The sequence below is a fragment of the Polypterus senegalus genome, chromosome 1 (genome assembly GCF_016835505.1).
Source record: "Polypterus senegalus isolate Bchr_013 chromosome 1, ASM1683550v1, whole genome shotgun sequence".
Lineage (NCBI taxonomy): Eukaryota > Metazoa > Chordata > Cladistia > Polypteriformes > Polypteridae > Polypterus > Polypterus senegalus.
In genome coordinates this window covers 253,198,276-253,270,364 of record NC_053154.1, presented here as the reverse complement: position 1 = coordinate 253,270,364, position 72,089 = coordinate 253,198,276, and the positions used below count along the sequence as shown (strand labels likewise).

General features: G+C 39.0%; 1 protein-coding gene and 1 long non-coding RNA gene across 2 annotated transcripts; one reads left to right on the top strand and one right to left on the bottom strand.

Moving 5' to 3' along the window:
• Positions 1-32,344: 32,344 nt before the first annotated feature.
• On the bottom strand, positions 32,345-46,158 carry LOC120540861. The gene is made up of 3 exons (XR_005635889.1): positions 46,078-46,158; positions 36,516-36,616; positions 32,345-32,481 (listed from the first exon to the last, which is right to left on the bottom strand). It is a non-coding gene; the product is annotated as an uncharacterized LOC120540861 (long non-coding RNA).
• A 64-nt stretch (positions 46,159-46,222) lies between these two features.
• Positions 46,223-49,754, top strand: ppp1r3cb (protein phosphatase 1, regulatory subunit 3Cb). Its single transcript, XM_039771971.1, has 2 exons — positions 46,223-46,381; positions 47,471-49,754. The coding sequence occupies exons 1-2, from the start codon at positions 46,368-46,370 to the stop codon at positions 48,417-48,419; spliced, it is 963 nt and encodes a 320-aa protein (XP_039627905.1). The 5' UTR covers positions 46,223-46,367; the 3' UTR covers positions 48,420-49,754.
• The last annotated feature ends 22,335 nt before the right edge of the window (positions 49,755-72,089 follow it).

Sequence of the window (72,089 nt, the reverse complement as noted above, 5' to 3'; positions counted from 1 at the left end):
ATATCCTGCCCATTTAATTATTTAGGAATGGATAGATAAATTAAGATTTTGTACAAATAATGTTGTTAATTTTTCTTCCTCGATGGATTCTGGCACCCCCAGCAACAGCTGCTCGCACCCCAAAGTATATATATATTGTCAGGGATGCCAGGTGCAACGACCCGGCCGGGACGCCGTGAGGGACCGGATGTGGGTCTGCGCCCACCCTGGATCACGTAGGGGCCGCTGCCCTGGTTGCTTTGGGGGCCACGGGTTGAGGGCATGGAAGCCCCACACTGCAGGAGCCTGTGGTCACCGCCAGGAGGCGTCCTAATGCCTTGGGGACCTGTTACCTCAGCACTTCCACCACACCCAGAAGTGCTGGGGGGAAGATTGAAGAGGACACTGGGTGAGCTGCCGGGAGAACAGCCGGCACTTCCGCCACGCTGGGGTGTGGCCAACGGGGGAGTGTCGGAAACACCTGGAGCTCATCCGGGACATGTATAAAAGGGGCCGTCTCCCTTCATTCAGGGCTGGAGTCGGGTGGAAGAAGGATGAGGCAGAAGAGAGAGTGGAGGCGGCCCGAAGAGAGGCATTTTGTGGCCAGGACTGTGTATTGGGGTTTGTGCACTAATTAGACTGAGTCTGAGTGACTTGATAATTGTAAATATTTGTACATAATAAACGTGTGGTGGTGAGTAACAACATGTCCGCCTATCTGTGTCCGGGTCAGCTCCACAATATATATAACCCGCTGAATCCGAATACAGGGTCACGGGGGTCTGCCGGAGCCAATCCCAGCCAACACAGGGCACAAGGCAGGAACCAATCCTGGGCAGGGTGCCAACCCACCGCAGGACACACACAAACACCAAGCACACACTAGGGCCAATCTAGAATCACCAATCCACCTAACCTGCATGTCTTTGGATTGTGGGAGGAAACCGAGCCCGGAGGAAACCCACGCAGACACGGGAGAACATGCAGACTCCACGCAGGGAGGACCCGGAAGCGAACCCGGTCTCCTAACTCTAGGCAGCAGCGCTACCACTGCGCCACCGTCACCATATATATATATATATATATATATATATATATAGATATGTAGATATAGATATAGATATACATATATAGATAGACAGATATAGATATATAGATATAGATAGATATATAGATATATATATATATATATACAGATATATAGATATATATAGATAAATAGATAGAGATATAGATATATATACAGTATGTGTATGTATATGTGTGTGTGTATATATGTAGACATGTATGTATATATATATATATATATATATATAGATATATATATATATATATATATAGTCACGCACGCTCGAATAGGAGACCGCGGACGGAGCTTAAACCGCTTCGAAAGACGTTCGCCGGCAGGGAGTGGTGGGGTACTAACCTTTCTCCTTTAATGTCTTCCAGGAAAAGAGACGCTCCGCCATCATAAGCCTTCCCGCAGTACGTCTACTTCCGCCCTTCCTCCGCCATCTTTCCTGACGCCAGCAGTCCCATCCTCCCTCACGGTTCCTTCCCAGCATTCCTCCACTTCCGGCTCCTCCCCTATAAAATGGCCGCTGACACCTCAGAATGGCGTCGCACATATGAACCTGTTTTTGTGTTCGTATTTTGACCAGAGTTTTTTGTTGTGGAGCAGTTACAATATACGGGGCCGGAAAACACCAAACCTTTATGCTGTTTGCTATTGCATCTTTTACAATATATATATATGCCAGCAACACTCATGACAATGACAAAACAATTACATTGTTAATCATGTTACGTTATTATTAAAATGTTACCTTTTTACTATTTTGGAGAAGTTTGGGTTTGGCCCGAACATTTGTGCATGGATTAAATTACTGTATACTAACCCAGAAGCTTCAGTTTGCATCAATAACATTTGCTCAGACTACTTTAAACTAGAACGTGGCACAAGACAAGGATGCCCTTTGTCACCACTGTTGTTTGCAATTGCCATTGAACCACTGGCAATACATTGTCGAAATACCGATCAGATAAAGGGGATTAGCAGAGAAGGACTGGAACAGAAAATCTCATTATATGCAGATGACATGGTACTGTATATATCGGACCTAGAAAATTCTGTGCCTGCAGTCTTAGCAGCACTCACAGAATTTCAAAAGCTCTCTGGTCTCAGAATTAATCTGAATAAAAGTGTACTCTTTCCGGTGAATTCGCAAGCATATAATATTAGATTAGACACCCTTCCTTTTATCATTGCAGAACAGTTTAAATACCTCGGGGTAAACATCACAAGTAAACATAAAGCTCTTTATCAACAAAATTTCGCCGGCTGCATGGAAAAAATTAAACAAGACTTGCATAGATGGTCAACCCTTCATCTCACACTAGCTGGAAGAATTAACACTGTTAAGATGAATATTCTTCCTAAGCTCCTTTTTTTATTTCAAAACATACCAATATACATTAATAAATCGTTCTTTAAGCAATTAGATTCAACAATAACCTCATTTATTTGGAATTCTAAACATCCACGCATCAAAAGAGCGACCCTACAAAGACAAAAGGCAGAAGGTGGCATGGCTCTACCTAACTTCCAGTTTTATTACTGGGCAAATATACAGTCGATAAGAACCTGGACACAAATAGAAGAACATACACAGGCATGGACCGCAATAGAAGTAAAATCCTGCAGTACTTCTTTGTATTCCTTGCTTTGTGCTCCAATAAACACACGTTATCGGCAATACACTAATAACCCAATTGTGCTCCACTCACTTAGAATCTGGAACCAATGTAGAAAGCATTTTAAGACGGAGAAGCTTCTTTCTGTGGCACCCCTGCAAAAGAACCACCTCTTTCAACCTTCACAAACATGTGCAGTTTTTAATATCTGGAAAAAATTTGGAATTAACTTGCTTAGAGATCTTTATATAGACAACGTCTTTGCATCCTATGAACAATTACATTCCAAATTTAACATTCCAGCTACAAATTTCTTTCACTATCTTCAAATCAGGAACTTTGTTAAACAGAACCTTCCAGATTTTCCTCATCTTGCACCCTCATCCACGCTGGAAAAATTATTGCTCAATTTCAAGGAGTTAGACTCCATCTCTACAATATATAAAATCCTTTTACAATCCCTTCCTTTCAAAGATCCAAGAGGACACTGGGAAAATGATCTCTCAATTAATATATCAGAAAAGGAGTGGAAAGTAGCAATGCAGAGAATTCACTCAAGCTCCATATGTGCAAAGCATACAATTATACAACTCAAAATTATATATCGAGCACATCTGTCTCGACTAAAACTCTCCAAAATGTTTCCAGTGCATGATCCAACCTGTGAACGTTGCAACCAAGCCCCAGCCTCACTGGGTCACATGTTCTGGGCCTGCACCAAATTAACATCATTCTGGACAGAAATTTTTAATTACCTTTCCGACAGCCTTGGACTCACAATCCCTCCTAACCCATTAACAGCTGTGTTTGGGGTTCTTCCAGAGGGGTTTAAAGTGGAGAAAGACAAACAAATTGTGATTGCATTCACTACACTGTTGGCACGCAGACTTATTCTGATAAACTGTAAGAACCCAAACTCTCCTCTTTTAAGTCAGTGGGAAACCGATGTGTTATACTATTTGAAATTGGAAAAAATCAAATACTCAGTTAGAGGATCTGTGCAGACTTTTTTCAAAACATGGCAGGATCTAATCAGTAATATTTTGAAATGATTTTATAAAGCACAGAGAATTTATTAATTTAGGTATTTTTACAAGCCTTAAATTTTACACCGCTTGGCTTGCTCTCTCTCTCAAGGGTGGGGATCGATCTGTTATTAACATAATTCTTTTTTTTTTTTGTAAAAACGTGATTGCTATGTATTGATTGTAATAAAATTAATAAATATAAAAAAAAATGTTTCCTTTTCTTTTTCATTACTTCTTTAACACACTACTTCTCCGCTGTGAAGCGCGGGTATTTTGCTAGTAAACAATATACGCTTAATTTCAGTGTATTTATAAAGCCGCATCAGGGATGTGGATCTAAAAAAGAAAAGTAAACCACACAGGAACAGTAGCACTGCTTTGACGCTGGGTACCGCCAGTTTGCAAAATCAAGCAAAGAACTTGTGTACGCCAGGGTTTGAGCTACCGTGAAAATGTGCGTAGTTTACGCCAAGTTCAGGTTTTATACATCGCGATTTAAGCATGGAAACGGGAGTACGCAACATTTTTGTGCGCACGTACCGTTTATACATGAGGCCCCAGGTGACCAGGTCGGGGCTGTCCTGCATGGCTCTCCACTCTTAATCCAGCCACCTATAGCCTTTAGTTTGGTTGCAAAACTTAAACATGTAGTGTTCCAGCAACAATTCAGAGTCATTACTTTAGCTGCTACATCTCCTGTTTTTTTATCTTAATCACACTGTGAATAATTTAATCTGATTGCAGATCAAGCCCAGGAGAAAAAGAATACTCCATAAAAAGTCATTAATAAATGTGCCAGCAGGCCTGAACTAAAAAAAAACAGGTATCTCAAGAGACATGTTTCATATTTTTGATGGGAACTCCTTAGCATTCACAAAATGGATGACTCTTTTATAGTTTTTGAATCCCTTATGCATTACATTAGTATTTTTTAGTAGCAGGCTGCCTATTTATCCAAAAAACGGGTGGTTTTTGTATAATTAAGTGGTGGTATCTTATCATTTCCTAATAATTTTGCCCTGGTAATCCTTCTGTTTGCTGAACATTGCATGCTTTGGCACTCATCCATTTATCTGTAACAGAAAAAAGAATGAAAATATCAGAGTTTACTCAGTTACTTAATCTGGATCAAATCTATTAGTTTTTAGCAGCACACAATTCTACATAGCTGCATAACACACATTCATTTTCTAAACAAAACTGTTCTTAAGCATTCAATCATTCATGAATAATCTTGTTTGTTGTACCTGGTTGGAAATTAATGCCAAAATGACCTAAAAAAAGTAGAATTTTTGTAGTTTGCAAAAATATCTTCACTCAATCAACTATCTTCTGAATCTGCTTTGTCTGTTATTGGCAAAAACTTTAAACACAGTGAACAGTGGCCTCTACAAAGTTATTCTGCACTTTAAAAGTGAATTAAATTTCAAGTCTTTTTTCAATTCCCAATTCCATTTTTCTTTAAACCAGTGTTTTAATAGGTCACTGAGGTAAAACTATCCCAGTTATCACATCTCAAATATTCATATAAACCTTGAAAAGCAGAGAGAGAAGTCTGCATAATTTAATAGATGAGTAGACATTTCATTTTTGAAAACAAGATTAATTCAATAAGTGATTCCTATTGCTTTAATTTATCAGCTCAGGGAAAATCAAATAATGTTTCTGTTTATATTTTGCAGGAGTCAATCATTTGCGATTCAATTGCCTGAAACTGCTGGGAAATGGAAGCATTAGCTGAAAAAGCACTATTAACGAGAGGGGTAGTTTGATATTGGATAAATGAGGATGAAAGCATTTATTGACTTAGTGGTCAAGGGAATTTTAATCAGTCTGCAACTTGTTAAAATACAATTTAAAGAGACACTGAAAAATACCAAAGATTAACATATCACAGAGGTCAAATTGGTAATAGTGTAACTGCGTGAGTTACCAAGAAACATAACATTTCTTTGAAGCATCACACATATTTTATTTAATTTTTAAGTGGTTGATTCCAAAGTACATAATATAGTTTTGGGATACTTGGATAGCATGATCTGCTAATTATATGGAGAAGTGTCACATTAACCAGTGCAGCTATATCCTAACTACACGGTCATGGGGGTCTGCTGGAGCCAATCCAAACCAACACAGGGCAGGAAACAAACTCTGGGCAGGGTGCCAGCCCACAGCAGGGCACACACACCAAGCACACATTAGGGATAATTTAGGATCACCAATGCACCTAACCTGCATGTCTTTGGACTGTGGGAGGAAACCAGAGTACTCGGAGGAAACCCATGCAGACATGGGGAGAACATGCAAACTCCACGCAGGGAGAACCTGGGAAGCGAACCCGGGTCTCCAAACTGTGAGGCAGCAGCGCTACCCACTGCGCCACCCAGATGTGAAACAGTTTTGTTAAATTACAGCTACTGTTAAAACATTGTCCATATTTTCATAACTTTTATATGCTGTTCTGATTTCATTGATGTATCCAACAAACAAGTCCCTGACTCTTTCATCTGATCGACCTAATGACTGCATAGTTGATGTAGTAGCCAGTGTGGAGGCTGGCCCGGACACAGACAGGCAGACAGGTTCATTTTACCCACCACACGTTTATTTACAATTATTTACAATTATTTACAAGTCTTAAGTGCACCACAAATCCCACTAGTCCTCAAAGTACTGGCCACATAATGCCTTTCTTCAGACCGCCTCCTTCTCTCCTCTCCAGCTCAGTCCACTCCGCTCTCAACTCTCGCCATTGTCTGAAGGGAGACGGCCCCTTTTATAGCACCCTGATATGCTCCAGGTGGGTTCCAGCAATCTTCCATGGACACGCCGCCGTGTGGCAGAAGTGCCAGCTGCATCCCCGGAAGCACTTTGGGTTTCCCCTCTCTTCTTCCCCCCAGCACTTCCGGGTGTGGCGGAAGTGCTGAGGTCCAGAGCTCCAAAGGCATGGGGGCGGCCCCTGGCGGTGACCATGGGCCCCTACAGGGTGGAGCTTCAAAGCTCTGTACCCATGGCCCCCAAAGGAACCAGGGCGGTCGCCCCTACATGGTCTGGGGAAGGCGTAAGCCCTCCTACGGTCTTCCTAGGCGTCCCGGCCAGGTCACCACCCCAGCCATCTCTGACACCAGGTATACGGAACTTATTCAAGAGTAAACCATATGGGGCCTCATGTACTTGTATAAATGGTGCACACACACACAAAAATGTTGCATACGCCCATTTCTGTGCCCACTTTGAGAAACATTTAAACTAAACTTGGCATAAAGCTATGCAAATTTCTGCTTGGTTTTATGAACAGACTGCACACAGCATCAAACAAGTGCTACGGTTTCTGTCCGATATCCGTTTCTATTTGATATTTGCAACCATTACGCAGTCTGTAACAAATACATCAAAATTAATTGCATATCATTTACAAATTTAAGGCACTTGATCGTAATCAATCTGTATCAATATAATGGTGCATGGATTGGCCAAACTACCACTGCTGCTTTAACATTGTTAGAAGACATCGGAAATTGGAGAATTAAGAAAGCGTGCATTTAGAGATCATACCGATTCCTTGTCCCATGATGATGACTGGCTTCTAAGTCGATTTAGAGTTAGAAGAGCCATCCTCTTAGAGTTGTGTGCTGTTAGCATACTAGGATGTATACTTGGTGTTTGTATGTTTTCCTGGTGGGTTTCATCTGCATGCTTCGGTTTCCTTCCAAAGGCATGCAGGTTAGGGGATCTGGCAATGCTAAATGGACACTACTAGTGTATGCGTTTGCTCACATTCACCCCGTGATGAGCAGGTGACCCATCCTGGGGTTGTTCCTGTCTCGCACTTGATGCTTGCTGGGACTAGCACAAGCCTGGAAGGATGGATGGATGGAATGGAATAATTAAACATGTGTAATGAAGATTTTTTCAATGTTCCTTAAACGTTTTGAAGAATCAGCGTTCTAAGCTGGTTATACATTTATTACAGAGACTTATTCCGTGGTGATTGATTACATCGAGAAAGAAAACGGAAAGACAGGAATTGGGTGTTGGAAGTTTGACACAGTCAGTACTGCTGCAATAAAGAAACCTCATCCAGGAGAACATCCATTAAATTCCCAGGACACCTTGCCACAATATCTCTAAAAAGTGATTTCTAAAGAACCTATACATTCAATGCAGAGAACAATTATTGCAATTGTGTTAAGGCACCTTGAGACCAAATGTATGAATGAGTGTCCCACTGATTTAATTGACTTAATGTGTAAATGTTGGGTTTGTGAGCTGGTGGTTGGAGACACAGGAAGAGCATTCAAAGGACGTTCTTCTGAGCGGGCTTTCTTTATTGCATCCGTGCCATCTTTATCAAATGTACCAAACCACAGTTCCTATCCTTACGTTTTCTTTCCCCACATAAATTTCAATGTGTGTGTGTGTGTGTGTGTGTGTGTGTTTACAGACTTGGTTTGCCTGCCTAAGGTAAAGTCATCCCTTATTGTAGGATCTCAGGAATCATGGGAAAGTTGGGTCCTTTCATTGGATTGGCAGGCCCAGCACTGTTTCAGCCGTGGAATGGCCAAATGGGGGAGGCAGCTTGATGGCTGAGGTCTCCAAGACTCTAAACAAATCCAAACCATATTATGTGATATCATCTACTGTTAAATTCTGCTCCGTACTTCTAAAATTTTTATTTGTATACTGTATTGAGGATTTGTTCTGTGTATTGTATTGTATTGACCCCCTTCTTTTGACACCCACTGCACACCCAACCTACCTGGAAAGGGGTCTCTCTTTGAATTGCCTTTCCCAATGTTTCTTCCATTTTTTCCCTAATGGGGTTTTTTTGGGAGTTTTTCCTTGTCGTCTTAGAGAGTCAAGGCTGGGGGGCTGTCAAGAGGCAGGGCCTGTTAAAGCCCATTGTGGCACTCCTTGTGTGATTTTGGGCTATGCAAAAAATAAACTGCATTGTATTGTATTATAAAGTTAAAGGGTAAGCTCAGCTATGGGATGCACTCTGGACCCCAATAGAGGTAGTAGCAAAGGAGGTAATTAAAACAAAACTGAGTGCCATTATGAACAATGCTGCCTATCCTCTCTCTGACACACTAACAGTGTAGACTTTCAGCCAACAAATCATTCAGCAGAAGTGTGTCAAGAAACTTTACGGGTGCTCATTTATACCAACAGAAATATGTTTGTATAACGCCTCACTGGGACTGTGACAGCCAAGTCAAAAGTTTTCTTTTTCTTTTCATTTTCTTTGGTTTCTAGTCATATATGCAGGTATTTATTTATTTATTTATTTAAATAGCTTCTGTAAAAAGCCAAATTACTCCCTGGGGACAAATAAAATTATATCTATCTATATTGCAAATATCTACGTTCAAAGAGAAAAAAATGTAAAGACAATTGAGTTCAAATTTTTTTTTAACAAAATCAAATCTGAAGGATTCTACTCTTCATACACCTCACATTAATATATGGCTATACTACCTATAATGCTACATGAGTAAATATCTTCTTTTTGAAACTATTTTTGGAGACGAAAATCAATGGCCGCACATGTTTCAAATAAGAGCAAACCTGAATTTGTAGCCCTAGTCCTGTTAAGCGGATCTGCAGTCTTTTGTTCCCTTGCCAGTGTTGAGGGAGGGCATTCTGGTTATTTTAGCTTAATTGTTTTTAAAGCCAGAGTTTTTTCCTGTAAGTGATCTAAGCAGTGCTATGCTGTGCCTTTTATTACAGTGCCATTGTGTTCAAAGAATGACTAAATAATTCACCAGAAAAGAGCTCTTGATAAAGAAATTGTCAGTTTACCAAATGGCCATCTTACCGTTTGTGAGACTGATTATTTAAACACGTTTTTCCATTGCAGTGATGCTGCACAATGCATCATACTTAAACATGTACTGTGTTTTTTTTTTGCCTTATTATGCTTTTCCCTCAAGAATATGGATTTTTAAAAGTGTACAGTAATAAAAACTAACAGATGACAAGCATGTGTTCCCAGTATTTACAAAATACTCTAGGAATAAAGCAAAACAGTTTCTCAGCCCTGAATTTTCATGCAAAGTCCAGGATATTAAAAAATAGGCTGCCATCTGCTTTGGGGCAGTTGTTTCTGAATTTAAAGTATTTTACAAAGGGATGCCTGATGCTAAGCTCTGCACTGATCAGAATCTGACAATCACTAATATATCACTAGCAATACATCTCTAGGTTTCCAAAATGCCTTTCCTGCTCCTTTGAGCCAAAACTCCACTGCAGAAGATGTGGTAGTGAAATCCAACACTGCCTTTCATGTTCCGAACAAATTCATGTACGTGCAATATTCACATCTCCAGTCACGTGAGTTTAGACTTGCTGGCAGGAGCAAATGCCACTTTCTGACATGTAATCTAATTCCTGCCCTTTGTGTATTTTTAAAACCTCAAAATAGAAACGGTATGTAGTAAATGGTGTTTTATTTACACATAACAAAATGAAACAGTTTATTGTAACATAGTCTTCATAAGCACATTTACCTTACATACACGTCAAGAAAATAAAAATTGTATATAGCATTGGAAAAGCTTGTTGCTAAGTGGGAGGCGATGTGCTAGTGAATTGGTACAGCAGTGAGATGCCCCTCGTGTTTGACCTACACTCATGAAGTTAGCCCCTTTAGCAGTTACGGGACCCTACCTCAAGAGGGTCTTGGTCAATTCTCACCTATCACTGCAGTCCTATATTGGAATAAGCAGGTTTGGAACATAACCAGATGAATTAATTATTCTAAACCATAATCTTCAAATATAGATAATATTCATAAAGAGAAAATAAATTAACACTTTATACTTCATTGGAATGAACAGCTGAAACTCTACATCAGGTACTTCAAAAAGATCTATAAATAATTATTTCAAGATTTGTAGAGAGGCATCTTATAATGTCTGTTAATGCCTTATAAAACAGTATTACCAATGAATTAATTAATAGCATGTATAACTACAGCATTGGCTAGTAATCTGTTAAGCACTATGTAATATGTTACCATTATTCTTTTTCCAGTGCTTACCATGGTGCATTGCATTATGGATAACACATAGGTGGTAAATACCGACTGTGAACGTGAACATGGAAGAGACCTGCAGATTGTCGCAAGGAATGAACCATCCTGAGAAGCCGGCCATAAAAGCAGTCATGCAGAAGCTGTGTTTGTTGAAACAACAACAGGGAGAGAAAGCAAACAAAGGTGAGATACGATCAAGCGCCTAAAGAGCCAAATTTACAACTCTTACGAGATCCACACCTCTGTTTTTAAAGGGAGTGCAGATGGTGTTGACCCCAAGTGACTGGTGTGAGCCGGAGTCGACTGCATAAATGATTAAGGAATTGAACAAGGTAAAGAAAAGATCTTCAGAGCATTGTGAAAGGAGCTGTGGAAGACAGGAGTGCACTGGGGGACGGCTGACCAAAGAAGATGGCTTCCAGTAAACATTGTGTGAGGGAGCAAAAAAAGACATTGCATTTCACAGTGTATTCGGCTGCCAGCATCATTGATGACACAATGTCAAATAATGCCTTAAAAAAAATCAATAAAAAATATCAAATATTATTTTGTCATGAAATACAATCACTGAAGAACAGTATCAAAATACATTCCAACATACATTAAGTACTCAACCATAAATTTAGAAAAGCAAATAAATGTTCATTCAGTAAATGGTGCACTGTATGGCTAATAGAGTGCCCATATTCAGAATTTCAATTCAAGACCATGAAATATCTTTATAGGTTTAAGGTGATGGATCCAAATCTGGGAACAGAATTGCTCTGTCACATCCAGTTTTTGAAAGAGAACGGTTTAAAATTAAAAAAAATATATATTTTTGAGAAAAAATGTAATATATATTGTGGACGCTGGCCCGGACACAGACAGACAGACATCTTATGTTCACCCAACACACGTTTATTTATAATATTTACCAGTTTTTGTGCACTCACACACCCCAGTGCCTCCAGCACCGATTCCCCCAAAGTCCAGGCCACACAGTCTCTGTGCATCTCTCCCCTGGCCGCCTCTAGTCCTCCCTCCAGCTCCGTCCTCTTCCACCCGACTTCTGCCGATGACTGGAGGGAGGCGGCCCCTTAAATAGGAACCCGGATGGGCTCCAGCTGCTTCCCGGCATTCCCCTGTAGCCACGCCCCTGTGTGGTGGAAGTGCCGGCTGCGCACCCGGAAGCCGTCCGGGTGTCCCCTGTCGTCTTCCCCCCAGCACTTCCTGGTGTGGCGGAAGTGCTGGGCTTCCGGGATATTCAGGCACTGGGGAGCCGCCTGGCGGTGGCCACGGGTCCTTACAGGGCTGGGCTTCCAAGCCCTTTACCTGAGGCCCCCAACATAACCAGGACGGACGCCCCCTTGCGGTCTGGAGGAGGCTCCAGCCCCGGCCGGGGACCACAATATTTAAAATGAACTACATAGACTTGAAAAAGTATTGAAGCTGAGAGAGGTCGTGCAATATCGTTATTTTTTATAAATTGTGTCCTCGAGATAACAGACTAATTTTATCGAGATCTCGAGAAAACAAACTTTGTTTTCTTGAGATAATGGAATAAATTTTACTGAGATCTCGATAAAACAAAAGATCTTGTTTTCTCGACATTGTAAGACATACAAGTAATTGTATCTTATGTTTAATGCTTAGCTTATAGAAGCCACATCCTGTTTGAAATGGCAGAAGAGCAGAACTATATTGATCATGGGATCAAATTTTTGTTCAATCAAGGGCTGACGCAGGCTGAAATATGTTTATGCCTTAGTTTAGGAAATAACGTTAGTGTCTGTCATTTAAGAAGACGGTTAGCAAGGCTTCCCATGTATAGGCGTCACAATACAAGTGACCCTGATGCCAGGAGCAAAGGTTAAGTTTCGTTTTCTCAAGATCATGATAAAATTAGTCTGTTATCTCAAGGAGACAATTTAAAAAAACAATGTTATTTCACATATTCTCTCTTGGCTTCCATAAAAAAGTGATAAATTATATATATAATTGTTATCACACACGTGCACTTGGGAGGCAATCAAAGGGTTCAAATTGGGGCACTGAGACGCAAGACCAGGGGTCGTCATTGAGTATTAATACCTCTTCTCCACTTTCTAAAGAACTTCCAAGGACAATACCACTTAAAGCAATCACCTCTGCCTGTTCCCCGACCTCACTTCCAGCCCCCACTGATGACATCACTACTGACCCCCAGAGATGACCTCACGCCACTTCCTTCCTACAAACATGCACTTCCCCTTCCTCTGCTATAAAAGCCTTTTTGTTTTCCCTTTCGGTCAGTCCCAGGTTTTGGAACTCCAGATCAGTCTCAATAGACTGTTCATCGTTGTGCATAAAATACGGGGTGAATCCTGTGCTTTATTGAATTGTTTAAAATATAATTAAAAATTACAAAAATGTGCTACTTAGTAGTTTGTTTCCTTTTATTAAACTCTGAAGGTGTTTCACAGTGGAATGACCAATAGATTTCTGTTAACATAGACTCCATTTTCCACTATAATGTCTTTCCAGTTCATTGATGTCCTGGAGGAACCAAATGAGTGTGCAGGAATTGAATTTTTAAAGACATGCTCCACCCAAGTGCTAGGTAGCAAGAGAAAAGCTCCTCGGCTCATTTCTTGTAGTTCTGCTCTATTTTTCCCCTTTAAAGATAGGCAGCATATTCGTTTACTGTTTGCTTTGCGGTCTCTTGGTCTGGAACCCCTACAGATTTTATTTTTTTCTCCAGCCTTTGGAGTTTTTTTGTTTTTTCTGTCCACCCTGGCCATCGGACCTTACTCTTATTCTATGTTAATTAATGTTGACTTATGTTTATTTTTTATTGTGTCTTCTATTTTTCTATTCATTTTGTAAAGCACTTTGAGCTACATTTTTTTGTATGAATATGTGCTATATAAATAAATGTTGATTGATTGATTGATTGATTGCTTATTTGCCTGGTGAAAACAAATGATGGAACAACCCAGCCTTGCATGTTTATTTAAAAATCATTTAAAACAACAACTTTGCCTCTTCCAGATAATAAAAAAACATTGTTCTAACCTTCTTAATATAAATTTCTGTCTATTTTGATGGAATAAGAAGAAAGAGAGATAAAAAAAAATCTGGCAAATATTTGATTGTAGGGTGTTTCCACCTCAAATAACGTTAAGAACTAGGAAGGCTGCCATTTTTCGTCTTAAATTATATTTCAAACCAATGCTCTTCCTAGGTCTCATTGGGTTTCCTCATAACGAGATGTGATTTTAGTTAATTAGTGACTTTAAATAGGCACTGTGCAGGTGTGGGTCCTGTCTTGCAATGTTGCCCAGTCTAGGGTTGGTCCTTCCCATAGGAATGAAAAATCTAATAAGAGATCTCCTTAACTCTTTCAGGGCTGATGTTGACTTTTGTCAAAAGGATGGTAATCAACTGTCATAACCAGCTAGAAAGAAAGTTAGCTTTGTTGATTTTGGCCGAGATTTCTTGCTCTCCCATGAGTAGCAAGGCACAAACAGCAGCAAAAATGGCCCTGACACCTGGCGAGAGATCCAAGTGGACTCTGGGGACGACGTTTTGCCCGTTCTCTCTGAACTGGACTATGATTTGTCAGACTCTGATTTTCATACAAGCGATCAAAGACGATTGTGAGGTGCCAGCTTCAGTTGATTGGTCCCCAGCTATTCCTGGTGCTGAACAGGTACAAACCTATGGCACTGTTCGCCTGGAAGGACTGTCACTTAACAATGACAAGAGGTAGAAACTGCACTGCGACAGTGATGGCTGCAGCTGCTGGCCCAGTCATGCAAAAACAGCCTGGCAACAAGCCTGCCACACATCCTTGGTAAACTGGCAGCCACAGCATGCAACAACAGACATTTTATGTTGATGTCTGTGTGACGCAATTGCTTTTCAGAAAATTATGTTTTTTGGAAAAAATATTCAATATCCTCAAAGAGTTAATATCTGTCTGGCTTCTCCTAAACAACAATCAGAAAGAAATAAAATGGAGACATGTTCTTTTGCCTAAGGCTTCTCAGATTTTTCTACTGAAAAACCAACCCTGGTATTCAAACAAGTGCCTTCTTCTTGAGTTTCATCAGCAAAGTCAGAACAGGGGGCTCAGATCTTCCAAGTAGTGTCTTGACATTTTTTTTGAAAGTATTTACATTTTGTGCTCAGTAATAACTGATGAAATGTATGGATGCTAGTAATAAAACACTTTACTATGATTACATAGCTGTAGTCCTTGCTTCTAAATCATACTATTAGTTGGTCTCATTTATATTGCTTTTCACCAATTAGGTCATACTCAGTCAGAAAGAAAAGGCAGGCAGTGTGGCATCATGGTTAAGACTTTGGGCTTCAAATCCTCTGATTGTGGGTTCAGATCCCACTACTGACACCACTGTGTGGCCATTAGCTATTCACTTCATCTACCTGCACTCCAATTAGCAAAACAAAATGAATGTAACCAATCATATCTCAAACATTGTAAGTTATTTTAGATAAAGACATCAATCCAATAATAAGTAAAAAAATGTGAAGTCTTCAGAAAGATTAAGGCCAAATATACCTTGCTTTTCAAACCAAATTCTCCATTTTGACTCCTTTAACCTCAATTGTATCTCATCTCTCTGGGTTGTCCATTTGGAAGGCCAGTATATGCCAATACATCAAACTACATCATCCTCCCGTCCATCTAGATACTGAACCGTCTGGGGTGGCTGGAGCCCATGTCATCAACGTAAGCCACAAAACTTTAACTAAAAGTGGAAGGAACGCCAGTCAATCAGAGTGCCAGCTGTCACACACATCCACATCAGGCCAATGCAGAGTTATCATTTAACCTGGCACACACATTTATGGGACAGAGCAGTCTGAATTATTGAACAAAGATCCCCGGGGCATCAAATATGCAACTAACAGCTACATACAAAAAAGAAAAGCAGCCACACGTACATCTTAAATCTGTCAAAAAGATAAAAGGGAGTTCAATCTGTTAACAGGATATTTTTTCTATCAAGAGCAAGGTTTATAGTGTATTTATATCTTCCTGCGATGACACATCTAATTCATCCCTGACTATTAGTTGTAGACTCTGACTTTATTTGGGTGTGTTAAAAGTTGTTTTTCTTTTTTTTCCTCAGCTGTAGTAGGTTGCTAACCCAAAACATTTCCTGTTTTGCAACTACCCCAAACCATTCATCCAATCAAACTGCTTTTTACTGACAAGTACTTGGCTAACATTTTAGTTATGTAAGTGTGGACGTGTCTGGAAAAAAATCAAGTTGAAACTTTACCAGAAACAATTAAAAAAAAGAAAACTGCAGGATAGGGAGAAAGTTAAAATAGAAATGAAGTTTTTCTGCTCGGTTATAAGACAACGAAATGTGTCAGTAGAATAGTGTGCTTGGATGTGGGTGGTGGGCTCTGAAGGGAGTCCAGCACAAAGCACTGCTTGAGAAGGCAGTTTAAGAACTGTTTTAATAAAACAACAATGTAAACATTACTGGACTGATTTCATGATTTAAAGAATGAGAAATAAAATGAAACTCATTAGCACTAGGGATATTATCCATTCATCCATTATCCAACCCACTATATCCTAACTACAGGGTCACGGGGTTCTGCTGGAGCCAATCCCAGCCAACACAGGGCGCAAGGCAGGAAACAAACCCCGGGCAGGAGGCCAGCCCACCGCAGGGCTACGGATATTATGTTGCTATTAAATATATCCATCCATGAGTCTTTTTTTTTTTTAAGATATGCTTGTGAAACTTAACATATTTCATTTGGAGTTTGCAAATAGTTTATTACACAGCAAACACTGTCCCTTGACATCAGATTTTCGAAACTTTCCACTTACAGGCGAGGTGGTCTGATGTCTGCTGTACAGATGGGGCAAAGGTAATGGAGCCGAAATGCCCTGCCTAGAGACAACTCCAGTTAATACTGCAGCTCAAAAATTTAGGGGAGGCATGTGGGTTTGGTGATGCTTCCTCTACAAAAGCACTCAATAGGTTAACCTGCTTCCTCTTAATGCTGGCTAGTCAAGCTTGAAGGTTTTGTCTTTTTTTGCTGTCCAAAGCTGCTTGCAGAACGTTGTTTTACCTGTGCTTTGAAATGTGGTTCAATACAAAAAGTGAAGTCAAGTGGAAACCCAATGATTTCAATTTATTCTTACCTTGACAGACTACAAAGCCTAATCTGACAAAGAGATACTTGGATGACTTTCTCTTTGAATGACCTTTCAGCCATTACAAAAAACAAAAAAAGATGAGGTAACATTAAAGTGGTTGTTACATTTTATCAGGCTGTATTTAAGGATGGGGCAGAAAAACTGTGTCTGGTCTTGCTTCACGTATTTATGATTAACTAGTTCAGTGAAATGAACTGCTCAGAATGGCCATCAATCAATCCCTCCACAGGGTTACAGGGGCTGGAGTCTATCTCAGCACCACCATGCATAAGGCAGTAGCCAACAGTGGAGATTCTGCAGTCCATTTACGCACACACTTTTTCTCAAGAGGAACGTTCAAAGTCAGCAAACAATGCAGACATCTTTTGAGGAAAACTGACATGTTCACAGGACAATGCATGTGGTCAACCTGTCCCCACCATCCTGCTCAGAAGATTAAGCTGGTAATGAGCGTTCATTAGAACATTTTGATCTGATAACAGAAGCAAAAAAAGCCCTGCAAGAAGGGAATAAAGGCCAGATTTGGCTTCAAAGGCAACAGGGACTGAAAACAATTTATGGATGAGGGTCCAGTTTGCCGGTGGACTCATCAAATACAGTGCTCTTACACAGAGGTTTTCCATGTTGTAAACTATGACATAATACAAGCTGTGTGTGGACTTTGGGACAAACAACAACCCGAAAACGCCCTAGTAATTTTATTTATGAACTTAGAGAGGCGTCAGCTACCTCTTAAGAATTACCCAGTGCAGAGGACGTGGACCCACCTGTGCTTGCTGGCCCAGTGACCTTCGTAAGAAGACACTGGCAATACCATACTTAGCCGTATCACTGGCATATGAATCCTTTTAATCTTTGTCTTTGAAAATACCTCCAGAATGTTTTTAAACAAAACCTTCAAGCCTTGCCCTCCGTTGCTGACGTGTTTCACTTACACATTGTTGAGCCAGGGGCGGCACGGTGGCGCAGTGGTAGCTCTGCTGCCTCGCAGTTAGGAGACCCAGGTTCGCTTCCCGGGTCCTTCCTGCGTGGAGTTTGCATGTCCTTCCCGTGTCTGTGTGGGCTTCCTCCGAGTACTCTGGTTTCCTCCGACAGTCCAAGGACATGCAGGTTAGGTGCATTGGTGATTCTAAATTGGCCCATGTTTGTGTGTGTCCTGTGGTGGGTTGGCACCCTGCCCAGGATTGGTTCCTGCCTTGTGCCCTGTGTTGGCTGGGATATACCTCCAGCAGATCCCCGTGTGACCCAGTGTTTGGATTCAGCAGGTTGGAAAATGGATGGATGGATGGATTGTTGAGCCACGGTGATTGTTTCATTTCAACATCGTGTCTGTGTCATTAGCACAACGTTTGCTGCATACAGGTCTTTCGTAGCATTGGAGATATTTACAAGTGCACGCATGTAGTTGAGCGTGAGCAGAGTGGACTGCTACATACACACACATACATGCACACATAGGTCTTTCATGTAAATATGTCTAATAACACTATGGTAAAAACAAATAGTTGGACACAGGAGCAGTGGTCCAATTTGCGTGAAAATCATCATGGCTTGGCATGCAGATATTTAGGTTATGCTTATGACAAGGACACCATAAACAGGACGATTACCGGACAGATTTGACTCGGATTCTTATGTGGCAGCCACTATAAGACACTGAGAATACCAAAATATAGAACTGGTAGAGTCTGAATCCCATGTGGTTTGTGAGGCCTGGTGGTAGAACATGTTGGCCATACAGATGTGACGAAAACAGGTGTGCTGTCATAATTTTGAAAACAACATAGCAGAACCAATGGATCTCAGCATCAGGCAGTTGCTGAAGCAATGTTAAAATTATTCACTAAAAGAGGGAGGTGGAGACCCCTGTGGCTCATAGGACCATCGGTTGATCACTTAAAATGGCAAAGTTCCCTTCATGGTATCCATTAGGTAGCTGGTGCTGAACACTTGCCATCATCAACCGATTCTGGAAATGTGTGAGTGGTCACAGTTCAGACATTGATAAAATGTATGTGGCTGATCTTTACTGATGAGTTCTCCTTCTTCATTGGTGGTGATGCCCAGTGGATTGGCACATGCAGAAGCTGCCAAGAATAGTGCAGCTAACCAAGTCAGCTATAGGAGCTGAATGGTAATCCCTTCAATTGTACATTTTGCAGTTTTCAAGAGCAGAAAACATTGACCGCTAAAGCATTACAATACATTTTTTTATTATAATCACATTGAAGGAAGCAATTAGCAATTATATCCATGTATCCGTTTTCCTAATCTATATTGTCCAGTACATGATCATGGGGTAGACAGATTGTAAATACTAAAACAAAATGTACAGATTGAAGTTCTACAGTCACTGCCTGCATTGCCATTAAAGCTTTCACTTACTATCCATAATTTGGAAGTGGCAGCATTTGATCTATCACATGCTTTCATTTTGACTGCAGGGGGTTGGGGTGACTGCAACTGCCCAAGTCTTGCAAATGGACCTACCAGCTATAATTTCAGGAATAACAGCCTTTCCATCCATGTCTATGTAAAGGGACCAGCACTAAATAACCCATAAGGATCGCCTGCTCTTCTGCATACACCTTAAAGTCTTGGCAGGTATCTGTCTGTCTGTTGCATCCAAAAACAGCTAAGTGTTCCAAATAAGTGAAATGTGCACATTACTCTTTAGAGGCAAGCCACTGTCTGCACCACCTTCTGAAGAGGACCATACGAAACTGTATGTCTGCTATATGTACCCATTTTAGACAGATGACTGTCAAAACTGTAATGCAGTTTAACTTACAAGTATAATACCATCATGGAGCTACTTTATTGAAACACCACTTGGTGGTGTGAATGGTTGTTATAATCAGTTTTTCATTTACTCAACACAGTGGTTAGTCGTATGGCCTAGCAGTTCTATAGTTTTGAATTTGCACAATTCCTTCATGTTTATATGGGTTTTCTCTTGGTACTCTGATCAAATGCAAGTTGGGCCACTTGTGAAGGAGTGTGGGTAACTATATCCTCCATCACCTCATCAAGGTAGCCTGACAACAGTTTTCTGGTCAGTCTTTAGACCACTTTTTACAATTATCATTGGCTAATTTTTAATTATCACAGGCTTTCTACTTATTGCTTATTATTATTATTATATTACACAAATATTATTTTATACAAAATTATTGTCTGTCTGTTATACTTTCATTGTTATCACTCTTTAATTTAATATTGTTCTTTATCAGTATGCTGCTGCTGGAATGTGTGAATTTCCCCTTGGGATTAATAAAGTGTCTATCTATCTATCTATCTATCTATCTATCTATCTATCTATCTATCTATCTATCTATCTATCTATCTATTGACTTTCTGATTTCATATCCTGTCATATAATATACTTAAAATTTATTAGTTTCTCATTTATAGATTTGGGCAATGCCAGTACCATGAGGTCATCACGGGGCGGGCATATGGATATGAAGGGAGTGCAACTAAATGACCAAATAAGCAAAAACCCTTTTTGGGTGTGCAATTACTCACCACATCCAAAAATCTTGCTTCAAGTACAATTCTACATCCTACAGGCACGATTTCACAAAAAATATACATTTAATGTTTACCTGATGTACAGTAGATAGAGCATTTCTTCATGGGAAATTTTACCTTCATGATGTATGCAAAGAGTTTTAATACTCCTGCTAAATCATATTGTGTCAAATTAAAAAACTTCAGCGATGATAAAATTATAGCAGCTCTCTATACGCTGCATTAAACCAAACTGCCTGCATATCTGGGTAACACAGGAAATGTAGCAAAGTAGAGTAAACTGAATGTGCTTTTATTGCATACAATTAAAAAAAAAAGACTTGGGCACATCAAAAAAATGAAACAAATACTGAGACAGAGGTCAGTTAATGCAGGGAATGTTAGTTTCCTTTATAATCATATACAGTATAGTAGAACATAATACTCCTTGTCAGTGCATTAAATTTATATTAAATTTATAAATGGCATATAAATAATGAGCTCAATGAATGAATTGTAGATAAAAAAATATTCAGAAGTCAATTTCTATGTGCACCCACTCATTCACTGAAGCCACATAATCATCCTTTAAGGTTGTAGAAGGTAAGAGTTTATTTTAGGCAAAGGTAAGAACCAAATCCAGGGAATGCCAGTCACTCACAGGGCAACTAAATATTATTATATTATATATTATTATTAATATATTAATAATTAACTAATATTATTAATATATTAATAATATATATTATTAATAATAATATTAATATTAATAATAATATTAATTATATATATTAATAATAATATATTAATATATTGATATTAATAATTAATTAATATTATATTAATATTATCAGGATGGCAGAAAAAAATGCAATAACAAAATAAATATATAAATAATTAACAGTGAACAGGCTGACATTTGAACCTGTCTCCTGTAGCTGTGATGTTGAAGTGCTAGCCACTGACTCACCCTCCGACTCACCCTCCACATCTGTATGTTCATTAATTACTGAGAAATTTGCTCAGTTTCTACTGTTTGAACATTTAGCTAAAATGAAAATATCATATGAAATTCTCCTTTGCAAAGTTTGGTACTCTATAAATTCTAAGCCAAACATATAACGCCAATGCCTTTGTCATGAGAACACAACAAGTTCTTTCAATTTTTGGCACTTTTATTGTGAATATCAGAAAATTATTTAATGAGTTAAACATACTTAACCTTGTGAGTTTTCTTTCTTTCTTTCTCTTTCTCTTTCTTTCTTTCTTGTTTGACTTACTTACTTCTCAATTTTCCTTTTAAATGAACATGCTCACATTTAAAGAGTTGTTATACAAAACAGCTGTTTGCCCTCCCAAAGGAACAGCTCCTCTATATTGGTCTTCAACAGCTGCTCTTCTTCTGTTGTTCTACAATTTCTGCAGATGCTACCTACCAGGAGATAGAAAACTATTTTCAGCACTGCCATCATTTTTTATTTTTATAGCATGTGTTCAATTGAACCCTTTTTCCATGAAAGATAAACAGTACAAGACACAGCCATGTTACACATACTTTGTGGTGGTAGTCAAGATGCACAATTGTTTTAGAAAGAAAAGATACTGTCAAATATTCAGCAATTATTCTGAATATACTGTCTTTTATCCTGAGTGTGTTCATATGCATACATTACGTATAACTAATTTTCTAACTAGACTGGCACCCTTATCAGGCTAGGTTCCTTTCTGGTACCTCCTGTTCCGAGATAAGCTCTGGCCTTCCCTAGCTCAGCCTGTTTAAAATGCAGACATACGTGGTAAGCCAACTGCTCATTGGCAGACAGGAGAGCCCTTCAGAGGGTCACAAACTCTGCCCAGAAATTGACTGGCTGTACACTGCCCTCTTTGGAGTATCTCTTCAGCTTTCACTGCCTCAACAGAGCAGCCAACATCATGAAAGACCCTTCCCACCCTGGACATCACATGTTTGAGTTGCTGTCCTCTGGTAGGCTGTTCAGATTAATCCAACCGCAGACAAACAGATTTAAGAAGATTTTCTACTTCAGAGTTATACAAAAACTGACTTCTACTTGACGCTTACAATGATTGACACTGACTAATATAACAGCAGTCACTCTTGAGCTACAAATACATGTTTACATTCCTTGCAAGTTATTTTTTATCTGTTTGTATTATTGCACTCAATTCATGTGTGCATTATACCTAAGTGCAACATTTAGTTATTCTGTTGTATTGTATTATATTGCATTGTATTATAATTCTGTCCATTATATGTGAATGCAACTTTAGGATTGCTGTAATTTCATTGTACTAAGTGCAATGACAATAAATAATCGTTTTTTGGATAATATACTTACAGTCAGTCATTGTACAACCCGCTATATCCTAACACAGGGTCACGGGGATCTGCTGGAGCCAAACCCAGCCAACATAGGGCGCAAGGCAGGAACAAACCCCAGGCAGGGCGCCAGCCCACCGCAGGGCACACGCTCACACACACCCACACACACTAGGGACAATTTAGAATTGCCAATGCACCTATCCTGCATGTCTTTGGACTGTGGGAGGAAACCCACGCAGACACAAGGGGAACATGCAAACTCCACGCAGAGAGGACCCGGGAAGCAAACCCAGGTCTTACTGTGAGGCAGCAGCGCTACCACTGTGCAACCATGCCACTCATATACTTACAATAAATGCTTAAAACACTTAAAATGTACAATATTGCAGATATTACCAATTGTATTATAAACATGAGTGCCTAAGCAAATATATATACTGTCTGTGTGCTGCCAACCCAAAACTCATGTTATGTCTTTATATTGTGTGATGGATGGCCGGCGTTTCAGTCTGGCCGGGACGTCCCTCAACTGAAAGAAAGAGGAAGAATGGCCTATTCAGGGCACTACATTCCCCCAGGATGCTAGATGGTATCTCCCCTGGACGGAAATGGTTCCCCAGATTCCCGCAGGGCAGCATGGGACATGGAGTCCATTTCTTCAGCCCTGTTGGGTGCCGTGGGTGCCGCCAGGAGAAGCTCACTAAGCACCTGGGGACTATTACTGTTACGCCAACCCAGAAGTACTTCAGAGTCATGAGGACGGAAGCCCGCAGTACTTCCGGGATACTTGAGGAAGGACAATGTGGCGTTGGACCCGGAGAATGAGTACTTCCGGGTCATGGACTATAAAAGGGGAAACCCAGCAGGTCGGGCCAGAATTGGGAGGAAGTGTAACGGAGCTGCTGGGAGTGGAGGATTTGTGTTATTGTGATTATTGATTATTATTATTATTGATAGAAGAATTGTGCAGTGTGTGGTGCTTTGGGAACTTTATTTAAAAGAATTATTAAAATTATTCTTAGTGCTTTTACAAGTGTGTCTTAGACGTCTGTCTGGTGGGTTCAACAGGGCAACAGAGACACCTAGCATCCACAATAGAATACTAAGAATTCTGTCTTTAAAGTGATTTACCCATTATTTGACAATGCCAGCACCCACGAATGCAATGTGAATGTCACACAAAGAGTTGCTCTTCTTCACAAGGGTGTCAGCCATTGATGAAATGGCATGTTCTTGTCAGATGTTCTCATACTAAGCTATGAACAGGTAACTGATGCAGAAGAGGTCATTTTTCATTCAGATGTGAGATAAGAGGTGAAACCACTAGTTATGATACGATACTGTGTATGTAATTCTTATCAGGGATTTTTTTTTAGGGGCATTCGCATATAACATGTAAAGTACTTTTTTTGATAGCCATGTCTATCTGTCTGTCTGTGTAAAACAACCTAGTAGGGACTCATTTTATTGAAATGTGGCATGCTTGTACTTTAATGAAATTTGCAGACATTTCGTCTGATAGGCCTGCTCTTGTCTAGATTGTTCTAATTTCTAAAATTGTCTGTCTTAAAAGAGAGAAACATTCTGAGCAACGTCAACTATGAATGAGTTTACTTTTTCAATTTTACCTTGAGAGTGAATTTATGTATTTTGGATAATATCTTGTTTTACTTGCCTGACAGCCATTTGCAAGTCAGTCAGATGGTGGAGAGCACGACCACACGTGCAAGCAGCTCACACAGCACCACCCTTTTACTATTGCTTTAGGTACATTAACAAAAACTATAAAAAAAGTTCACTTTTCTATAAATAAAAGGAAATGGAAACAGAATTGAATGAAATAATATTATCTGCCAATTATTATTGTGAACAACTGATGTTATCAACCTGCAGCTAAATGGTGAACTAATTAATTATGAAGGAAACCTACCCCAACTGATCGGAGCTGCTGGGCAAGCAACAAGGACCAAAAAGACCGCTGATAGCAAAGACAGGGCAGGGTTACAGTTTGCAGCATGTTGATTACTTAGCTGTATAAACTACAACAGACTGAGTCCATGTTACGGTTTATGTGTAGCCAACAAGCCGCTTTTGCTTCTGTGTATCTTCAGCCAGGAATTAAAATGTTTAAGATAATTGACACCTTTGGTATTCCCATTATGCAACAGCGTAGTTCCTTTCCAAGGTCTTCCTCATTTATATTATTTTCATGAATCACTGTGTTTTAACTAATATTAATAGCTAGATGGGTTACTTGGTTGCTTTTCTCCTCTCATATGGTGATAATGATAGTGATTTTATGCTAGTACTGTATTTGTCATTTTGAATTATTAGATATTTTTCATTTGTGAAATATTGTATACTATACTGCATAAGTATACTTTCAAAAATGTTATGTTTTAAGAAAATAGAACAACAGTTACTCATAGGAACCTCCAGCACTAACACACATCACTTGGATCGCAGTCTGCAGTGTATGAATGCTATTGAGACACCATAATCCTATTGTGCTCCGATTTAAACTCCTTAGTAAAGTGCTGTTAAAAAATACATATTTAATGTTGTACACCTGCACACGTGTCATTACATTCTGTTATTGCTATTACTTTGAAAATGACTCAATGTTACAAAACTAATTAATAATCAATAATGTAATAACTGACTCTTGGATGAGGTAAATGACAACATGAAATGATCCAACCTTCATATAATTTACTTTAGTTTCCAAATTCACCTGAATGTTGCACCATATGTATATTTTCTAAGTTGTTAATAACTGCAATTGTTATGACTCTCCTAATAACCTGACCAGGTTGGCATTTAAACCCTGGATGCCCTTCCTTCTGTGCCACATTGTAATTAACTAAGAATGAAGTGTGAGGTAGCAAATAACTATGATACTTGAGTTATAGTCCACTTATGCTCTTCGCAATTTTCTGCTAGCGGCAGATTAATTAGAGATGTAAAAGATCTTTAATTAAAAAGGCAGATACAGCGGAAATACTAAAATGAATGTTATCCAGTTCAAGTATATGGTGCTTAAGTGATTTTTCATGGGAGCACACAGCAAGACAGAGGTAGGGTGTAAGCCAGAAACCTTGGGGTTTAAAGTCCAGTGCTTTATTGCGCTTTAGTTCACTATTACACAGACTATTATTCTAAAATGCTCATTCAGTGTGGCATATATGAATGAAATAGTTTTTAGTTAAATAAAACATTGTTCAATTTGTATTATGCGGTCAGTAGGGTACACCCTCAAGCCATTGTTAAACATTATCAACTGAATAAATACTCAAGGTTAGATAAACACAGACAGACTAACACAACACACCATAATAACAAAATTAAGAAAGCCTCTAGCAAATATAGAGGGGGTATGGCTAACCTATGATGTGACTGGTCCACTTGTCCAGACCAAGAACCATTAATAAAGTATACTTTCCTACTTGACTTTCTTTATTTCTTAAATTTTACTGGGCTCCCTTCTCCCCATTATGTGAGCCCTTGCTAGAACCTTGACCAGCAGGTGCATTTACATTTGCTTATGCAGCTACTTCCAGGTCACAACCCTGAATCATTTCCAGGACCAGGTATGCACTGTAGAACTGTTGGGGCCATTCAGCTCAGAGCTCTTTTGATAGCCTCAAGTATCTCTAAAGCCCTGAAACTCAACTTACTCTATACAGGTCTGGGACATTTCCAGATATCCTGTTGCCACCTACAGGTTTGGTTGACTGTTAATCTATTACCTGTTGTTTCCTATTGTCTTTCCATTATGTGATGGTAATTCATCACGGGGTACATTCCTTCATTAAAATGACTATTTAGGAGCAGATAAAGTAACATGCCAATTTTTAGGATATGTGACAAAATCTGGGGGCTCATGTATAAATGGTGCGTACACACAAAAATGTTGCGTACAAACGTTTCCACACTCAAATCACAATGTATAAAACCTAAACTTGGTGTAAAGCCACGCACATTTCCACGGTACCTCATACCCTGGTGTACGCAAATTCTCTGCTCAGTTTTGCAGACTGGTGGCACCCAGCATCAAAGCAGTGCTACTGTACCGTGTGGTTTCCCTTTCTTTTTCAGATCCACATCCCTGACGCGGCTTTATAAATACACTGAAATAAACCGCATATTGTTTATTAGTTTAACACATCTGGTTGTAATTAACCAGTAACAATATAATGGTCCACGGAATGGTCAAACTATTCCAAATACCATAGCTGCTTTAGTGTTGTTACTCTCAATGCACCTTCTTCTTCTTTCAGCTGCTCCCATTAGTGGTTGCCACAGTGAATCACCTTTTTCCATATTACTCTCACTGCACTACTCAGAGTATTTATATCACTGTATCTGAGTGGGGAATCAAAGAGCTACAGAAGCTGAGAAAGAGAATTATTGGTATACAGCATCAAGCACACGCTGCCTCAGCCATGCTGTCTATTGAACTGCTCTCACATGGCAAACGTTTCAAAGCCTCTACGGCCCTTGCGGTTAACAAACAGTTTCATCCCAAGAACTATAAACATACTCAATCAGTCCATTAATTGCTCCTTGTGGAACGCTTTGTACTTATAAGTACAATTACCTCACTGTAAACTTGCACTACAGTTATATTGCACAACCTGAGCCACTTTATAAAGCGTGTATTCATATATGATGACGATATAATTTTGAGATGAAATGCAGCAAAATATGTTTATTATATTATACAGATAAAACTTTAACTTCATTTAAATAATCTATACAGTATTGTTAATAGTTAAACATGCCAAGACACGGTGCCGCTGTGCTAGCTAGGAGCTGGCGCTCTGTTCACGGATTGTTCCTGCCTCGCGCTGTATTCTTGCTGGGGCTGGCGCGACACTGGAAGGATAGATGGATAGAATAATTAAACGTGTACTATGAAGATATTTCAATGTTCCTTAAAAGTTTTGAAGAATCGGCGTTCTAAGCTTACAGATGGCTTAACGTCTATTACAAAGCTGATTGTGTGGCGATTGGGTAGTTGGAGAAAGAAAAGGAAGGACAGGAATTAAGGGTTAGTACGTTTGAAAGAGACAGTACTGCTACAATAAAGTATTTCATAAGGTTGCGCATGGCGCAGCAAGCATCTTGTGTGAGACATGAATAATCACTGCGCCACCGTGTTCCCATATTTAATAACATGCTTTCATTCCTGTCATCATGAAAATGATATCAAGTATACATCTCAGTATTTTAATTATTCAGAGAGCTGTAGTATCTCGAATGTAATGGATTCTGTGTCCAGTCGAAGGAAGAGAAAGCCCAGAAGCACGTAGTGATTAACACACAGAGCACATAGAAGATCAAATACAAAACAAAGCATTTAATGTGCTACTTTAGTTATGATGGGATTTGAGAAACTAGTAAATGAAACAATTTTAAGATGAAGTTTATGATGTTCTACTTTAATGACAAAATGAACTACGTGATTAAAGTGGAAATGTTGAGAATAAAGTTGACATTTCGTGCTTTTTTCCCCACTGTGTGCCTATTTTTTGTCTGTACCCTAATAAGCTTTCATATGACACTCAGACGGTGGGCTATGACTTGTTTTTTCACAGCGACTTTGATATCTGACAACTTCTTTTTTATTTCGGGCACTGTGCGACTTTATGAATTTGAGCTTTCGAGTTTCTCCGACACTATGTCACTTGATCAACTTCCTTTTGTTGATTATATCACTGTTTAAACCAACAAATTGTACGTTTTTCCTTGCCTCCACTTGGTATTCGCTGAAATTCTTCTATTTTCCCCCACGCTTTTCCCATTGTCTTTTCACAGAAGGCTGAGCTTAAGGGCTATTGATATTTATTTGCATATTCAAAGAGGTGTAATCCTGGGAGGAGTTGGGGGCGGGACAGCAGATGCGTGCACATGCGTTACTTTTCACGCTGACCGGGATTTATGTAGCAGAAAAACGTGGAAGTTTTCATACGCACAGATTTATGCATCTAGATTTTACTGTGCATGCGCAGATTCCCACTTTTGTGCTTACGCCATGTTATAGTGCGAGTTCTACACACAGCTTTATACATGAGGTCCCAGGAGTATTGAGTTTCTAAGAATTGGCATATCATGGGAAAATCCAAATCAATAAAGAGATGACTTTAAGAGAACGTTAGAAATCCTGTCGGTTAATGAAAAATATGTTCTGAGATTTTTCAAGTAAGGGAGACAAACTTTTGAGGTAAGGCTGTTATAGTCATTAATCAATGGACAATGGTGATGTGTTGCATGTTGATTAGCACGTGCATGAAAGAATTTCACTGTACACATAACAATAATAACCTTAGACAGTAATATAAGCATTCCATGATTAAATTATTTATTAATCTAACATCCCACTAGGACATAAAAGGCTGCCACCCACTACAAAACAGTGCATTGTAAGCAAGAATTAAAGCCATAACCATTGTTCCCTATATGATGTACAAATGTACATGCATAAGAAATCATATATGTTCACAGAATGTTTGCATGTAATCAGCGGTAGCATTTAATCACAGAATTTGTGCAATTTGGTGTGTGCATGTAAAAGTTTAACAGGCAGATACTAAAAGCCTCTGGAGATACTGTACAATGTAATTGTTGCCAGAATGCCAAAAATAGTCCAACACCAAGGCATGTGAACAGTAACTTAGATGATAATATTTTAGTCCTCAAGGGGAAATTTAAATTTTACAGAAGCTCAAACTAAAAGATTATATATATTATATAGAGTGAACTGGTGGAAGAAACACAGAGGGAGTCCAGAGAAGTTCTGGGGTTCCAGTTGTGTTGCCTCTTTTAATCCTATTGTCAGGTTAGAACAAAACACAAACAGCCTTCTTGGTTTCTCAAAGGGCTTCTCATCTAGACTGCAGAGCTCCGTCCTCTTCTACGTTAGGGTCCAAATGAGATGCCACTGGGTTTTTATAAGCTTCTGACTGGAAGAGGCTGGGTCAGTTTCCTTAAAGAGGAATTTTCTCAGTATTGTGGGGAAGAAAAGAGATGATACTGTTAGAAACAGCATCCCCTCACACCCTTGAAATACCTTGGATGAGCTCAAAAGCGGTTCCTCTGATGCACATGCATAGATATACTGTAGATATACACAAACATTCACAAACATATAACATAATAGAGAGTTGCTGCTGTCAATGACAGGGTTGTGGGTGGCAGTAAGATGAGGTCAGATCTGTTCAGGTTGTACCACAGGATTACATTTAAAGTGATTAACATTTGAATAGTGCAGGTCCAGTTTGTAGTGTCCACTTGCCTTGCTTGAAATCACCAACATTCAGAATGGTTCATCATTATGCTATTAGTCACAGTGTGAATCATTTCTGTTGCTGAGTCAGCCAGAATGAAGCAACTTATCTCCCTCGGCAGTAATGTAGACAAATTCAGTCCATATTTCAATGTTTTTATTGTACCGTGCTTCCTTTTTCCATATTAATAATTCACATAAATCTTCTGTCTCTGCACCAAACCCAGCATTAAAACAACATCTGATGTAAGAGGTTTAAGGTAGCACTTTGCAGTACCCAAAATCATCTTAACTATGAGATGTAACAGTTCATACAACTTATATCAAAGTAATCAAACATTTCTCATTACATGGAGTCAGGCCAGGTCAGAATCCTTACCACCTTACATTTATCCTTGCTCCAGATTTTTGCTTCTTCCTCCTATCTTCTCACTTCTCCAAAGATATACAGGTTAGACCAACTGGTGACCCTAAATCAATTAATGTATGTGCATTAATGAGTCCTGCAATGAAATGGTGCCCTGTCCAAGGCTGTTTCCTGCCTGGTACCTAATGCTGCTGGGACAGGCTCTATGCCCCCTTAAACAATGAATTGGATTAGACGGGTTAAAGAATGTTATATTGCCATTTTTGTGTATGTCCACAGGATGAACATAAACCTATGCAATGGAAATTGATAAATTCATAGTTGAAAAGAAAAATCTAGCTTTTGTGTGCTTATGTTTGGTAATGATAAAAGTCTAAAGGGTATATTGAATAGAATTTATTTATATAGCACATTTTCATACAAACAATGTAGCTCAAAGTGGTTTGTAAGATGAAACAGGAAGGAAGTTAATATAAAACATAAACAAGTTTAGGCAATAATATTATACAGTATGTAACAAAGAAAAAGATAAGGTCGGATGGGCAGGAGGACATAAAAAAAACTAAACTAAACTAAACAAAATATGATTTTCTAAATCTACTTTTTTCACTACTGGGTTAAGGGGAACCAGACATCATTGGACGATAAAAGTCGACTAAACTTGAACATCAAATAACACATTAATCACAGGGTACAAACATGCACACTTTTCCTTTGAGACAATTCAGAGAGGCCAAATAATCATTCAGGGATGTTTTACCATGTGGGAGGAAACATGTAGCTATGTGTAGGCTAAACAAATTCTAGACAGCAACATTAGGCAGGGGATGGATTCCATGTCCTTACAACCAAGACTAAGTAATATGCTATCCAGCAACAGTCCTAAAAGTTACATTTAAATTACCTTCAGAACAACTGACTTACATAACATTCTGAAAACTTAAAGCAAAAATAAATAGGGACTCGACAGAATTAAATGATAAAATCTCCAGTTGTTAGGAATTGCCGGAAAAGTATGTGCAGGTGCTCCCATCTATGTTGTCAAACACAGGAACTTCAAAGTCATCTGGGTTTTCTCACTGAGAGATAATTAAGTAGTTATTATATTACTGATGTTGGGCATTGTCCCAAGTCACCTTACATAGCCAATTACATCTGTTACACTACAGAAGGGCTCAACCCTTTGAGAAAAAAAAATCCAATACTGTATAAAGTGACACATCCCTATTGAGAAGTGCCGACTACAGGCTAGGGAGCTGTGTTGCTTTGTATGAAGCAATTTCACAGTGAACACCTTCCCAGGATACTTACACTTAATAACAATGAAGCTACTCTCATCCATCTGTAAATCAAATAAAAGTCACAGGGAGCTAAAGCTCATCCAGGCAGCATCAAAAGTAAGGTAGGAACCACCTATAGATAGATAGAAAACTACCTGATCATAACACAAAAATGTATTTATCAACTTGAATCTTTTTTTAAAATAGACAGAGAGTCTCCCGGTGCATGATACAACTTGCACAGGTATTTTAAGACCACGTGTACTTAATAAAGGTTGATATAAGATCATCAGAGGGATGAAGAGGCTATATGGTATTAAACAATCATTATGTAATGCTACAGATAAAATGATGAAATTGTGGGGTTCCTCTTCCATTCTACAATATCAACATCCCAATTACAGATATTTTCTTCCCTCTGTAGCACATCCCATTTTGCAAATCCTCATTTGAAAGCCTTACCCAGTGCTAATTAGGGCTTTGATTTAATTTGTGTGAGGAGAGTTCAATGATGATGTTAACAAATGATTCAAGCATTTAAGAACTGAGAAGAAACAATAAATAAACAAAAAAAAAAAATCTTTGCTGTTGTATACAGACATGCACTACATAATAAGGGATATCTTTAGCTAGTCAGGTTAAATTAGACAGGACTCCATCACGTGTACACACTAAATGGTACATAAATCCATTTCTTGAGCCCATTTGTTGCACTGCATGATTGTTGGGAGATGGACGCTGTCCCAGGATCTTTGATCACAAAGCAGGAACCAGCATTTGCTGAAATGTCAGTTCAATGAAGAAACAAATAAGTACATTCAAAAGCAAATGCTTAATAGGTTTAGAAAGTAAAAGTATATTTTAAATTCATTCAACTATTCTAATAAAAGTGTGCTGGGGAAAAAATATATAAGTGGAGGCTTATTAATAATGGCATATTTTTTACTATTGACTTTTATTGTTATTTCTTGTATGTTTTAAGGCTCATTAAACCTACAAACTAATTTCTATTTGTGGTAACTCAGTGTAACAAAAAAAAAAAAAATCCAGGAAAACATTTAACAAAAATAAAGCTCAATCAATGACAAAAGAAAATGCCCACAGCCTTATAACTTAAAGGTGCAATACTAAAAGTGAAACACAACTTTACAAAACATCTGTATGTTGTATATTTGTGTGTATTTCATTTTTCGGATTCCTTTAAATGCCATTTGGAAAACTCCAAGCAGGCTGAGATATGACTTTTAGTCAAGTATGGCTTCCAAAATTTTAAGATGTGTAGGAAAAAAAAAATGCGGTACACAACACACACAGTAGTTTTTAAAGTCCTAAGACCAAAGCTGAAGCAGATTTGTATATGTGTCCATATCAACAGAGGCACTAGACACATTAACTATATTGTGCGCACTTGAGTTAGACTCCCTTAGGAGTAAATGCTCTGAAAAGCCAAGGAATGATGGATTGTTGGGCAGAGGTTCTGTAATCCATTTAGAGTGCAGCAAGTTATCTCTTCCATTATATTGCTCATAGACCATTGCTGGATATCGGGATGGGTAGGTTACCAAAAAAAAAAGACCAATCTGTCATCAAACCCTGCATTAAAAATGTACTCCTCACTGAAGAACCAACTAGCATGGACTTTGATCTGATACAACTCATCCGCTGTCCTGCTATAGGGAGATGGATGCATTTATTTTTTTCATATTTCAAAAATCAAAGCACTTATATCAGGAAACACTAAATAACCACACACAAAACTTTGGAGGTTCTATCCACAATTTCCTATAGGTCCTTATACAGCGACATTGTAGATATCTCACTGTTTGCAATTCCATGAGTAGAAATACTATAGAAACATGTACATAAAAGACGGATATGCAGGATAAATAATAATGGCATTACAGAATTATGACATTATTAATTACACTTTGCACAAGAAAAAGAATGACACCAATGTGCTCTTTTTGATAAAATCCCCAAATAGGAGCTACACTTGCTATTCAAATAAGTTAAAGAGAGACCAGATTATAAAAGAGCCCCCATTCAATGGTGTGGCCTTTAGTCACACCCATCAGGTTTGTGCTGAAAACAAGCTTGAAAGCAGGAAAACAAATGGGGAGTATGTAGGGCAGAGCAACCTGCCAATCGTCTATTCTTGGGACTGCAGTCACGCTAAATGCACTAAATCCTTAACAAGGGAATTCATGATAGCAAGAATCCAAAATATACTGTACTTCAAATTCTTCATTGACATTGAATTAAACTGAATAAGGAGAACTGTGTTGGTAATAAGGGATTCATATGAAAGGTTTCAGCTTGCAAAATATGGAATATGGGATTTAAAATTGTACAGAAACAGTTTGACTTTTATTCAAACCACATAGTGTCCAATGTAGCAAGGAGTCAGTTTATGAAACGGAACCTTCAGGTGAACATCTTGCGTGGAGAGCCATACCTTTGTTCAATCCATAAAGCAGGTGCTGTTTTTTGATTTTGGTTCACAAACATTTACGAGAGGTCTGCACTTTATTTGGGTTCCTCCAAATCAACTGCCACCTTGCCTGACACCTACACTGACATAGTCAGGCACAACAGGAACCAAGGACGTAACAAAAGACAACTTAAGCAAGGCATAGACACATACAACACCTGAAATAGGGACATACTTAAAGCAGAATGACAACACATTTTGGTGCAAATTCCTCAATAGGTAATATCCTTGCAATTGAATTGACAAGAATACAAAGAAATGCACGACCCTGTTGACTCTTTCCAGTTGACTGTTCAGCTGTAGATGGAAACTTGACATCAGGTTAATGCTGTATCCCATCTTCTTACAAAAGAAGTCCATGAAGACACTCAATTTCTTTTTAGAACACATCAACAATTCCTGTGTTTTTGTCAACTTGTATATTGAACAAAACACACATTTTGAAAATCCATCAATAATACCAAAATATTAGTATCATATCAAAATGGAGGAAGTTCTGTGATAAAGTATGTGGAAACAGCCGCCCATGGATGACAAGAAAAAGGAATTGGTTATGAACAAAGGTTAAATATGGAAGAGATGAGTGGGAGAGGATAAAATATTTTTTATATCTTATTGAGTTCACAATAGTAAATACATGGATTGTACTATTTCAGTAAACATTCAATGGAGGACATGTAAGGTTTCTGTTTCTTACACTACAGATGTACTTTTTTGTGCAGTTGTGTATTTGGGCATTCCCCTTCTTTTTCCATCTGGTTAAATTTAGTTTGCTTTCCTCTCTCAAGACAGTAGTTGACACCTTTGAAGGAAATCTTCAGTATTTTGGCCACCAGTCACAGTGAATCCCCTTTATTTCACAACTGTAGACTGACATGTTTCTTGAGAAAGCTGTTTTCATTTTCACCATTTTTGAAATCATAATTGAACTTTAGGAATGCCAGTACATTGCAACCCAAGAAAAAATAAATGTACTTGCTTTACTAAACAGAATAATAGATTTCAGCTATGCCAACACAGTTTCAAGTGTTTCCCCAATAGCCAATTAATGTTTAAACATAATTAATTAAGAATGAGAGAGGTAAGAGAGCCTACTATTAGGACACAAGACTTACGGCAGCTGAAAAATGGGTCTCGAAGTCAAATGTGAGTAATCTTCTACTAAATAATAAAACACTACCCCTGTGTGCACCCAGTTCCTTTGAGCAATCTCTCTGTCAACACAATCAATTGAGGAAGTGCCAGGAAAGAGAAGTTGAAACACACAAGCATATGGACGAAAGGCATAGAAGGAATGTTTAGAGTTTCCTTCATAGTCGGAAGTCCATGCCAGAATACAAATAATGTTTTCACAGTGGGTATTGCTAATGGTCAAACAAAAGCTGAACAAAGCACCTCAAAATGACAGAGTCTGAGAAGCATGCTTTACGGGCATGCAATTGACAGAGGAAGCATCTGGGAAGAGAAGTTGAGACACATGAGAACACTGATGAAAGACATTTAGGGAGGCTGAAGGTACACGTAAGGCAAGAAATATCCAATGTTTTTAGCTTATTCTATTGTCTGTCTTTCGACAGGTAACATAACTAGTAAATTATAAATCACTTAGTTTCAAGCAGTATTAGTCATTTTCAATATTGGTAATGTCTTAGCTATATTTTTAAAACAATTTAATAGTACTGTGATAAAAAATCATACCAATTTCTATCTAAAGCAGCAAATTTTCTGGGTAATTCCAAACTTTTGAAAAGTAATGTACATTTAAATGCAGGTGCTCCATTAGTAAATATTACCAGTAATGCACAATTCATTAGAATCAGGCACCTAAGACTGGTATGGGAGCATGAGCTCAGTTGTCCATACAAATAGTCACAACTTGTCAGTCTTCAAATCAATCAAATGCCAAGGCAAAGTAGATAACTCAGTGAAGAGTACAGCTGGTGAACGTTTGCAAGAATAAATGAACCGTGATGATAAAGGATGTGAATTCTAGTATATAATAAAACATTAAGGTCTGTGTGTCCAGTCCCTCTGAGGAATCTGATCAGTCAGTTTGGCTTTAGTTACACAACAAAAGAGGACTGCAAGTGTGAGACGCATGCTGAGAGAGTCACCTTCAAAGACAGCAAGTATAAAACCAGACAGGAGGTGAGAAAGGCACCGCGAACAGAATGACAGAGTCTGAGAAGCATGCTTTATGGGAACACACCTGAGAGAGGAAGTGCCGGTTAAGAGATGTTCACACGTGGAAATAGAGAGGATAGGCATTCAAAGCACACACATAGGACAAGAGACAGCAAATATTTTTTAATTATTCATTTACCTGTCTTTGATGGGTACTGTGGCTTGTATATACTACTGTATATTATTTGGTTGCAGGATGAAGACAGAGTGCACGTTACATTTGTTGTAAGGAAAAATACCCTATAAAAACAAAAAACACAGGTAAACCTTGTAGGAAAAATCTTCAAATCTGCAAATACATCATAACGTAATACAATCAAAAACAAGGGGCTTTTGCCATTGCATATTAAAATTATTACAGTGTACGAACTTACAATAATATTTATATTATTAGCAATATCTTTATAAATGACCATTTTTTCCAACCAGTTTTTAATTTGTTCAATATATGTGATTTAGTGCTACAAATGATTAATTAATGTACCAAGTCTCAAGTGTAATATAACTTCTATAAATACATTACCCAGTGTACTGAGCCATTACTCATTGCTCTGTTTTGTTGAATGAGCAAAGCTTTACAGAGACCTCTGGGAAAAGACGCTGCATATGACACTTCGACTAGTTTTCTCAGTCATCCTAAGCTGCTGATTCCAAGCAGTGAGTAGCTATGAATTCACAACATTTGTTTTGTTTTCTTCTTCCTATACTTTGTAAAAATGATTACACATATAATTCCATACTACAAATGATAAGTCAATTATCTGTCCAACAGTCCACACCCATTAAATCATTACCAAATGCACTTCTTGGTTTAGAGGGTCAGAGCTCATCCTGGCAGCACTGAGCACAAAGCACAAAGGCAACATTCAACGAAGCACCAGCATCTATCATAATAAAGTAAATAAAAATGAGGCGCCTGCAGCATCAAGTAATGCCCTCATTTTATCTAAGAATTTCAGAGTCATGGGATTTACATGCCTGTCAGATAGCATTTTGTTGCATCTATTGTGCTACTTTAAAGGTTATATTGAGGCATTAGTTTCTATGAAACCCAAGATTAAAGCAAAGAAAGAAAAAAATACATGTTTTTATTAAATGATACTGATTATTTTCTTTATTTAAGCCATGTGATGTATGACTCTTCCATTCAGAGTTGATTCCTGTTTTGCACCCTTGTAGCCAGGATTGGCTCCAGTGCAATGATCATGAATCAACTGAAGTGGGTTTGAGAATATTATGCTATTGTCTTTGTTTTAATCATTTTACATGTAGCTATTCAAAATTCTGTAGTCTATTCTATTCTATAAAGCTTTAATGGCGAGTTAAGCTTTTACACCCTTTTGATCTTCCCTTTGCCTCCCTAGCCCTTCCCTATTCTTAGATAACCAACTAATGATTAGATACCCACTTCTGCATAACTGACCATATTTTTATTAAGGGTTGTAAAAGAAATTAAAAGCATGCTGTTTCAATTTAGTTTTCTTATACTAAGAAAAGCAATTTTATTTTTGAAGGTGAAATTTTCTACTATCATCAAAGACATGTATTTTGTTTCTTTTTCCCCACTTAGCTGTTTCAGTGATATCACACTGTACACATTTTAAGTAGCGGGAAGGACCAAAAAAAAAATAAAAATCATAAATGATTGCTGACACATTCCAAACAACATGCAATTGAAGCGATAAAATAATGTTAAAAAAGTTTTACAAGATGTGAAACCAAAGTGTATTTTTTAACAAAAGCAGAGGCATCAAAGGAACACTTTTTAATGAGAGTATAGCATAAAGTCAATGAAACTTATGGGATATTAATCTGGTCAGTTAAGTAGCAGAGGGGGCTGTTAATCAGTTTCAGCTGCTGTGGTGTTAATGAAATTAACAACAGATGCACTAGAGGGGCAACAATGAGATGACCCCCAAAACAGGAATGGTTTAACAGGTGGAGGCCACTGACATTCCCTCCTCATCTTTTCTGACTGTTTCTTCACTAGTTTTGCATTTGGCTACAGTCAGTGTCACTACTGGTAGCGAGGCGATACCTGGACCCTACAGAGGTTGCACAGGTAGTCCAACTTCTCCAGGATGGCACATCAATATGTACCATTGCCAGAAGGTTTGCTGTGTCTCCCTGCACAGTCTCAAGGGCATGGAGGAGATTCCAGGAGACAAGCAGTTACTGTAGAAGAGCTAGACAGGGCCATAGAAGGTTCTTATCCCATTAGCAGGATCGGTATCTGCTCCTTTGGGAAAAGCAGAACAGGATGAGCACTGTCAGAGCCCTGACAGTGACCTCCAACAGGCCACTGGTGTGAATGTCTCTGACCAAACAACCAGAAAGACTTCATGAGGGTGACCCAAGGGCCCCATGTACTCTAATGGGCCATGAGCTCACTGCCCAGCAGCATGCAGCTCGATTGGCATTCGCCATAGAATACCAGAATTGGCAGATGCACCACTGGTGCCCTGTGCTTTTTACAGATGAGAGCAGGTTCACCCTGAGCACGTGACAGAAGTGAAAGGGTCTGGAGAAGCCATGGAGAACATTATGCTGTCTGTAACATCATTCAGCATGAGCACTTTGGTGGTGGGTTAATGATTGTCTGGGGAGGCATATCCATGGAGGGTCACACAGACCGCTACAGGCTTGACAAAGGCACCTTGGCTGCCATTAGGTATCAGGATGAAATCCTTGGACCCATTGTCAGACCCTATGCTGGTGCAGTGGCTCCTGGTACACGACTATTCCTGGTCTCATGTGGTGAGAGTATGCAGGCAGTTCCTGGAGGATGAAGGAATTGATACCATTGACTGGCCACCACACTTTCCTGACCTAAATCCAATAGAACACCTCTGGGACATTATATATTGGTCCATCCAATGCCACCAGGTTGCACCTCAGAATGTCCAGGAGCTCAGTGATGCCCTGGTCCAGATCTGGGAGGAGATCCCCCACAACACCATCTGTCATCTAATTAGAAGCATGCACCGATGTTGTCAGGCATGTATACAAGAACACAGGGGCCATACAAAGTGCTGCGTACAATTTTGAGTTGCTGCAATTAAATTTTGGCAAAATGGACTAGCCTGCCACATAATTTTTTCACTCTGATTTTTGGGGCGTCTTTGAATTCAGGGCTCTGTAGGTTGATCATTTTCATTTCCATCAAACGATGTGGCATCCTTTTGTTCCTAACACATTACCCAGTCTATATCAGTATAGATATCCAGGAGGATTTCTTTTTCCCATTGAGATCTGATGTGTTTTCAAAGTGTTCCTTTAATTTTTTTGAGCAGTTTATATATATATATATATATATATATAAAAAAGAAATATACATACATACATACATATACACACACAGTGCATATACATATTCTGTATATACACACACATACATGGTGGGCTGGTGGCCTGCCCGGAGTTTGTTTCCTGCCTCGTGCTGTTCCAGCAGACTCTCATGACCCTATAGTTAGCAGGTTGGATAATGAATGGATGGATGGATGGATATTGTGATATTTGGCCGGCTTATCATCCCGGCCAATACCCCCAGGCCGCCAGATGGAGCCCTTACTGCAGTATGGAGGTGTCCCGAAGACCAGCAGGGAATCATGGACGCTGTAGTTTTTATCCTCAGCCCTGCTGGATACCTCAGGGGCCGCAAGAGGGAGCTGCAGGGAGGACCGAAGACTTCATGCCCTATGACCCGGAAATTCGTCATAGGAAGAGCGACGGGCTTCTGGGATAAGGAAAAGAACTTGTACCTGACCCGGAAGAGATTAAGAGTCACATGGACTAGGGACGGAGAACACTTCCTGGTCAGGGAATATAAAAGGACTATGAGAGCTCCCAGACGGCGAGCTGAGCTGGGTGGAAGGGTGGCAACGCGTCTGGGAGCTGGAGGATTGGTTTATTGTTAGTTATTGTGATTTATATGAGTATTGTGGTGGAGAGTGTGCTTTGTGCACTGTGGAGATTTAATAAAGTCAGAATTTGGACTTTTACCTGGTGTCTGGAGTCGTGGACAGGGGTTCAAGGGAGCAAGAGCGCCCCCTATCTACCACAATATATATACAGTAATCCCTCCTCGATCGCGGGGGTGAAAATCCACGAAGTAGAAACCATGGTTATTTTTATATATTTTAAGCCTTTATAAACTCTCCCACACCGCTTATAAATATTCTCCGCACAGTTATACAGTAAACCGTCGTTTATCGCTGTTAATCTGTTCCAGACTCCACCGCAATAAATGAATTTCCACGAAGTAGGATTTTTTATTTATAAATCTAATATTTTCGCAGTTAGAGCATATAAAACCTGTTTACGACATTCTAAATACGTTTTTTTTAACATTATTAGAGCCCTTGAAATAACACCCTTTAGTCAAAAGTTTAAACTGTGCTCTATGACAAGACAGAGATGACAGTTCTTTCTCACAATTAAAAGAATGCAAACATATCTTCCTCTTCAAAGAAGTGCGCTTCAGGAGCAGAGAATGTCAGAGAGAAAGAGAGAGAGAGAGAGAGAGAGAGAGAGAGAGAGAGAGAGAGAGAGAGAGAGAGAGAAAGCTAGAAGCAAACAATCAAAAATCAATAGGGCTGTTGGGCTTTTAAGTAGATAGATAGATAGATAGATAGATAGATAGATAGATAGATAGATAGATAGATAGATAGATAGATAGATAGATAGATGGATATGCGAAGCACCATGATAAAGCAGCCCCAAGGAAGGGTGCAATGTGAAGGTAGAATTTCAGCATTTTTTAGAGGAGCGTCTGTATCTTCTAGGCAAACAGCCTCTATGCAAACAGCCCCTCTGCCCACACCCCGTCTGTCAGGAGCAGAGAATGTCAGAGAGAGTAAGAGGGATATATATATATATATATATATATATATATATACAAATAAAAAAAACACATACAGTATACATTAATATATTTTTCATGGTCAGGTTAAAATTATAATGTTATACGGCATCCTAGAAGGGAATAACATCTCCAGGTGTCAACTTAAAGTACACCGAAAGAATCCACTGGAGTTGTTGTTATGGTGAAAAATGAATAATGGAAAGGCTGTGGATTGTGTTTAATCCCTAAACCAATTGATGGTGACTACAAGCTACAGCTTCCTATGTTTTTCAGGCCTCTTCCAGGACCGCCCGGCCTATTCATACTATACTTGGCTCTGGGAGTGCAGCCTGTGGAGTTGTACAGAGTCAATCTCAGCTCCACAGATCTGGAAAGGAACATTACTTCAGGAAAATAGAGAGTGTTTTAATTGTGTTGCATTGATTTAATTCATTGTGTATTACATAATCCTGTATACCATTTTGTTTTAATAAGCCACATCCCTGTAGTTCCTAGGTCCTTATTTGCTGTTTTACCTTGGTAATGAGTTTTCAGTACTGTCCTTCCTGCAAATCAAAACACATACTGTGTACACATATACAGTAGTGGACAGAACAGCAATCACCTTCTATGACTTGCCTGAAAAAGTTAAACCATACCGCACATGCCCCTCTGCCAGCCCTTGCTGTTGAGCTCACACAACTACTATGAACACGTCTGCAGTTTTAGACGTCATGTGGGAAAAAAAACTTGATAGAAAATACACTAAAAAGAAAATAAAACAAAGCTAGAACATGCTAGAGATTTTTAGTTGGTGAATCTGCACATGAGGAATAAATCCTGTATAAGATGCTCACTCAATCATAAAACTGACTACTGTGTTCAAAAATATGTGTCTTTTACAACCTTTAGTATTTTTCAGTACTTGGTGAACTGTGGAAGAACCAGGCCAAAGGAGGACCCTGGTAATAACTTTCTGGACAACGACTATTAATTCTGCTGTGTCTGGCACTCTTTTGTTGTAAATCACCTTTACTAGTACTCCCTTTAAATGTGAAATAAAGTGCACGTGCAAACATTACAAAGAAGTCCAACCTGAAGACTTCTATGCACCACCAAAATCACAACAGTCACTCTTTATACTGTACATGTGCAGTGTTATACCACTAGCTAAGATACTTTCTCAGTTCAGTTGTTAATTTTCCTCCTCAATCTAAGATGGGTATCCTCTCACAAGCCAATAGTATATTGCTAGGTTGACTAAAACACTAGATTATCAAGATTTCAGGGTGCTTTATGTTGCACTGGCAGCACATTGAAAGACTCATTCCTAGGTTGTGCCTGATACTGCCAAGCTAAGCACCACATTGCAAAAATGCCAATGCAGAAACATGAAAAAAATGGAAATGGGAGTTGTGGTTTTATTTAGCAAATATAAACTGCCATTGGGGTACTGTAAGTAAAATGTATTTACCTTTACTTATTTATTATCTCCATAATTTGGTTAAGCATACTTTCATACCATAAAGGATGACATGAAAATGTTGCCTTTAAACACTGACACATTATTTATAAGATTCGGCAGCATCTGTAGATATATTATACTATATAGCGTAGGATTAAAAAAGAACAAAGTAAATACATCTAGGCAGTATTAGTAACTGTAATATTGATTCAGTTAGTTAGGCTAATCTCCTAATTGAATCAATAATGTATTAAAAGTTTGCCTATGCCAACTAAAAAGGAATACATTTCATCCTGTAGTACACTGACAAACATGAACAATAAGTAATTGTGTATATAAAATAATACAAAATTATTTCTACATAATCCACATTTTACTGCATTATTTTGAAATATTTAATCTTCAAAGTGGTGGTATGGAAATGTAGTTTTCTCTGGGTACTTTAGGTTCCTCCATTACAAAACACATCCAGGTTAGATTAGCAGAGGTCTTTAAAATGACTTGTGATGGCTGCCATCCCTTTTGAGGTTGGTTCCTTTTTTGTATCCCATGCTGCTGGGACAGGCTCCATTGGCCAAGGATTATGTATTTGAATATGTGAGTACTGAAAACAAATACATAATATACAATATTTAACATTTCAGTCTATTAAGCTGCTGTGATGGCCCCATTCCATGGATAACAACAGTAACTGCCACTCAGTTTATAGAAGATTTTCTTTATCTCACTAATTTTAGTCACTGTGTAGCCAACAGACCTATAAGACACAGGGTTTCTCAACCAAGCAGTAGGGTTTAATAAAATGGTTACATGATTAATTTTGTTTACAAATGTGTCTTTCGTAATAAAACAGTGTTTTTTTTATTTAAATTCACTGCAGAGATAGCAGATACTATGGTTGTTTACATACATGCTGGTGTATGTCTGAATAGTTATCATGTTATTTACTTTAAAAGAAGGTGATAAGATAATTAAAACAGATCTAAAAATGGCTGAAGCCATTTCAGCAGATTAATAGGATGGAAGGCGTACATTTAAAGAGGACAATGAATCATTAAGAATACACATAGCTACTGCATGAACAGAAGGATTTATGCTTACATACTTTATATAATCCCTGTATTTGCGTACTTAATATTTAATGGTCTGTCGAGTCCAAGGATGTTATATAAAAAAAGGGTTCTTAGTGGCAGCTCAGCTGAAAATGCAGTTAACAGTAGACGCTCTTCCTTGGGTTTCATTATACCATACACAACATCTAGTTATTTCAAAGTGTCCAGATATTTCAAAAGAGCCAATATATTTCTAATCCTATTTATTATATGCTCTCACTGGCAGACATGGTGATTGACATTGCTAAAGCTATAGTTTTAGATGAATACTGGTTTTCTGTTACCAATTATATGTTACTATCATTGCTCTAGCTACTTGTACAGTATAGGGGGATCTCAGTTTCTATTTAAAAATCTAAACCAATTAATAATTCTAAATTCCTTCTGTGAAACTGGTAACCGTGCTCAGATTATTACAAATGTCATCTTATTTTATTACCACACAAATGAATGCATACTGCCTGCCTTGCCAAATCTGATGGGTAAAGGTGGCTTACCTGTCACCCTAAAATTAAACTATTCAGTTAATGAGTGGATGAATTAATACATGACCTGATATTCTTTTCTTCTGTTAAAAAATAGCTTTAATTTTTCATAAAATACCCATTTGAAAAACACTGTGATATACTGTAGATAATAAAAAAGAAAAATCTAAGTTTCATCCTCCATCCATCCATTATCCAACCAGCTATATCCTAACTACAGGGTCACGGGGGTCTGCTGGAGCCAATCCCAGCCAACACAGGGCACAAGGCAGGAAACAAACCCCGGGCAGGGCTCCAGCCCACCGCAGTAAGTTTCATCCTATCTCATTAATTTAATCATCTTCAGGGTCAAAAGGTAAATCTGAAAACTGAAAAGTAAATTGCTGCTGCTAACATTGTTAATTAAGCAGAGTGACCTCACATAAAAATAAAGCTTAACATTTCAGAAATAAAAGTAGATTTAGGGGGAAAATATCTGTAATGGACTACTGTACACTTTAGCAATAAAAACTATAAGAGAGACCCTCCCAATCCTGTGATGGAGAAGCTCCTACCTTCATCACAATGAGAACTACTGCACTTAAAAAAAAAAACAGAAAGGTGTAATGTGTTTTAATCAAAGCTCTACCATATACTTTTCTTTGTAAATTACTTAGTAATCATTGTTGTTAGTTGTACTGTAAATGATTACTTTCCAGTATGAGTGTCTAATATGACTAAACCTTCCCCACTTTTTAAGTATCCATCTGTTCATTTTCTTATCAACTTAACCCAATTCTGGGTCGCAGGTTGTCAAAGCCTATCCTAAATGAACAGAACACAATGGAGGAAATAACTCTGGAAGGTCCATCCTGTGCCTTAAGTTGCATCACCAGATCCGTAAAGGAAGAAGTTTCAGCTGTGACTATTTCATGTCTCACCTAAGTTATTCACTGTTTCACACCTGTTTATTTAAAACAGACCACACTGACATAGCTTCCAAAATGTGTCACCTTGCCAGCAGTTATGGCAGTAAAGTAATAAATGAAAAACTAAAACAACTCTAACTCTAGCAGGCCTTTGTTTGAACTAGGTCATTATGCACATAAAAGGATTATTTACTTATTAACCATGCTGGACTATTTTTTTTAATGGCATGTCGATAAACTAGAGCAAATTGCACGGGCTGTCAATGCGGTCTCTGGCCTGACAACTAAAAATCAGCGTATGATTTAAAATCAGTTTAACGGAGATAAGATTCTGCGGGTAGTTGATAAGGAACCAGCTTCTTAGCACACCTAATTCTTGAGCTGTCTAGTAAAGGCAGACAAAAAGAGTACAGTACTAGAAAATGAGACTCAATATTAAGAGTGCGTGCATTTGTAAAAATAAAAAATGACCGCCAACAGGATTTGACTTTCACAATAACAATTTTTAAAGAATGTATTATCGACATCCAACGTATGAACTGAAAAATAGTAGATACAAATCGGCATTATAAATGCTAGAAAGACCACTGGAGTTCAGCTAAGGACAAGCGCCGTCTGTGAAATCAAAGACGAAGAAGTGAGGCAACTGACTGCTGCGTGATTTTCAAGAGGAAACGGCGACAACGCCGTAGTACGTTCTACCGACAATTTCCCGATGAACAGATTTAATGGCCTCTCTCATATTTTTCTTTTTGTTACATACAATCTAATTTTAACCAGCGGAGGGTACTCAAGCTTTTACTTCAATTTTCCTGTACCCAAACCTTTTCTGTCCACAGACAGCTAATACCCCCGTCTGCAGAAAACCGATCCAGAGCAATCACTCACCAAATTGCGTCATAGCTCCGCTAGTATTCCCCCATTGGTCTAAATGCAGAAGTCTTCCTCGGTCATTGGTTACTCGGCTCTGTCACGTGAGAAAGAGCGAGTCAGAGTGGAATATCTGCCTTACTAGGAGCTCGGCTGCGCAATGTGTCGTTTATTCTGAGCAGCGGCGGAGGTTAGTGGCCACCTGGCGACCGAGCTCAGTAGCTATTTCGAAACAGAGTTTATACCTGAAGACAGGTGCAATCCATTTCATGATTCATGAGAGAGTCACTTTTAACTGAAGCCATCCCATGAATTGCACAAGGTAAGAAAAATCGATAGGCGTAGTCAAGCAAATGTAGAGAAGTTTGCAAAATACAATTTGACAGAAAAGTAACGGAAGTGTGTTGAAATGATAATAAAAAATAGAAAAAAATGAGTATCTGCACAAAATATTCAGTTTATGCATTAAGACGTTTTCCCCCAATTTTAAGCATGTTGCTTTTTATTATGACAGATTCAGTCTTTTATCTTTGCTATTATGTGGAAAGACTACCGAAATTCGGTTATATTAAGCTTCCACATATATTTACACATGTGCACGTTTAGTTATTATATGGCAATATTAAAAATATTATTTACAAACTTCAGCAGCCTTTTCACAGAGTGCTGGGAATTCTTTTTCTTTTAAAAATTAGCTTACTTGGTTAGTTATTAGAAGAAAAAATGCAATATTGTTTTATATAGACAGAACCCATTTAATTTTTATATTAGTTTTACCATTGTAGCAGTTCTTAAATTTTAGAAACGATGAAAGGTATAAAAAGTTTGTGTATTTCACATTTTAGGTGAGAAACTATTAATAACCATTTTTTTGAGTATTCATATACAGTTTGGGGTTTTAACAGTGAAAGGTGCCTAATTTCCATAGTCTTTTTGTGTTCCAGCTCAAAATACCTGTAGACTAAAAGCTGACATATATTGATTTGTTCAAAAACTATTTTGTAGAACACATTACATTTATAAAGTGGCTGGCAGAGGTTCTTCCTTTTTTAAATTTATGCTATATATAATGGACTAACTAAAATTTCTTCAGTATGAGTGAATGTGGGCAGATGTGTGTGCATGTGTGCTGTGGGATAAGCATTGCCTCACTGCAACATATAGCCATGCAGATTAAAATGTGCGTGTCTAGGTAAAATGTAATCATTATAGACCAAATTTCAGTGTTGTTATATAAGGTGTTTCGCTAATCTTGTATCTAAACATGTAAGCGCAGTTTTATTAGTAAATTTAAGATGGCTGAAAGTGTGCTTCTTTGTGATTGTACAGAAATAAAAATGTATTTGCTTGCATAAACAGTTGTAACAATGTTATTCTAACCAATAATTGGTGAAATCTGCTTTATTTTCAGTGTAATACACATCCTGAACCCCAGACCATTACCCAGCTCCATCATGCCAGCAGATATTGCAGTAAGGATTTGTCTTGCTCATTCACCTCCTTTGAGCTTCCTAAGCTCCTTTGACAATTGCAGGAGGAGAAATCGAGTCAATACGTTTAAACCACTTAGACCTTGCATCTCTTTGAAAAGCTCCTCTGAAGAAAAAAGCACACAATGGCAGGGCCCTAAGACCAAACCAAAGAAACAAGTGGTGTTTGCAGATACAAAGGGTCTCTCACTTACTTCAGTGCATGTGTTCTCCAAATTTGAAGAAAATCCTGTGTCAGACCTGCAGTTTGATTTCACAGACTTGGAGGATGCAACTGCTGGCCTAAAATTTAATGAAGAAAAAAGCCTGGTGTTGGATTTTCCTCAGCCCTCAGCAGATTACTTAGAGTTCAGAAATCATTTAAAGAAGAATCTTGTTGCCCTTGAAAACTGCTCCCTCCAAGAACGCTCTCTTTCAGGTACTGTAAAAGTTAAGAACGTAAATTTTGAAAAACAAGTCCTGGTCCGGATAACCTTTGACACATGGAAGACCTTCTCAGACATCGAATGTACTTTTATGAACAATATTTACGGCTGTTCTGATGTGGACACATTTTCTTTTGCTATTGATCTGCCCAGTTTTATCCCACCCCATGAGAGGACTGAATTCTGCATTTGCTTCAAAACCAATGAACAAACACATTGGGACAACAATGAGGGGCAAAACTTCAGACTTGTACATACCGAGTGGAAAGCCGATGGTAGTCAGGCTCCAGCATCTACTAATAATGCATCATCTAAAGGATACAGAAGTCATGCTAAAACCCAGGAGGTCGAATTTGATCAGTTTGGGAGTCCAAGGACGTCCACGGGACTGTTCCCTGAATGGCAGAGCTGGGGTAGAATTGAGAGTAGTACACCGTATTGGTGACTTACTTCTAGTCACTAATTCAGCATTAGGTACTGAAGAAATACACTGAGATAACTGTGCCAGCAGTGCATTGGCTACCAGACAAAAACACACTTTAAAATATTTAAGTTGTTGTCTCTGGAAACAATTTAAAGAACATTTCTATAAGTGGCCAGAATTGCTGCAGATAGATAAAAGACTGAATTACTTCAGACACCTATGTGATGAATTGTTATTTTATTGTTTTGTTTCTGTACCAGAGAGGGACTGACTTGTCTGAACCAGCTGTTGAAAATTAAGCTGCAAGAATGGAGAAAAAAATATGCCTGAGAAACCAAAGCCAAATTAAATTGTAACAATTATGCAACAGCAAATTAAAAATAATATTGCAGAAAAGTTAAATCGTATAAAAATGCTTAACTTTAAGTACGGAATCACAATCTATTTAGAACTGTCTGCATAAATCAACAGTAATTTAAAAAAATGCCTGCAAAATATTTGTAGCATTTGGGAAGAGGTAAAATTCTTATACACAGAAGCAATACTAAGCGGTGTTTGCAATTTATTTTTACTGTAATTCTGATTAAGGTTAAGCATTGCTTACATAATGCTAACAAATGAAAATGTACAGTAGATTTTATGTTCCTTATACATATCTGACAAGTGAAATCTAATCATTGTTGTTGGAAAACAGAGATTATTGTTCTCATTTAAGCACCTTAGTAAGAAGAAAGTGCCTTTTACTGTTAAAAGTATTTGGATGCCTGACTGCCCCTACTAAAATAATTCTCACTGCACTTATGCCTTCCGATTAAGTTATATATTTATTTTATTGTTAAATTAATGAGACAACCGTTGTTGATGGGTAATATGTAATGTGAATCAACTGAGTTTCTGGACGTCTCTGATTCAGTGGTAATAATTTTGCACTGTCTGAAAAGTACGCCTGTTAAAGTCCATAGATGTGAGTGACTGTTTTGAATGGTTGATTTATATTGTCCTTCATATTGAAGGTGATTAATTTTAGGGTACCAAAAAAACCAATTTAGTACTACCAAGAAAAATGGTCTTCTCCCATTTTCTCACTGAAGAAAGCGATTCATTAGAAAGTGGCTTCAACGTTTGCATGTCTTCATTGGCCTGCCTTCTCTATTACCGTATAGTACAGTAATGGCAAGTAATAAACAACTGTGTTATGATAATATATTTGCTGCTTTGTTGTTTTACTTGATTGCTTGAACTCTCTGAAGCAGATTTTTATACAGTGAGTACCTTTTTAAAGTGAAAATAGATGATTGAATGTGATTGAACGATTGTGAGCTGTAATGTCAAAAGGAAAAACGTGCATTGAACAAATCCTGGGGAAAAATGATGCAATACCAGAATATGAAATACGTTGTTACAATTCTGTTTGATTAACAGTTTCTGACCAGTGTTATTGGAAGATGAGTTAGATTGCAGTCGTATTTACAAGTAACCTTTTCTGTCTGTACAAGCAACTACTTTAAAAAGTGCAATGGAGAAGTGAATGTTAAGATATTTTTCTACTGTAAAATGCCTTTGTATAACAGAAATGTACTCTGTAATAAGTTTTCTTCATAAATAAATTTTTATATTGTAAAATGTGGTGTCTGGGTACTTTAAAAGATAATCATAATACAAATAAGTTAAATGTAGCACAGCTGTAGCAGAGGAATTTTACGTTTGCAAAATCTTCTTTTGTCTGTATGTTTTCTTTTTTTTTTCTTTCTTAGAAGTTTAGTTTTTCTCTCACATACTGTACCAAGGACGTGTATTTTGGATTAATTGACAAGTTTAACTTAGTGTCGTGTTATGTACATACCCTTGTCTGGGGCAGGTTGTGTAGTACTTGATAACTGCTGGGACCCTAATACCAGGTTCAGCAAGTAGATGGATAAAGCAGAAAAAAGTTATGTTAATATCTGAGTGAAGAAGAAAAAATAAGAACCTAAATTAGTACTCTATGAGGTCAATTTAGAGAGGTTCAGAGAATGGATCGCTTTATTTATTTACAGTATTTAATGTACAAAGTGTACATTTAAATCTACTGATGTTAAAGTAGGGCGGCACGGTGGCGCAGTGGTAGCGCTGCTGCCTCGCAGTTAGGAGACCTGGGTTCGCTTCCCGGGTCCTCCCTGCGTGGAGTTTGCATGTTCTCCCGTGTCTGCGTGGGTTTCCTCCGGGCGCTCCGGTTTCCTCCCACAATCCAAAGACATGCAGGTTAGGTGGACTGGCGTTTCTAAATTGGCCCTAGGGTGTGTTTGTGTGTGTCCTGCGGTGGGTTGGCACCCTGCCCAGGATTGGTTCCTGCCTTGTGCCCTGTGTTGGCTGGGATTGGCTCCAGCAGACCCCCATGACCCTGTATTCGGATTCAGCGGGTTAGAAAATGGATGGATGGATGGATGATGTTAAAGTGTGAGGCACCGAATTTGTGTTTGATTTGTGTTTACTCTTTTAAAACCATTTAGTCTCTTTCTTTAATATCTTCTAGTCATTCTGCTGTAGCTACAGAAGTTTGTATCACGATTGTCTTAGCCAGTTTGAATATCCACACTTTTGTGCACTTTAATGACCTTTGAACATTTTTGTTCATCTAATTCATAATAAGTTTCATCTTAGGAAAAAAGGGGTGCACCACATAGTGTACAGTGCAGCCCACTTCTAAAATATTTACAATATGTTAAATTAACATGCAGTAGATTTCAACCCCATAATATAATGTTTACTTAATAGCAAGAAGCACGTTGATGCAATGCCCAACCTGCATGACATGTGTCCTCTCTGGCACACAGAGTACAATACTTATGCCAGTGTCACACTTATCAGTTTTGGCTCTTACAAATGTACTTAACCACGACAATTTAAATAAGTGTGTTAAATAGACGTTTACTTATTTATATAAATATTGCATGGCTTTGACCTTTTTGGTTTTTCCTCTACTTGTGTATGTATACTTATTTTGAGGAGCAGTATATAAGAATTATAAACTGAACTGAGCCTGTTGAATTAGAGGGTTAATATCTTGGCAGCATGGGTGGCACGGTGGCACAGTGGTAGCGCTGCTGCCTCGCTGTTAGAAGACCCGGGTTCGCTTCCCAGGTCCTCCCTGTGTGGAGTTTGCATGTTCTCCCCGTGTCTGCGTGGGTTTCCTCCAGGCTCTCCGGTTTCCTCCCAGTGGATTGGCGATTCTAAATTGGCCCTAGTGTGTTTGTGTGTCCTGCGGTGGGATGGCACCCTGCCCAGGATTGGTTCCTGCCTTGTTGGCTGGGATTGTGACCCTGTGTTTGGATTCAGCGGGTTAGAAAATGGATGGATATCTTGGCAGCACTGTGGAAGGAGACTTGTACACTTGGTGAAAATGAACAGAAACACGTGGAGAACTTGCAAGTGCCACACAGATAGTTTAAAGCCCACAGTTTGGAGCTATAAGGAAATAGCGCCATACACTGAGCCACTGTACAGCCTTATAATCATGCAGTCCATTTACTTTTTAAGGTTAATAATGGGCATTACAAATAACCTCATCAGAACTATTTATAAACCCTGTGTATATTGGTTTAGAAGGAGCATAAAAAAAGGCAAGAGCTGATTAGTGTAGCTTCCACTCTTTAGACCTGGTTAAACTTTCTCCAGCCTATATACATACCCTTCATGTGATTCTCAGCTCATATCACTGCTTCTACAGTGCTTTTGTTGAGAAAGGGTGAGTCGCTGATATCCATGACCAGACTATCTCACATAGACAAACAAAACAGACAAAGGATTTTATGTAAACTAAAAGGTTTAAGCAGACGATTACTGCTCAGTTGCACTAATAAAGTATACATATTGTAGAAAGATAGGCACAACACTTGTCCTAGGAACCACCCATTTGAGTGTATAAATTGAAAAATTAAAATGAAGAAGACACATGGCTGGTTTCTACCACTTAAATGGACACTTGTTCCTTCAGTTAGGCTCATCTGCCAGTCTCTCTCCTCTCATACCATCCAGTAACACCAGCCTGGCCGTCTCTGGGGCTACTTACAGGCCGGGAATTGTGTTTCTTCAGCTGCACCAATGTTCTTCACATAGGTGATAGGTTCTCTCATTATGTGTAGCAGTTATAGTGTACCCCCATTTTTACGTTCATATAAAAGTTTGCCTTTAGAGAATACCTATGGCTGCAAATCAATATATCCACCCAGTCATTGATTTTTAAAACCCACTTTTTCTATTAAAAGGTCTCTGTGAGCCAGTCTGTTTTAGCTTCATCGGATTAAAAGCAGAAGTCCACCCTGTCAGGATTTCAGTCCAATGCTGGGTACAGTACCTCATACCAGAGAAGTTTTGAGTCACCAATTAACCTAGGCAGGCAATACGGTGAACTAAAGTGGCTAAACAAGATGGCTTCTCTTGGCACTGAGTGTGTACTTTCAACAATTATTAATAGTTCTGGCTTTGCCTCTGTATGACCTTCAGTTTCAACTTCAAGCCTTTTTTATGTTAATTTTTTTCTTGTTGGTTGAAAGCCCTGACATACTTTTCTGCCTTAACCAGTGTCCAGTTAATGAGACCCGTACAACAAAATGCAATGGATTTGGAAACTATGCAGACCTCTTCACCTTCTGCACACATTATTGTGTTGTGTTATACTGTAGATTTCAATTTCAATGGATACATTTTTGCCCATCAATCTACACTCAATAGTCCATAATGAAAAGTTAAAACATATATTTAGAAAGTTTTGGAAATGTATTAAAGATCAAAAACTGAAATATCTCATTCCTATAAGTATTCAGACCCCTAGTTCTGTACTTTGCAGAAACCCCTTTGGCAGCGATTACAGCTTCAAGTCTTCTTGAGTAAATCTCTACAAGCTTTATACACCAAATGTGAGCAGTTTATCCCATTCTCATTGGCAGATCATCTCAAGCTCCATTAGCTTGGAAAGAAATTGTCTGTAAACTGCCATCTTCTGGTTTCTTCACAGATGTTATAGGAAGTCATTTAAGTCTGGCCTTTGCCAGGGCCACTCAAAGACAGTCAGAAACTTGTCTAGAAACCACTCCATTGTTGTTTTGACTATATGCTTTCCGTCACTGTCATGCTAAAAAAGTAAAGTGTTGCCTCAGTCAGAGCCCTGAAGCAGATTTTCTTCAACAACCTCTCTGTATTTGGCTTCATTAATCCATTCCTCAATTCAGACCAGTCTGCTGGTTCCTGCCATTGAGAAGCACCCTCATGCATGACCATAGGGATGGTATTGTTAGTAATCTGTATTTCAGAAGTTTACTGTATCCTAATTTTGCACAAATAGAGTGTCATTACACTTATTGTGTGATTTTACCAAGCCCAGGAATCTGATTCTACTGTACAATCAGTTTTTTGGAAATTATGTTTGCCTTAGTTTTTGTAAAATTATTTGAGACATTTCCACTACCATTTTGAGTGCCACCATTTTCTTTCCAAAATCACTAGGACAGCTGACCTCATTGCTAGAGGCATGTCCTTAGTGGTTGTGACCCTTGGCTAACAATGCAAAGGTTGTCACACATGTCTGTCATAGGATCTCCTCATCGAGTTATGTAATGATCCTCCAGGATGAGAGGGGGAGCTCTCACTAACATTCGCTTCTCCTTCTATGCTTGCAGCACCAAGAAACCGCCTAGTGAAGGAATTTAGCCCCACCCCTTCCTGTCCTCCAGCTATATGAGCCCTGGCTGCCCAGAAGAAGGCGTCTTTTTGACCAGAATGACTCGCCGGTTAGAACTCCCAAACAAACAGACGCTAAATCACAGGCTAATGTTGAGCCTTTTTCTTTATTTGAAAGCTCGAAAGCAAGAAGCATAAACTCCAAGAGGCATTGATTTTTTTTTTTTGCTTTTCTGTTAAATTAAACAAGGATGTCCCACTTGGCATCCTCACTTTTATTTTTCCAGGACCTGTCATTCCTGTACCTGGCCACAAGGTCATGAAGAAGAAGTATTTCCTATCCATATTTGTCGATAATAGGACCCTATTTCAAACAGCCTCTCACTATTTTCAAAGGTTTTTTGGGTTTGAGTCACATTTAGTTTTAACTCGTTTTAACTTTGGTTGTGGTATTAATTGACTTCCTTGTTTTGACTATTTTGTTCAGTTTTTGGTCAATATTCCTGGTCACTGTCATAAAGTAGCATGTCTAGCATAGCAGGTATTGTGCAGGTGAAGACCAATTTTGGTCTTATAATACCAGACCATGGTTCTCCTCATGCTCTCTGAGTCCTTTAGATGCTGTTTGTCAAATTCCAAGTGAGTTAGAGAGTCTACAATAAATGCTTGATTAATGGATTGCTGCTGAGATGCTCTGTTAGAGTAACCATTGAGTTCTTAGGTCCTTCTTGCACAGTTAGTCATTTTGGCCAGATGGCCAGCTCTATAGGAAGAGTCCTGGTGGTTCCAAACATCTTCCATTTCACAATTATTGAGATCACGGTGTCCATGGGAACACTCAAAGCTTGAGAACTGGTTTTGTACCCTTTCCCTGATTAATGCCGGATTGCAATTTGATCTTTGAGGTCTATGGAAGGTTTCTTGGCCATCTTGACTTGGTTTTTGTCCCGACATGTAATGTGAATTGCAGGACCTTATACAGTGGAACCTCGAGATACGATCACCTCTGTATACGAGAAATTCAAGATAAGAGGAAAGTATGGGAGAAAAATTTGGATCTAAATACGAGCATTGGCTCACGTAAAGATCCACGAGCCGGGCTGTGGGTATGTGTGACGCGTTTCCCAATCCACCTTGATTCGGGGATTCACCCAAGCTGACGCTGCCAGCCCATCAGCTCACTCAGTGTTCTTTGTTCTCCCGTAGTGTGAAGATCTACGCGTTTGTGCGCTTGTGATTTCATTGTTTCGCTGTAGCAGTTCGCCGTATAAGCGTATCCAAAAATATCGCGGACAAGCAGACAGAGAATAAGAGACGATTGCCCTCAAGAGGAGAGAGAGAGAGAGAGAGAGAGGTGCGTGCGAGCGAGCGATAAAGTGAGAGAGATAAGGAGAGAGAGAGACGCGCACGAGAGAGAAGAACCATCAGCTCAGTTATGATCACATGATGCTCAGCAGACAAAGTGTATCTATACTACTTGTACTGCAAGACATCGCTCGTTTTACCAAGTCAAAATTAATTAAAAAATTTAGCTTGTCTTGCAAAACACTCGTAAACCAAGTTACTTGCAAACTGAGGTTCCACTTGTATATATTATTTATCAGTGTTATTTGTTAGGAAAATTGATTTTTATGTTGATATTTTTGGGGGTGTGGAACGGATTAACTGGATTTCCATTATTTTCAATGGGGAAGTTTGTTCTAGATATGAGAAATTCGCTATACAAGTTCAGTGCTGGAACGAATTAAACTCGTATCTCGAGGTTCCACTGTATTTACAGGTGTGTGTGCCTTTCTAAACTACAGTATGTCCAATCAATTCAGCTACGTCCGAACGGCTGGAGTGATTTTCATGAAACTTGGTACGCATGTTTCTCATTGGTTGAGTGAAAATACTGTAGGGTGAAATCAACCCTAGCCCACCCCCTTCTCCAGATCTTGCGGTCTTGTATGCATGTTATCATGCAGTTAAAACCCTGAATGACCACCAAAGGGCGAACTGGAGGTGACTGCCAGCATTCTTTATGTTTGAGCACCACCGCGCCCCTGTTGCTTTTGAAATTAAATAGAGTTGGCCAGACCTGAGCATCAACTAGATGATAACATACATATCGGTACAAGTCCGTCAGACAAGCACATTAGTGAGTCTTCATTGTTTGTTCATTTATTTTTATTTTTAAAGTTGTGTTTTTTTTTTTAAATTATATTTTTCTCAAATAATAATAAAAAAAAAAAACACTTTATTTTCCTCCCGGGCAACACTGGGTATTTCAGCTAGTAGTTATATTAATGTGAGATTTCAGCTTTTAATTTTGAATAATTTTGCAAACCTTTCTGAAACCATGTCTTTATGTTGTCATTATGGGTTATTGAGTGTAGATCGATGGACAAAAATGCCCAATTTATCCATTTAAAATGAAATGTACAACACAATGAAGTGTTCAGAAACTGAAGGGATGTGAATACTTTCCGAATCCTCTGTATCCAGCAGCTACCATGTATGTTCCTCATGAAATATTTGCTAAGCTATGAATTTTTACTAATTTAGCCCACACGAGATTTTCTTTAATGTCTTAGAAAATGAAACTACACATAAAGTAGTATAAACATGTCTGATATCATTTACTTCATCAAGAGCAAAAACAAGATAGTAACGATTTTGGTTAGAGCAACAATTGCAGGCTCTGTGCCCCTCCAGGAGCTGAAGTGAGATGTACACTGCTGTGTATACAGAGGTTGGTGACACAATCATAATTTAGTGAACCTCAACATTTACATATTATTATCATGCTAAAACTACACACATATTATGTGATAGATATGTGTTTATTTAGTTGCTGACATGAATTACGACATATTGCATGCGCCAATTTTACTCTCAAAGTTGTTGATGTTTTTTATGCTAACATGTATTACATATTTATGTTTTCATCCTGTTTCTCTAAGTGACACACACATCTTACTACGAGAAGCGTCAAACCCTTCTAAATTATTCATTAATCCGATTGATCCTAAGTGTTTATCTCCTGAACCATCCATTGTATGCGTAAACATATAATCTTGATAAATGTAACCTTCATGTTTTAACAGGCAATAATTTGGTTCATCTGTGTGGGGATTCGACAACAGCTGTTCATTTATTTACTTTTGCTTATGTTCTAGCTAAAAAATATATAACAGGGTGGGTGACATGCTAGCCGGGGGTCATTTTAAGTGCTTTAGGTTGGAAATGTAGAAAATCCAATTAGTCAGAGGATATTTATAGAGCCAGACCTCTGGTCAGCATTAACCCTTGCTTGTCTGATAATTGTTTCTGGCTGTAATGCACCCATTTGGAAGAATGCTAATTAAAATGCACCTTTTGTTACCTGGTTAAAAATGATCTGCATAAGCTACACTACACACTCCATACTGAGACTGGCAGATAAAATGGTGAGAGTGAAATAAGTGTATTTACACACACCTATTCAGTCGGGGGTCTTTGAAATGTCAAGAATAGATTATGTGATTGAGCAGGGCAGCAATGAGTCCAAAAATCAATGACTTTTGTTTCATTAGGCTCGGCTGAATATTCTTCTAGGACTGTGTGATGGCTAGGTGCCGAGTCCAGCTGGCTCATAAGATCAACGTTTTGCCATCAGATCCTGCCCTGATCACTGCCCGTGTGAAGTTGCCCACATTTGTCTCGATTGGACTCACATCGTAAACATTTTAAGGTTATTAACGGGTTATTCCAAATGTTGCATTGTGTGACAGAATGCGCCTTATGATATTATACTGGTGCCCTGTCCAGAGCTGTTTTTGGCCTGCCACCGAATGCTGCCAGGATTGGATTCAGCCCCCTGTGATCTATTTTGGTAACCTTTAGGTCAGCATCTATTCAAGGCCAGTATGTTAAATAAAGACCACCTGAGGCAAGGCACATTTTTACTGCTCCCCACCAATCCCTCTTATGTAAGATTACTAAGCATGAGTTGATACACTTAATCCTCATACAATATGCAGGATTTATAATAAAATGTGCCCATGATACAGTACAGCCTTAGAGCAGACAAATTAAAAAATCATATTGGTATCACTTTAGATTAGATGTCCCTAATTACCCTGTACTTACCATGTAATTACCTGTATAATTACAGCGTAGCTAGTTACTTGGGTCATTACCTTGTACTTACTGTGTAATACAGTGTAACACTATAAATAAGTACTCAATTTTGCTATTCCACAATTGGTATAAGTACCTATGTAAATAAATTGTGGAATAACAATTACAATTAAGTGCTTAACAACAGCATTACATTGCGTCACACATAAATACAATGTAATTATACCTAGTGACGCCGTAATTATACCGGTAATTACATAGTAAGTACAGCATACTTAGAGACACCTAATCTAAACATAATGCGTTTGGTACAAAATGTGAAAAATTAAAAAGGACTTGCTTCAAATCAACAAAACACACAAAAAGGGATTCAGAACAATAAAAATGCATAAACCCTTCACCACTATTTTTATTGGAGTTTTGCAATGATAAAACTTAGCTGATTTGCTCGTGCCACAGCATCCTCTAAATACCTTGCCAGTGTCAAAGTCTGATCTGCAACTCAAAACATGTCTACTCTTTCTCACTAAACACACCTATTTCAGACTTAAAAGACATTAACAGACCTTGTACCTCTGACTGGCAGCTTAATAACATTCTAAAAACTAAGAAAATTTTACAAAATGACAGTCAGTGTGTACACGATATGATATGTGAAATGAACACCAATATCCGATAATGACATGCACCATTTTGATTCTTGGATGCTTGCAGAGCAGCGAAGAGGTGGTAACTGCAGTTCTGAGATATTTAAACTTTAAAAATTAAAATATGTTTTACAGTTTTAAAGGTGGTGTATGAAAAGTGTGTAACTCTTGCAGTTCATATTTAAGAAATTGATGCCCTACTGTTTTTAGTGCATAATGGTGCCTGCCTTGTTACTCTGCCATGAATCGAGTTTTTCTACTTTGTTTCTTCTGATGATAGATCACAAACACTGACTCTATTCGAGACAATATAAGCCTGCATATTCCAAATTGTTGTTCTGAATTTCTCTGTGACTTTCTATATAATTTTATATTTTGTTTTTTAGAGAAGTTTCTTTTCGGGAGGTTGTCCATACAAGGATAAAATATTGCCCCTATGTTAGGCAGGCAGCTCTCACCCTGGTGATATGGGGCCTTAGATCTTTAGCAAACGTGAAACATTTTCATACTGATAAACATCAGTACCCTTTAGACAGAGGTCATCAGCAAGTGATAAGGGAATGAAGTATCTTTATAATCTGTGGGGTGTTAAATTTACTGCTAGACTGTGGGATTTACTTAAGACAAGGCTGACCTAACCCGGCATGGACTGTTTACAGAGGTATCCTCACAGTCACTCAGATTATATAAGATGTGTTATTACAAACCATAATGTATACAAAAACAGAAGAAGACTACCTCAGGACCCAAACCAGTAACCACAAACTCTAAATGTTTACATCAAAACCAGTTATTAACCTTACTGAAGAAGTTACTAGACGTTGTGCTAATATCTAAAAACAGAATTGAACTGTACTCTTTTTGAACTGGAGGTGCTTGGCTGATCATTCTCTCTCTGAAATGATCTTTTTGCGAGTACATACGGGACTAAGACAAGCTGGCTAGAAAGTGCAATGAGTCGTTCCAGCTTGGGAACTTCACAATCACAGGACGTCTGACAAGTGGGATCTTGTCTGGTTTGAGTGAAACTTGTTGTGAATGGCAGATTAGCATTGTAAACTGATTTATGGCTAAGGGTGTATGAGCAATAATGTGCAGAGAGCAAACAGCTAATATTTCAGTAGAGTAGTAGATGAGGTTAAAATCTAAGCAAGATCAAAATGAAGTGCTGCCTAGTGGGTTTTACCTATTATTGAGATAATAGATTTTAATATTATAGAAAAAGGCGGCATGGTGGCGCAGTGGGTAGCTCTGCTGCCTTGTAGTTAGGAGACCCGGGTTCACTTCCCTGGTCCTCCCTGTGTGGAGTTTGCATGTTCTCCCCTTGTTTGCGTGGGTTTCCTCCGGGTGCTCTGATTTCCTCCCATAGTCCAAAGACATGCAGGTTAGGTGTATTGGTGAATCTAAATTGGCATGCCCTGTGGTGGGCTGGCGACCTGCCCGGGGTTTGTTTCCTGCCTTGCGCCCTGGGATTGGCTCCAGCAGACCCCTGTGACCCTGTAGTTAGGATATAGCGGAATGCATGGAATACATTTATCATCCTATGTTAACTACTATTATAACAACTGTATTAAAATTAGTTACTGCAAGTATTAGCCGTCACCAAACTGGTTTTTACAGCTTTGACAATACAATAAGGCAGAGAAAACACAACATACCCATCTCCAACATATCAAGTCCAGTTCAGGCTGGCAGAGGGCTGGAGCCTGTCCTGGAAGCATCAGGTGCAAGGCAGGAAAGAGGCCTGAATGAGGTGCCAGTAGATTTGCAGGGCTCATTTCCAATAGCCAGTTTATCGTCACCAATAAAACTCAAATTCAGATGTTTGGAAACCAAAATATTTAGAGAAAAACTCACAAAGACACAACATTGATATTGAATGAGCATCATATTTAAACTAAGATGTGTCGTCTACTGTGCCATACAGTAGAGAAGACTCCCTGACACAAATATTACACATTGAAAATGATGAAACCGTACAACTGATCTTAGAATGCTCTAATTAGGCCTGTGTGATGTACAAGCTTACTTGGCTACTAACATAGACGCCAGTGGCGACTGCTCTAAGACTACAAGGGAAGCTCCGCTTCCACTACTATGTCAGAAAATAAATGCTCATATATGCACTGTCGTATTTATATTGGTTTTAATAAAAGTGCGCTAGAACGCATTCAACTTCATGACTAGCTCGTTCAGAATCAGGTATGTATTGTAGATTGTTTGACGCGATTTTCTTGTCATACATTTCCGTGCAGCACAGCGCGTTAAACCCTCCTGAAGCCCAGCTTCATTGGAGCTCTATGGGCAAGCACAGAGGAGCTTTTTTCACTGCAGAAAAGCTGGACGGTAATTGGATAAATGCACCAAAATCGTCACTTCCTGGGAGTGAATGGAGCAGTGGGCGGGCCAGGACGCTGGGCTGCTGCATGATGATTGGAGGAGCTGTTTAAAGGGCGGAACCCCTTTTTTGATTGACAGCATGTCTTAAGTATTAGTGATGGGAAGTTCGGATCATTTTACCAACTCGGACCTTTTGAGTCTCGTTCAGCAAAGTGAACGAATCTTTTTTTGAGTCATCTCGTTCATTTTAGCAAAATATAATTAAAATGTTACCTGTTACCTCCCTAACACTTCTACTGCTTACACAAATGTTGATCACAATAATTAATCAATAATTTATTTGTAACAGGATTATTTACTTATAAAATAACACACCACAGATCCTCAAGAAACAGTAACAAAATCATAGTGACAGAAATTGACAGACCTTTTTTATCTATAAGAAAATGTGTTTTAGATATTTTTGATAAGTTTATGATAATTTCTAAATATGATCCAACATACAACAAATGGAATTTTACGTTAGTATTTGACTGAGGTACTGAGCCGGTAAGTGGTCACGTGACAAAAGAACGAACGACTCGAAAGACTCGAGGAATGAACTAATCAATTCTGTTTCCGGCTCAGACTGCATAGGTTAAGCTTATGGGGCTGTCACGTGATGAACAAACGACTCGAACCCGAAGACTCGAGAGATGAACTAATCAATTCTGTTTCCGGCTCAGACTGAGTTGGTTAACCTTATTCCAATACAGAAACTATACGAAGTTGTGTGAATGCACAAGGGCGACTGAACGAATCACTCCCACGAGACGACTCGTTCTTCCCGAGTCACATTAAAGATTCGTTCAAAATGAACGAATCGTGCAAGAACGACCCATCACTATTAAGTATACATCAGCACTACAGAGATTCGAGTTCAGTCCCATGCGGATTTGCAGGTGAAGTCATACGACAAACTGCTGCACTCTGTATTGTTTGCTGGTGATATAAACCATTTTTGTTTGTACAAATCATTCTTTAAATAATAAAAAAAAAACACATTATAGCGTTCTTGACTTTGCTCCTTGTTTCAGCATTGTAAAGGTAGTTTGTTCATATAATTAAAGTAGCTCGTGGAAGGGGAAACTAGCCAGCTAGCAAGCTGTGCATAATGGCAGACGGTGCTAATATTGTTGACCTGCTTTTGGCAAAACCATTTATACAATACAATACAATACAGTTTATTTTTGTATAGCCCAAAATCACACAGGAAGTGCCGCAATGGGCTTTAACAGGCCCTGCCTCTTGACAGCCCCCCAGCCTTGACTCTCTGAGAAGACAAGGAAAAACTCCCAATAAAAACCTTGTAGGGAAAAATGGAAGAAACCTCGGGAAAGGCAGTTCAAAGAGAGACCCTTTTCCAGGTAGGTTGGGCGTGCAGTGGGTGTCAAAAGAAGGGGGTCAATACAACACAATTCACAGAACAGAACAAATCCTTAATACAGTATTTAGTAGTCTTCCTTACAAGGAGAGACTCAGAATTAAACGGCAGGGCAGACCAACGCCCAAGACTGATCTGGTGCAAAAGTCTTTTCAGCTCTCCTGGTATGACAAGGTGAACTGGCTGACTGGAAGTCCTGTGACAAAGAAAATGTACTGTTGGCCATGCCTCTTAACGAAACCTTCTCAGGGAATGGGATGTGTTTGGTCAAACGTGGGTTTTGGGGATCTGGGTAACTTTGACAGGGCATACAAAAGGCATGAAAAGTGCAAAGAACATGTGCGTTCATGTGCAAGGTTTAAGTTGTCTGGGCAGGGTCAGGGTTGAACATGCAATCAATGAAGGTCTTTGCATTCAGGTGGCAAAACATAATGAAACAGTAAAAAAAAAAAACAGGGCGTTCCTAAACCGTCTAATTGATGTGACTTCCTTGCTTGGCTGTCAGGAGTTGGCATTCAGGGGGCATGATGAGAGTAGTGCATCAGCAAATAAGGGGAATTACAGGGAATTTACAGAAACATTAGCTAAATATGACTCTGTGTTGGCCACACAATTTCAGTCATCAGCTGTGTTTTCTGGTATGTCCCACTCAATCCAACATGACTTGATCTCTGTTCTCGCAGCCACTGTTTCTGATCATATAAAAGGTGAAATTCAGACTGCTCCTTTTTTTGCATGGCAGGTGGATGAAGCAACTGACATATCTTGCCATGCCCAACTGTCTGTCATTGTTAGATATGTGGATAGTGCAGGTAAAATTCAAGGGTGCTTCATTGGATTTTTGGATGTGTCAGGGGGTCGAGATGCTCAGTCTGTGTTTGAAGTTTAAAACAAGAGCATGCAGGGCTACAGTTTTAGAGAAAAACTTGTGGCACAAACCTACGATGGGGCTGCTGTCTTTGCTTCATCTCTCAATGGCCTACAGGCCAAAGTTAAAGTAATAGCCCCTAGTGCAGTGTTTGTGCATTGCTATACACACAGACTGAACCTGGTGTTGTCCCAGGGTGCTAAATGCTTGCCTGGGTCAAGAATATTTTTTGCATCTCTCTCTGGGTTCACCACATTTTTTTTCAAAGTCCACAAAAAGGATGTCTTTTCTTAAGTCTGCAGGGTCTTCAAGATTGCCCAGAAATGCTCCTACTCAATGGAATTTCACATCATGGATAGTGAGCACTGTGGCAAACAATTATGATGGCCTCCTGCAGACTTTTGACAAAATTATCCAGGATGAGAGCATGGATGATGACACATTAGATGCTGCCAAAGGCTTCATAATGAAACTGGAGGATTTTGAGTTTGTGTTCATGTTGTACACATTTGAACAAATATTCTCTGAGACAGATGTTGTCTTTGATATTGCCCAGCAAAGGGCTATGGATGTTCTTTACTGCAAAAAAAGAATTGGGTCTCTCCTTGCTTTTGTCAAGGAGAAGAGGTCAGAGGAGGCTTATCAAGCAGTTTATGCAAAAGCAGCAAATCTTACATCAGACCCTCGTAATGAACCTATTAGAAAGCGCCGTCTGTCACAATTACAGGATCCCCAGGACCGCTACAGAAATTTGTACATGGCCATCCTAGACAATCTCATGGAGCAGATTTCTCAGCATTTTTCAAATTTGGAAAACATGAGCTTCTTAGAATTAGTCAATCCAGGGAAATTTGAAGAAATGAGACAAGTGTTTCCAGAGGAGGCATTTGAAAGTGAAAACTAAACTGATTATGGCCATTTCTTTGACTCAGGGAGACTGAGATCTGAATTTCAAGTACTATATTCAGGTCATGACTTACAGGGGAGCAGGGGTAAGCTGCGTGATTTCGTGGTGTTTTTTAAAGACATGGAGTTGGATAGTGCAATGCCTCAGCTATACAAGCTGTTGTCGTTAATGGCAACAATTGGCGCTACATCAGAGAGGAGCTTCTCCTGTTTAAAACGGGCCAAGTCGTTTGAGCAACCTTGCTCTCCTGGCCATTGAGAGGAAACTGGTTAAGTCCCTAGAAAAGACGGCCAATTGGTACGACAGGGTCACAGACCATTTTCTGCAAAAGGAACGGAGGGCAGAATTTACGTACATATAACATAATGAATTTTATGATGAAGGCCTAATATGAGCTTCCCCTGTTTCAAAAGCTAGCAGCCGCCACTGATAGACGCACCCTTAGAGAAATGAGAGATTTGTATCCATCCTTTCCTGTCAACTAACTCATTAAAGTGATATTCAATCGTAATGACAGACACACACACACTCCTCTGAGGTGTTTTTTTTACACTGTGTAATGTCCTGCGATGGTCTGGTGCCCTGTGCAGGGTTTGTTCCTGCCTTGCACCCTGTGCTGCCTGGGATAGGCTCTAGCAACACACCCTGTGCCAATTCTGGACTAAGCGGGTTCGAAAGTAACTGACTGACTGACTAACTGTATAAGGTCCATTTTTCTTGTTTTTGGCACTTGGCGTAATGGCTGCATGTTATGAGCTTGACCTCAGATGAAATGCCAGTCCATGCACAGACCCACACACACTTGTGACCAGCCATTTACAGCCAATAATTAAACTGATAACATGTCTTTGGACTGTGGAAGGAAATATGAAACCATGGACAAAACTGGTGTGAATATTTTGAGGACATGTGAACAGGGCCCACTTCAGCTGGGAATGGAAACACTATACGAACACATTTCTTACCCTTTATATAAGGTTGCAGAAAGAAGATCTGTTATTAACAATATAATTGTTTGAAGATTATGGAAGAGCTGAATACAAAAAATAAGGCAGTTCTTGGTAATGTCAATTCTAAAGTAAAAATGCACACAAAACTTAAAAGTGTTTTTCTATTTCTGTATTTAATGAAATATTGTTTTTACCGCTTATCTTAAGTCAGTTTTATCCTTGTACCTGTCAAAGTCAGGATAAAAGAATAGCGTCTGGTCATCTGCCTCCTCATGTGTAAAACTAGCTATACTAAAATTTTGCTTACGCACAAAAGATTAAAAAAAATGGATTTATAAAATGGTATCTATGACACGTGCCATGCCAAGTTCCACTAAGGATATTTGGCGAAGGGCGCTTTTCATTGTTAACTGGCTGACTGGTCAGAAGTCCTGCAGGCATCCCTGAGATGTGTCATACCATCTGTATGAGACGGTAAAATGAAGGTGCTACCCAGATACTTGCAAATAAGTTTACTGTTAGGATGAGCAAGTTGAGATCAAAAGACAATTGACAGTGATGGGTAATTTTCCTAATGTAATCTGCACAGTTGAATGTACATATGTTGTGATAAAGGAACCATCACAGAATGAATTTACTTTTATGAGCAGAAAGCACTTTCATTCAGTTAATGTACTGCTAATATCACCTTGATAGACCAGACTATTGGATGTCAGTTTGACTCCACTGGTCACAGCATTGCGCCCATTCCTTCATGTTGCTATTCTTGTCTATCTCATCTTCCCATCTTAGTGGCGGCCTTCCAAGTGGTCACTACCATTTGCGTAGATCCTGAATTGCACACATCCACAGATTGCCGTTTAGTCGTGGGACTCCAGTTCTCTCCCTGATTACCTCACTTTGAATGTGACCTCTTAATGAGATTCCAAGCACCGACCGTTCCATGGCCTGCTGCACTGTGATCAGCCATTGCTCTTCCCTCTTTGTTGTAGCCCAGCATGAGTGGTCTTGTCCAGCTTCACTTTTAACACATCCTTGAATGAGATGAACAACTAATATGTGATGCTGAAAAGTATATGACATATTGCTGAAAGGAGGCCGGCTCAACCCGCCATACCTTTATTTTATCAAATGGTGTGAGAAGCAGACATTAGGGTCATGTTGTATGTGATGGTTAGTTTCTCAGTAATGCTGCCATTGCCACTTATGTGGTGCACACAGCACAAGCTATTTATAGACAATATAGATACTTTTGCATTAGGCATTATTAATAACAATGAAGACAGCTGAATTATGAGGCCATGTCAGTTTACTTTGATATATTTAGTTCAAGAACATTTGCAATATTAGTGACACATCACTGAAATATGCAGTAAGAGGAGATTTTCATTGTCCTACTATCTGCATAGGACATAACGATGGTTGAAATGTCCCATAACGTTAAGCCAATTTTCACACGAAGTGCGTGATTTATTAATCCCAACCTCTGCATAAGAAATGGCTTACACATGTTTCTGAGTGCAAACATGTTTTACACAAGGCCGCTCAACTCAAATGAATCATCATCTGTACCAGAGTAAGTGCCAGTTTCCAGGTTGAATTTGCCCCCAAAATATTCTTCCACATTTATGAATAATGAAAATAGATGAATTTTAAGGTGGCATGACGGTGAAGTGTTTAGTTCTGCTGCTTTACATCCCCTAAATCCTTACACAGTCAGTACAGAATTTGAATATTCCAGATATTGTAGTTTTCCTCCCATCTCCTAAACATGTGCATACTTGGGTAATTGGTGACTCCAGACTACTGTATGTCCATTGTGGACGCTGGCCCGGACACAGACAGGCAGACATGTTGTTCATCACCCAACACACTGTTTATTTACAAATATTTACAAACTTTGTGCACTCACAACCCCAGTGCCTCTTGCACCGATTCCCCCAAGTCCAGGCCTCACAGTCTCTGTGCCTTTCTCTCCTGGCCGCCTCCAGTCCTCACTCCAGCTCCGTCCTCTTCCACCCGACTTCTGCCAATGGCTGGAGGGAGGCGGCCCCTTATATACTACTCCCGGATGAGCACCAGATGTTCCTGACATTCCTCTCTTGGCCATGCCCCAGCGTGGCGGAAGTGCCGGCTGTCCTCCTGGCAGCTCTCCGGGTGTCTCCCAAAGTCTTCCCCCCAGCACTTCCTGGTGTGGCGGAAGTGCTGGGCTCTCGGGATATTTAGGCACTGGGGCACCGCCTGGCGGTGGCCACGGGACCCTACAGGGCTGGGCATCCAAGCCCTGTACCCGAGGCCCCCAGCATGACCAGGGCGGACGCCCCCTCTCGGTCTGGAGGAGGCACAAGCCCTCCTCCGGTCCTCCTGGGCATCCTGGCCGGGCTCCAGCCCCAGCCGGGGACCACACCATGTAGGTTTGTTCATTTGTAGTCTTTTTGTCAGGATAGTGTCACACACGTGCGCATGGGAGGCAGCTAAAGGGCTTGAGTAAGGACAATTCTGAGACATACCGGGATGTGGCAGAGTGCACTGACTCTTTTTCTCCCTTGCCGGCAGACCATTCACGGGAGATTCCACCTGGTCCTCTTGACGTCACTTCCGGGACCGAGCCAATGGAAGGAGACCTTGCCGGCTCCTACCCCTGTGATGTCACGTCCGGGCTCGCACCAATGACAGATGACTTACATGAGCCCGACCCCTTTGACGTCACTTCCTGTCTTCCCCTTTAAAAGCCTCCACCTTTTCCCTATTCCCTCAGTTCTATATTGGTCTCGGTTTTATGCACAGCAGTGCTATCATTTAAAAGACGATTTGCAGCCAGGATACCAAATTATACGGGTGGCTGCCCCAAACCTTGCTATGTCTCATTGTGAGTTTTGTGACAATAGGCATCGGCTCCTTGTGGCCCCAAATTGAATTGAGCAGGTTTGATAATAGATGGATAATGAAACGTGACTTTATTATTATTGTGCTTTTAATTTAACACACTTTATTTTTGATCACATTAAAAAGTAAAAATAAGAATATTGATTTAAATATTAAAGATGTACTTAACAAATGTGATGCATTATAAAGGGCTTTTATGGCAAAAAATTTAAAAGAGCTTCTTTTTATTTGAAAATTTAGCAGCATGTCTTATTGTGTTGATTTCTTAATGGTTATACTTACAACAATCCACACATTCACTCTTAGGTCAGAGGCTGACAGGGCTTAGTGTGCCCAATCTCCTCACGGCCTAAAAAAAACACTAATTAACACTGATGGAGTGTCAAAGGTTGTAACGACAAAGTCACACTAGGAAGCACAAAAGAGAAATGTCTTCCACATATTGGAAGTCTACTTATATGTTTGATACTTATTCTGAATTAGGATGCATTAACAGCAAAAATCAAATGGCATTGACTACAAATTAACTTAGATTAAATCTATGCCAATAAAACCAACCACTGCTGCATTAGTCATAGTCTGAGTAGTTAGCTGCCTTTTTTGGTCACGTACAGTATGTGATGAATCAGGGCAAAATGGAGAAATACACCTTATCTGTGCTAGAGTTTGGGCCTTCACGTGACCTAATGTAAATAAATATGTCTCTAATCTCACATCCTCCACGGCTGTAAACACTGAAAAATACTACAGGTCAATGTCTGCATTCCAGCACTGATTTTAGAGTTAGATCTTATGGGGAAAAATCCTCTCTTTAGAAAACTCCTCAACAATATAGTTTTTACTAAAACCTGCAATAATTTGGGCTGTAGATTTTTTTCCCACCATGTAATTCTCCTCATGATTCTGAGGTTTCCAATCCGAGCGGAGTTCATCTCGTGTGCCTGTTGCCAAGAAAGGCACAGACTCCACAAGGACAACTGTGCAAAAAGCACATCAGCATTCATGTTTTGACAAAATTAAAATTATAGCTGCCAACAAAAGAATACAAAAACACGAAAAACACCTGACTTTACATCTGTAGATTCTTGATGTTTAGTTAAAATTTGTCTTGGGCCTCCTTTGGATCAGAGAATCACTTTATGTTAGTGAAACATAATGTAGGCACAGTGTGCGCCACTCTTCAAACACTAAAACCTAAAAACTCATTTAGTGAAAGTTCTATAAATGGCACATTTTGTATTAATTTAAAATAAATGAAATATCTATATATCTCTGCTACTTCCATACGAATTGTTTCCATCTGTCTATTGTCAAACCCATCCAGCCATTTATTTAGTAAAGCCAGCAGCAGGGGGTCAGATTTATAAAACTTGCACCAACAAAAAGCGTGTACATACAAGTCAGGATTTATAAAATAAAACTTGATAGGAAAACTTGCATATATTTATGGTAATTCTGACCCATCCAGTACATACATACAGTATATACAACATTTCAAAAAAACTGGGAAATGACAGCACCATTGATTAAAGTAGAGAAATGCCACCAAACCAGCTAAATGACATCTTGCAGATATAATAATTCCTTTCACCGAGCCATTATTATTATGTGTGTTGATGTGACAAACATATTAAACATCAAAATTGATTCATTTGTTATCTGTTTTGGTTCCCTTTAAAAGGGGCCAGTGTTTTGCATTTGTGCTAAAAAATGTTTTCTTTTTCGTCAGTCTATATTTGCTACCAGTTGTCACTTCTCAGGATTAGAAACCAAAGCACAATAAAAACACAGATGTGGTTCACTCCCTGTGTACTGAAAGCTTGAAATATCATGACTTATAGCTCATTCACATCCTAACAGTTTGACACTACAAAGCTTTTTTGGCACTGCCCATATATAATGGGTGTATTATCATAGTCTTTCCCTCTACCTACCCTTTACCTGTTTTCTTCAAGGTTAAGTGTACTCGTCAAGTTCGTTATCGGGTTGGTCTACTGCTGCACTTTAAGATGAACACACACATACATGGCTATATGCATACACACAGACCCTAACCACAACAGTGCCCCATGAATGACACACACACACGCTGATTAACCTCTAGCACTTTAAACCACACAAGTGCTTTAAGAATAACACAGCCTGTCACTCCCTCAGCACTTCAAGAGACTTACTTATTATCGGCACAAACAACAATACGATGTTTTAATGATATCTCAGACCTGAATATTACTTTTGGTCTACAAGAATACATTTAAACATACAAAGGCTCAGCACTCTTGACTATAGGCCATTTATCAGCCAAGAATACCTTACTTTACGTACTGCTCCCTACTATTGAGTGGAGCTCTCACTCGCAGCCTTAATAAACCTCGCAGCACAGAGGTAATGGCAAATCTCCGGCTGCACCAGGTGCTCAAAGAAATCTAACTTATTACTTCAATTACTCTATAGACATTAAGACAAAGCATAGAAGCTTAAAAACAGCATGGTATTTATCACAGGAATAATAGTAATATCACTGGAACAAAGAATAATAGAAAATAGTACTGATAGAAAAGTCTGGATATATATAATCGTTAGAAAAAGCTTACGAAAAAGTTACAGATGACAAGGATGAATGTCCCAGGGTGGCATTTGATTTAGCAAAAGATGTTCATGAAAATGCTGTTAACTGACGATCAGATGAAAACTGGTCATATGTGTCTTTGTTTTCTTCTCTGACATCGCTCTTCCATCGCCGCTGTTTCTCTTCTTCTGACATTGCTTTCAAATGAGGCATATTTATTATAAAGTTTCATGCCGTGGTTTCACAACACATGAATGTTGCATGCACCTGATTAGCTGGCTATCAATATGATGGATGAATTTTGCTCAAACTCTTTAATCTATCTTTTCCCAGACTGTAAACCAAATTTTTGTCCCAAATGTACATTCATGAAGAAATCAATATCCTGAGGCATCGGCTCAGTCTTCCTTTCCCAGGCTGTAAAACCATTGTACCACTATGCTGTGAACACCTGTTATAAAAGTGAGGTGTAAAGGAAGAGGATATGCCTTTTTATTATAATGCCTCCTACATCTGAATTCATCTTGTTGGGATTGAGCAAAATATAATAATAAAAATATAGAGAATAATTTGTAGATTTTATACACCATAACAATGGGTGATCTTCTAAGTCATCAGACTGTCCTAGGAGGTGGGGACCATTTTTAGGAGTGGGTTACGCTTTCACTTCTTGGTCTGCTAACCCTCCTGCTTCCTTGAGATATGCCCCATAAGCTTGTCTTGAATGCCACACTCATAATAACTGTTAAGCATAACAGATTCTAGAAAGAGATTTTAGAGAGTGGCGTGCATTAGTTAAGTTCAGTATACCGGACAGTTCAACAGTGAATACCACAATTTTAAGAACATGAGGTACTTGTATTTGAGTGTAAGCAGATAGCTTCTCCAGAGTGAAGTTCTCATCCGTTTGATCAATCTAAAGCAAGTCAATGAATGTAAGTACCTAGGTGCTGTACTGAACCCTGATGGAAGAATAGACAAAGGTTTTAACCTAAAGATAGCAGCAGCAGCAGCCAGTCTGTGCTTCGCTCTGAATAAATAATTTCTCAGTAAGAAGTAATTGCCAGCAAATACTAAAGTGGCCATCTCCTAAACAGTATTTGTGCCAGTACTGCTTTATGGATGCAAATTATGTGCTCACTTAAGTATCAGGACCAGCAATGAAGATGAGATGCATCTGTAAGATACACTTACAGTCCAAATAAAAGGCAGAGAAACCTCAAGAAAGAACAAAACAGTGGCACTGTCAAACCATTAGAATGCCATCACACAGGCTTCCAAACTGAACCCTGGAGGTGACAGTTGAAAGAAGGATGCAGAAGGATGAACTGCATAGCCTCAA